Below are 59826 nucleotides of genomic sequence, written 5' to 3' on the forward strand. Positions count from 1 at the left end.
AGCAGACCTGTGATCAACCTGAGTTCATTGAAAAACTCCCACTAAAAACAATTCCCTTTCATTGCTTCTTAGGCAACAATGAATTCATTTCAATTATGTAGAATTTCAAATGATGCCATCCTTTTGGAATACTCCAACCAGTTCACAGAGATACATCTTTCAACTGAGAACTTGGAAACTAATCATTGATTCAGTTTCCCATGCATCACATATGGTTTAGAACCTATGTAACCACCTTTTAATCACGACGCCCAATTGCCCGTGTATGTTTGTGGTTTGCCTAACAACAAGATTCAACTTTTGCTTAGGCAAATGCATGTAGCATCAAAACTTTAGTTATCTTCATTTCCTCTTATCAAGTGCTCATCCTACATATCCAAATGTATTGGATGTTCTTGATACTGTTCCAATGATCTTTGATCCAGATCAATAGAGATTGGTATAAACTCGTCACGATCCAATGTTCACGAGTTATATTGGCGATCTTTATATCACATTATACATGATTGATTGTAATGCAAAAACCATTCGCACTTAAAATCCATCCATGTAACTTTTAGCTTCATTCTGTTTCAAGAGACACCGAATCTTGCTAAAATCTTGGCATTGCCATGTGATATAAGGTGAAGGCACCTCTTCAAGGTCCTTCATGCTTAACTTTAGTGATAACAGCCTAGCTTTATACTTAGTTAAAGCATTCATAACTTAGACTTACTCATATGGGTTGAGAGTCTCTTTTGAGTCTCTGCATTGTGTTTGATTTAGTAATTTCTTTTACAGAATCCAAACAACGCTTTAGATCCTATCCAATAGATCTTTAACCCAATATGTTCTAAGTTTCGCCATGGTTTTAATATTGACAAATACTTTCAAATCTAACCATTTAGAATTTGAATGTCATTTTCAATACAGAGATATGTATCTCATATATAGAACCAGTAAACTTGACTTAGCTCCCACTAAACTCCTCATCTATAAGATGATCCATATTTTCATAAAGCTATGATTGCTCAATAGCCTTTTAGAAAAATATGGTCCAATTCCCACTTGCATGCTTTAATCTACGAATAGATTTCTTAAGCTTGCTCTTTTATCTAGCATCCAAAACTTTTACATTGTGTGATGTACACAATTCCTTTCTACAAGTCCAATTGAGTAAGGTGTTTCGTTTTCCAATTGCCATATTTCCTTATGCAATGATTGCTAGATTTATCCAAAATAGTTCAAGCATTCCGACTTGGTGAAAAAGATTTCAACATTATCAACGCCGTGAAGTTGTTTACAATCTTTAACCACCAATCTAGCTTCTCTTTTGTATGTGTATACAATATCATCTTTGTATGTTTTGAAAACATGTTTGCAACCAATGGGAGTAAACCCTTTATGCAAATCAATGTTGTATGTTTAGAAAACATGTTTGCAACCAATGGGAGTGAACCCTTTATGCAAATCAACGTTCTATGTTTAGAAAACATGTTTGCAACCAATGGGAGTGAACCCTTTATGCAAATCAACGATCTATGTTTAGAAAACATGTTTGCAATTAATAGGAGTGAACCCTTTATGCAAATCAACCAAATCATAGATTTGATTCTTTAAGATGAAGATATTTCGGATAAAATGGCCTCAAACCATTTTGTATGGCCTCGAACCATACTTATGTTTCTGATGGCCTCAAACCATACTTGGGAATTTTTAATTCGTCGTAGCTAACCTGTAAGTCGTATGTTTTTGAAGCACTTTCCAAAGTCTTCATAGTTTTCATTCCTCAAGATATCTATGTATCTATCTTGGTTGAATTCTATTCCTTATACGATTTACCTAGGTATTGAACATCAAACGTTAGTGTCTATAAAGACATTACTCAAGTCCTTTGAGTATTAGGATTCTCTTGAAGCACTTCTAAAGTCTTCCTGAAGCTCTTCCAAAGGCTTCTAAGTAAGGAGCTTTTCCAAAGACTCCTAAGTATCCTACATTTTTTTGTTGCTTGACTCGAAGTCCATTCGAGGTCATTTTTCTCCCACTTGCCTTTTTGGAAATATGATGGTTTCCTAAAAGACATTATCTTAAGCAACAACCATATGTTCTCAGATTTGTGGTAGAATCAATATCTTTTGTTTCTATGAGTCGCTCATAAAGAAACATATATCTATCCTTGAGTTTGTTTGATGTAAACACTAACTCCCACTGGGTTCGACAACCCTAGATATATATGTACTGAAAAGATGTACTGAACTGAAGTTCAATCCTTATGACATCTTATCCTTAGCTTTGACAACTTTGTTTAGTGTGAAAGTCACTTGAGAGTATCATTTAGAAACTATATAGGAAAATAGTTGTGATTATCGTTAATCGAAATAGATTCCGATACGATCAGAGCGAAGATTTTGGAATGTAATAGCTAAAGAAATTAGGATTTCGTTTCAGTTGCTGAAACTTTCTCCATTTGGACATTCCATATTCTTATGGAGCTTCGATTGTTATAATGCCATATAAACAATCTAGATAATCTTTCTTGGCTCATGAAAACATCACCTTGACCCAGCCTAGATGTTCCAAAATTCTTGCCAAGTTGATTTTATACCCTTTTGTGAATTACATTGAAGCATTTCACACATTTCACTTTGAGTAAATATAGCCATATTTTCTCAAATTCTTGTGAAATAGGTAAGTCATAAAATCCATCTTTGGCCCATGAACTTTATTGTCTAGAAACTTCTAACAATAGTCCATTTTTATGTCATGTTCAACAAGCAAGACCCACGTGTCTTAAATTAACCAACTTTCAGAAATCCATGCCATGGAACTTAGAATGATGACTTGTTGATATGGTCGTATGACATGGCCAAAGATATGTGGAACACAAATCAAAATGTTTGATTTGAACCTTCTGAAGTTTGAGTGTGAAGAGATTTGTTTGTTTATTAATCAATCATATGACTCAACCCTTAAGTGACCATTTCATTCAAATAAACACTCAATGAATGTTTTTTTTTACTTTGAATGCGAGTCTTTCCGTTGTCCAAACAGAAATTGATTATGATGATTAATGGAACATAATACCATTAAGTTCCAGCCTTTAGAAGGACTTTAAAACAAACATGATGACCATACAATTAATGTAGCACAACTTTGCTTCATTAACCCACTTGTAGGTCAATTACCAGACTTAGCTCCCGGAATTTGAGTTCTTAACAAGAGTTTAGAACCTCAAGCGGTAATCTAATACCATAGGAGTTTATTTGCTAAGTCGTTTCTCTTTAACACAAACTTTTAGGTAGAAATTGAATATGAATTCATTTCTTTTGTTCCCCTTTCCTATCCTTTCTAGCATGTTTTCTTATAGTCCTAAAGATTTTACTCGTTGCTTGATCTTCTTACTTTATTATGCGTACAAAGTCCCTTTCTTTTATTCACTTTGAATGACCGCATCCAATGAGTCTAGTTCATTATCGAATCAAAAGAAAATTGGTTGTTAACCATTGGTTATACATGAGTCTTTAACTCAATACTTCATTATTTCAAAAGTACCCAGTATTCTGAATATATGAGGTCCAATTGGTCTACCATTCAAATTTTAGTTTGAAAACAACCATGAAGATCACTATAAGAAAATAGCATTCAAGATACGCTCTCACTCTCCTTTTGTTTGAGAATCGCTCTCAAAAATAGTTACCAATCGATCGAGGAAATATCGCAGTTCTATTGTCCGAACGCAATAAGGTTGAAGATTGACTATTCTACAAAATGAACTAGCAAAGAAAACATTTATCATACTTTAATAACTTGAAATAAAAGCATTCACGCAATCATCAAAGCTATTAAACATTTCATTCATGCAAAAATAAAACATGGTCCAAAATGAATGAAACGATTCCAAGACCCCAAAAGTCCTAAATCCTTAAGCAGCTTTAGCATGTCTTAAGTAGTTTAAGATTTTAGGTAAGCAAAACCTATTGCTAGTAATCTCCAAATTACTCTTGGTTAATAAATTAATGCCATAATTTATCCCATTGCCACAACTTAATGCCATTGTTGTTTGAGTTGTAACCACAATCAACGTGCTCCTTTAGGACGCCTTACCACCTAAGTCAACTAAAATAGCACCTCGCTTTAGCGTAAACCTACTATCTTAGATCCCTAGATTTTCGTAAGTGTTGATTTGGAAGGCAATTTTTAAAACTCAATATTACTTGGACCTAGTTGTTTCTATGTTGGTTCGATTATTTAGTGAACTTAAAACTAATCGATTCATAGGAAACCCAACTAATTAAATATCCCGTTAGCCCAAATTAATGCAAATATACGAAGCCCAACTAATTAAACAATTCAAAAAAAAGTTCAATCGAACGGCCTAGGCTTGCGCCCAGCCCGTCGTGCGAGAGGCCCAAGAGCACACGAGCACTGCCCGCGCGCCCCCGCCCATCGTGCGAGAGGCCCAGGAGCACACGAGCACTGCCCGCGCGCCCCGCCCCATCGCTCGCGCGCACGCTCGCGTACCCGCAGCCTAGCTGCCCCTGCGCTGCGTGTGTGTTGTGCGTCGAGTGTGCTGGACGTCGCAAGCCTTGTGCTTGCTTCGTCGCAGCCCCGCAAGCAACATGCCTGCCCCTGCTTTGCCTAGCGCGCACGAGGCACGCAGCCTTGTGCTGCTGCCCGTGTCGCATGGCGTGGCGAGCACAATGGCCTCGTATGGCTCGACGAGCCATACTTCCATCATGCCCATGTTCGTGTTTTTGGTTCGTAAAACGGACCAACTTAATTAAAATTAAATTTAATTCACGAACTTGCATTAATTTTATTTTTCAAAAAGGTTACGATTTAATTTTTGAAAAACAACGATTTTTAACGATTTAATAAACTTTAACGACAATCCAATTTCGTAAAATTAATAAATCAAGAGCTAACAATATTCAAACTTTTAAGAACGATCGAATAAACTTTAAAGTTTGAACTTTTAATTAATAAAATCCGAAACTTTATATCGTTCATAAACAATTAAATTTCAGATTATTAATAATTTGGTTTAAGTGCGATTAAAATTAACAAAACCATTCAAAATTTTAATCCAATAATTTTTAAAATTAGCCACTGACCCATGAAATTATACCCCTTTCCCCAATTAACCGAATTATTAAACCAAAATTAATTAAAATTCAATTAGGCTTGCAAATTTTACGAATTGGGGAAAGGCAAAATTTGGGTTTATACTTATCGGACAAATTTGAAACTTTTACCATAGATCAAGCATGTACCCAGAAACATTGTGTCAAAATTTCAAGAAATTTCGAGAAGTTTATGTCGACCTTTTAATTGAATTACTGTCCGACACATTTAATTTTTAATAAAAAATTAACAAAAACGCCCAAAAACTGATGTTTCGAGGCCTGTTTTCGCAATTCTATTCTCATGAGTTGGTTTTCCATCAGATTAGGGTTTAAAAAATCGAAAAAGCGAATATTTTTGATTTCGGAACTGCCAATTTCGCAATTAATCCCATAATTCGAAAAAATTCCGAAAAATCAACAAAAATTCCAAAAATTTCGACAATGCAAAAACAATAATAATCATGCTAATTCATGCTTTGAATAGATAAGGCTCATGATACCACTGTAGGGGAATACAGTTAAACATAATAACATGTGCGGAACAATCCCCAAAGCCAGGAAACATGTATAAAGCACAGATTAAGCAAACTTACATTCGAAGCGTGTTTTCCACAATAATCTGTCAACGAACACGAACAAAGAACTCCACTTGTCGTTCCTCTACTTGGTTCACCGACACGATCTGATCCGTCTTGATAACCGTAGCTTAGACAATCATTCAAGAGTTTGTGCTTTTGGGAAGAACACATCCATGGAGGCTGAGAGAGAATTAGGGTTTCTCTCTCATCCTTAGGGTTTGATGTGTAATCTGAATTGTTGCATTAGGTTGTTGGAAAACGTGTGTTGGAATAATATTATAACCCTTAGGTTATAATATCAACCGGCCAAGGCACATAGGCCATGCGCCAGCCAGCCCCGTCCGTGCAAGCCCACACGCGCACAGCCTCACAGGCGCTGGGCCTTGGGCCGCACTGTGTGCGCTGCTGCTGCTGTTCCTCATGTGCGCGCGCGCGCCCAGCCAAGGCTTGGGCCTTGCGCGTTGGCTCGCTGCTACGCCCAGTGGGCCTTGCGCGCTTGCGCGCCTTGGCTCGTTGGGCTGGCAGCGTTGCCCCTTTCCGTATCCGCGATTAATATATTTCCGATATATTATTTATCGTTTCGTATACGACGAATCACCGTCGTACGATACGATTTATTCGTTTCGCCTAGCTTACGAATATTCACGATACGATATACGATTCCGATGCAAGGTCGTATCGTATAATACGTTTTCCAACTAATTCCCGAAAAGCTATTAAATGAATTTCCGATTCATTTAATCCAGTGATCTGTTACGTGTAATTGGTGTGACCTTGTAGGTTCAGTCAAGAGTAAGTTGTGAGTTCAATATCCATTAGAACTCACTGATCGGAAGCATTGCTCCAGCTAGCTGTTCCGATCATTTGATCTCACTGAATTAATTGTTCGCAATTAATCTGAACCTTGGTATTAGACTTAATGCACCTTGGGTGAAGGACATATTTCCTTCAATCGTGACATAAAGGGAGTGCAATTATGTTTGACCACGACGGCCGTAGGTTCCCTTGTGATCCCTGGTGTGGGGATCTCTCAACATACACCCGCAAGGTAGAGATTGAGGGTTTGGGGGACTGTAACTACCGAGAGAAGTACTCGCTCTTCGATAACTCCAGAGGCAGGATGTCCTTACTAGCTCAGCATTAAACTAATCTGAGTTGATTTTAACAATATGCAACATATAGTACTAGATCGAACGCGGTTATCTGATTTAGATTGTTTTAAGGGACCTAGCATGATAATCCAATTTCCCAACATATTATCTTTATTAGGCGTGATAGAACAATCAGATTTAATTAGTTTAACAGTTCATAAAAGGGCGAGGAAAGCAATTAAACCATGGAAGAGGGACACATTACGACGCACCCTTGAGAGGTGCGTCACGGTTCTCAGAAAACTAACCACTTTGACTTTGCTATTTCTCCTTTTATTTAACGAATCTCAAATTATAGGACAGGATACATTTTGTTCGATTTTTGGATCAATTGCGACAGAACGTGTGATCAGTTTTGCAGCGTGAGGCTTAGGCTTAGGGGTTTAGATTCAATACTCAGAATAATAATTGTGTGTTGTGTCCTTTTCACGGCGAACTTAGGGCCCTATTTATAGAAAAGAGTTCGTGGAAAGATAGAATTGTAGAACTCTAATCCACGAGGAATTAGGAAAGAACACGTCCCAGGTAATTTCAGCGCCCAGGGCTGGGCGCCGAAGATTTCGGCGCCCAGAGCCAGGCGTTGAAAATAGGGTATGGGCCGTTTCTTTGTCAGATTCGGACTCTTAGAATTCGGAGTGTATGAGACTTTAATCGAGTCTTTTAGTGCGTATTAATTTTATGATGGAATGCATCTGGGCCCGTTACGAACTCTAGGCTCGTTAGGATTTTAATTAATACGTAACTCTTATTTTCGAATCGTATTAGGAACAGGATTCTCTCGCAATTTCTATCTCATTTAGGATTTATGTTGGAGTGCAACACCTAATTCTGACAGGTTTCTATCTTTTATGACTTGCCACTTTTAACAACTACCCATTACGGCAGTTACTATTTTTAGTAGGTTTCCATAAATAGCAGGTTTCTATAAATAGCAGGTTTCGGGTGAAATGAAAAGGGGAATTGAGATTCGTTATTTTATAGGAGATGCGTTGCCAAGTGGAGATTTATGTTCTCATCATCGAACCTTCCCTTTCGGGAATGGGGAAAAAAGTAGGTGTCTACAGTTAGCCCCCACTTTGACTGAGTCTTGGAGTAAGACGATGGTCAAAGTATTAGACGGAGTGCGCCACACAAGTCATGGTGACCTGCTTTTGCGAGGGTCTCACGAGCCCCCGAGTGATAACATTTGACTTAAGGGTCATCACTTGAAGTGTCGACATATCCCTCACGTGTCATTGGGATTTGTCAACGGATAGTATAGAAACTCCCTCACTTTGTCATTGGAAGTATCTAAAGAGACGTAGAAACTCCCTCACTTTGTCATTGGGAGTAGCTACAGATGTTTTTTGAAATTAAATCTATAAAGTGTAATTGGGCCTGTCCAAGCCCAACCACGAGGTAAAAATATTTTTAAAGATTCTCATTTTCAGGGCTAGCTAAACGAGAAAACCCCCTTGTTTTTATGGGACGTAAAACGAAGGAAAATCCAGCACATCGTTCTTTTTTGGAAAAACGGAAAACCAATCCTTTAATTTTTGGAAAAAGGGAAAACCGATCACATCGTTCTTTTATTGGAAAAACGGAAAACCAATCCTTTAATTTTTGGAAAAAGGGAAAACCGATCCTTTAATTTTTGGAAAAAGGGGAAACCAGAAAAAGTTATCGCTGCAGCGACTGAGGACCTGCGCGGTTAGTGACGCAGACCCCGCCGGCTAAAGATGGCGAGCCTGTCCGCTAAGGATGGACACCCCGTCCGATAGAAGTGGACGAATCTGTTTTGAAATTTGTTTGTGCTTTTTGAAAATAAGGACCTACGTGGTTTGTGACGTAGACCCCGCCGGCTGAAGATGGCGAGCCTATTTTGAATTTGAAGACTTTATTTTTAGAAAACTGAGGACCCGCGCGGCTAGTGACGCAGACCCCGCCCGTTGAAGGTGGGCGAGCCCATTTTTAATTTCTTACTTTCTTTTCATTTTGCCTACGTAGAAGGGCTTTTGTGTTTACAACCTGTTGGTGGGTCGCAATATTTCCTGATTAAGTGTGTCCTATAAGTGGGCCCACACTGTGTATATTTCTGTTAACGATATTTTTTTAAAATACCGTTTTTTTTTTTTTTTTGAGATTATCCAAACACGGGACTGTGTATAGCGTAGTCTGGGAACATGATTTTAACCTTGCACACTCTTTGTTGGAGTATATATTTTTTCGCGAGCCCCCAAGCAATTGGGCTCGTCGGTCATTTTTTTTTGCCAAGAGAGGTACGTAGCTTATAACGTCTTTTAATCATGTCTGGGGTCATGCTCGTATGTGCGAGTGACCTTTATAGTGGTATGCTATTTTGACGAAGTCGTGGAGTGCGACTTCAGTTTCCGGGCGACAAAGTTTATTTTCCAATAATATTCGGTTTAGCTTGGCCCGGATTAATCTTTTGACAAACAAACATTTTTCATTTTGAGAAACCAACGACTTAACAATATCTTTTTTTTGGTGTTTCGAAGAATGACCTTGATATTTATTTTGCTCATATTTGTTTTGAAAAATGTACACATACATTCCTTGAGACGAGTCTAAGTTTTGACCAAGTTTTAACATTCATTTTTTTATATTTGGGTGCTAAAGGTGCTTTTGGGCTTGATCTTAATTGCAATAGGGCCTCGCGTCTAGCGACACGATTTTAAGTCCTTTCCTGTTCCGCGTTTTGTGAAATCTGGGCCTTGGGCTGCATTTTCAGCGCCCAAGGCAGGGCGTTAATTATTTCGGCGCCCAGCCGTGGGCGCTGAAAGTCCTCTCCTGAAGATTTTTGGTTTTCGGATTTCTTTACGCGTTTCCGAATGGGATCAGGATGTCACTTGATGTCTTCAGCTATATATAGGGGCTAGATACGTCCCTATTTTCTATCACTCTCAATTTTCTTCTCTCTTGTAGTTGCTTAGCTTTAATTCCTCCTTGCTTTTGTCATGTCGATTCCTCCCTTCTCACTGCAACGAGCTGTTAGGCGTTGGCTACGAGCCCTTACTCCTACAGGAAAGGCTTTGTTGAAATAATACCACTCAGAGGCACTCTTAGGCTTACAACAAATTAATATTGATTATAACTTTCTGCATGCATCCCTAAGCTTTTGGGATTCCGATCATCATGTTTTTGTCTTTCGGGGCAACGACATATGTCCTTTGCCGCGATCCTTGGTTATCCTACTAATGCTACTCCTGCCACCCCTGGCACCATTGAAGAGGGTAAAACAACCATAGGGGCTTTCCTAGGACTAGATGCTAACACACTTGCTGAGATTGTTGTAGGTGATGAGGTTAATTTGGCAAAGCTTGTAAAACATCATTTTAGACCTAGTAACAATATGACCGAACAAAAATTGAACATTCGAGCCCTTGTATTTTGCTTGTTGAATCATTATTTGCTGTCGAATAACAATGGTGAGTTCGGTGACATAAGGTTGATCCCCTTGATTAGCCAGATGGAAAGTTGTTATTCTATTATACCGTTGGTTGTTGCCGAGACCTTGCTGAGTGCGGATGAGCTGAAGAAGGATGCCCAATCTGAATATTTTAAGGGAAGCCCCCTATTACTGCAGGTAATCGATTTTTTCCTTGCGCATCTTTTTTTTGCATTCTTTTTTACTCGTCCTGCCTGGAGCTGAGTTTCAGCGCCCAGGGCTGGGCGTTAGAATTGTCGGCGCCTGGTCCTGGGCGTTGAAACTGTGCCCCAGGCTTCGTTTGTTTATTTATTATTTTTTGATCTGATCGTACCCGTTTTTTGCAGATTTGGCTCATGGAACGACTTAGGCTCTTAGAAATTCCTGCCGATCCTAAACACTATCGCCTTATAGCCTTGGGTAACCGGAAGTGTTTGCACCGAGGCCAGGACGAGGCCGAGTGGGCCTCCTTTTTTACTCATGGTATCTGTTTTATTAAGTGGGTGGTACCGTGGTGGGGTTTGACTACTATGACGGGGGGTTCTGATGTATCGGTTTATGTTTCTTTGTTGGGGCTATCCCGGCCCATTTATATCTTTCCTTACCGAGTCATGCGTCAATACGGCTTAAGGCAGACCATACCCTTTTCTGATACGGTACCACCTAAAGTAGCGGCCTTTTCACAATTACGGGTTCAAGCATGGGCTAAGTATTATAATGGTCTCCCGCGTTGGGCCATAACTACAAATGTCTTTGTGGGTCTTTCTGAAAACTATAAGTTGTGGATGAGCTCCGATGATAAAGCTGTGAGGACCGAGGCTCGAAATGGGGAGCCGGCTGAGCTTTTGATACCTCGTATTCGGGTTATATATGAGGGCCATGATTCTGCCAATCCTCGCACCCATGGTATTAAGACTGTGAAAGCTCGTCCTGATCGAAAGAGAAAGGAAGTTCCTCCCGGTTCCAGTTCTAGGCCTAAGAAGATGCCTAACATGAAGGGGTCTGCCATTGCTAAAACAAATGCAAGCTCTCGCGGAGTTCGTCGCCGGAACAATGTATGGGTTAGGAAGGCTCAGCCGCCTGTAGAAACAGTGACTAATCTAGTTGATGTTGATAATCCTTCTCCCGCCATTGTATGTGCCCTTGAGGCTGAGCAGGTTGTAACTGAGAATGTTTCTGAAGTCTTGGCATCTTTGGAAGTTAGTGTCCAGAAGCCGGTTCTTATGGAGATTGATATAGGGGCAGCGCAGAAGACTGTGGGGGTGGATCCTGCGAACCTTGCCCTCTACCAGACTTTATTTGATGATCCGGAAGAACTAGAATAGTGTAGTTCCTGCTAGGGTATAGGTGCCCTTTGTTTATTCCAGTTGTGTTTGTTTTTCCTTCTTAGCACTTTTGTTTTCCTTCTTATTATTTTTTAATAAAGGCGTATTTTTTTTTTTTTTTACTTTCGTTTTTGCTTCTCCCCCTTGTTTTTATATTTTATATATGTCTAACACTTTTGCACAATGTATATATATTTTGCTACTTAATTGGACCGAATCCATAAATAGGATTTCCTACGTATCTTTGTTAGAATCAGGTCGCGCGTAGTTCTAGCTAGAATAAATTCTAGGATGCCGGATCTTAATAGATATGCCTTGAGGTGGAAACATATTATTTAATCGGTCAAATGAGTGAAGTATCATTATTTTCGTCTGCTGTTTTTTTTGCCGTAAGCCGTGTATAAAAATGAAAATGTTTTTTGTACGACTATTTTTTTGGTACGCATATCTAGATACGTGCTGTACCTCCCAAGCGTTCGTTATTTTTCCGTTATGTGCGGATAAAATGACGAACACTTTCTGGGAAGAAAAAAAAAAGTTAGGCAGGGAGAGAGTATCAACGCCCAGGCTGGGGCGTCAAAGATTTCGGCGCCCAGGCTGGGGCGTCAAAGATTTCGGCGCCCAGCCCTGGGCGCTGAAAGTGATTTCTGGGCGGTCGTTTTTTGACGCTTTGCTTCACATGTTCTTGCACTTATTTCTTTTCTCTCTGTTTTGTGCTTTTGCTTTTTTACTCGTATTAAAATCAATTTTGAGGCTATTTCGGAGGCTTTTTTGACTGTTAGCGTGAGACGCATTTTTGTCCGGATTTATTTTTTCTATTCGTGACTCGAAACATTTTTGAGAATGGGGTTAGTGTGTGGAGGATATGAAGATCTTTGTATAGGCTTTTGAGTGGGCTGAGGTGCGTGATGATGCCGGGGGCGGCGTTTATTTTTATGAGTTTTTTTTTTTTTTGAGCAACATTTGTATGGTTTCTTTTGCTTTCTTTGGGTTGCATGGGTTAGACCCTTATGTTTTGGTAATATGATAATGTGGTTCTCTTTTGGGGTTTGATGAATTTCGTTGTCACGATTTAAGACCGAGTGGGCCTTGTTTATTGGGCCTAGAGTGGGCCGCCTCTTTGTAAGTACATTTGGTGCTCTTTTAGTGTTAGGAATAAGGTTTTTAGGAGGAATATTACACCTTTATTAATTCGAAAAGTAAGGAAAACACACTGAAATAAAATTAACCTATATTCTAAGGGGTCTTAGGACCATCTAAAGCCTTTATTTTTTCTACCAATCTAAAGAACTACTAGGCGCTTTTTACTATGGTGCTCTATATGGCTCAAGCCTTGGGTTTAGTCTCGTAAAAATTTGGTCCTTCACCGGTACTCATCTTGAATTCTATTCCTTTTGCGTTGACCCACTGATATGTCTTCACCCATCCGTTCTCGATCTCTTCTAGTGTTGATGCAGGAGAGATTAACCGAGTTGGATCGAAACCTTCATCTTGTAAAGCTAGGGTAGTCATCACAGTCTCGTCCTCCATAGGCCTCGATTCGTTAAAAAATGTCCATAGAGCCTGGTTGTCCAATATTTCAGCTGTTTTGGTCTTGGTGAGGTGGGGTGCCTCATCCAAGGTGTGGCAGTCATGGTAAATTTCAAATCCGGGTTTTAGCAAGCCATCCTGAACGAAGGGTTCAGGGAAATCACATCATGGGTGTTCTTCTCCTTCCCGAATGAACATCCCGTTAAGGGTCCTTTGATATGGGGGAAGGAGGGTGGTCTGTTTGTCCTTGTTGAGGCGTAGCCTAGACAGACGGTCAGCAATATCTTCCTCCGTTGGTTCATAGCCTAAGCCAAAGGGAGTAGATTTGTTGGGTAAAGGATGGAATGTGCATTCCTTCTTCCTTATGCCCAATGGGGTTCCTGGGAAATAACCTTGAGCTAAAAGCATTCTAGGGATGACTCGGGATGCGCGCGGGTCTAGGAATGCTGGATCATATAATCTTCGACGAACTGGATTGCTTCATCCATTTGAAACCCATAAAGGTCGTCTGCAGTTTCGGCCGTTCCAACCATAGTACAATTGACGTCGAGGGGAGGGGCGCGGATTTCCAGTATTACACCGTTATGGTTAAGTTTAACCATTTTGTGCAAGGTAGAAGCCAGACCTCCCAAGTCATGGAGCCAAGGTTGCCCCAAGAGGAGGTTGAAAGTGGGCTTGATGTCGATTATTTGAAACTCTATGGTGCGTGCCACAAGCCCGGTTTGTATGGTAAGGTTGATTTTTCCCAACACAGGCCTTCGAGAGTTATCATAGGCTCGTACCCCTTGCGTGGAGGTTTGGAAGTCATCGTTTCCTAGCCCCAAGCAATGGGCGGTTCGCAATGGGCAAACGTTAACCGCTGAACCGTTATCTACGAGCGCTAAGGGGATGTTTTGTCCTTTGCATCCGACCACTAGATAGAGGGCTTTATTATGAGCACCCCCCTCCTTGGGCAAGTCTTTGTCAGTGAAAACTATGGCCTTTTCTCCAGCATCTCTCGTGACGTGGCTAACCAATGAGTCAGGTGTGATATCTGTAGGTACCGAGATGAGGTCAAGTGAGCGGATAAGCTTTTCGCGATGTTCCTTTGAAGTACACATGAGGTCCCAGATGGTAATCTCGGCCTTGGTTCTTTCTAGCTGCTTCAAGAGAGGATTTTCAATGACTTCCGCGACGGTGGTGTGCTATCCATTCTCAGGAGTTTGTCTGACTGGGATATCGTCCATAGGAGGTGGGCGAATATCCGATTGATATATCCTTCCGGATCGGGTGAGATTGTCAACTTCGGGTTCCTGAGGGGTGGTGTCAATGAGAGCATACCCGGGCCAAGTTTCAGTAAAGAGGTCCTGGCCCGAGACTTGAGACAGGTAGATATCTTCAGCATCATCATCCCACACACCGCACACTTCTCTCTCGATTCGATCCATAGGGACCACAGCGAGTGGTGCACCTTGAGGTGTAATATACACCGTAGGGTCGAAGTTCTCATTTTCTGGTTGGTCGAGAGAGAGGTGACAAGAGCCGAGTGGGCTTTTGTTGTTGTTGGGTTTGCCAACGTTAGGGAGCGGTATCACTTCATCCTCTATCATGTCCTGGATCGTATGTTTTAGGCTCCAGCAGTTTTCAGTGTCATGCCCATTTCCTTGATGGAATTTGCAGTAAGTACCTTCGACCCAATATTTGTTCTTGACAGGAGGGTCACGGGTGGGGCCTATAGGCCTTAACTTTCCTTGATTGGTTAGTCTTTCAAAGGCTTGTACCAAAGTCGACCTGAGTGGGGCAAACTTTCGGTCTCGGACCCATCTTCTAGGGTTTCTTCGGGCGGGAGTCTCCTCTACGGCATGGACTTCTTGGGCTTGGGATGTGTTGCCCCTGTTGTAGGCATTGCTTTTGTATGCGGGTTTACTTTGTATTGTTTTTGCGAGGTCATCCTCGATCTTTATTCCCACATCATAAACTCTTTTGAAAGTGTCAAGTCCCAGGTACCTAAGGTGTTGTCTGTAAGCCGGGTCCAGGTTGTCAATGAATTTTTGGACCAATTCTGTTTCGGGAGGCCTATTGATTAGCTGGGCCGCCTGGTCCCTCCATCTAGCAAAGTAGGTTGTGAAACCCTCATTTTTCTTTTAGAAGAGAACTTCCAGCTCGCGCATGGTGACTTGGAAATCCATGTTCGACGAGTATTGCTTGATGAAGACATTGACAAAGTCTTCCCAAGTGGGGAAGAGCTTAGGGTCCTGGTGATAGTACCATTTGAGCGGCACATGTTCCAAGGACAAAGGAAAGGCAGGTAAGTACATGGACTTGTCCACGCCTTTCAAGTTCATGGTATTCACAAAGCTCAGTAGATGATCACGGGGGTTGTCCGTGGCCTTGAACTTTGGTAAGTCAGATGAACTGAACTTTTCTGGTAATTTGCCAGGAAAAGGTTCAGGCTCGAGGGAGAAGTATTTGCTCCCCATGGTTTGCTGTAGGACCATTTTTTCAATCCTCTTCTCGTTTTCGAGGTCATTTTTGGCTTGCGCAGCCGCTAAGGCTTCGTTTTCCATTTTCAGTTGGCCCATAAGTTGGGTCATTTGGACCATCTGGTCTCGCAAATCTTCGATGGACATGTTTGGCGGTGCGAATCGTGGTTGGGGAAGCGGAGATCCTTGAAATGAGGGACGACGGACGGAGCTTGGAGTTACTAAACCTGGTGTTGGTGATGTATCTTCGAGACGCACTAGCCGTTGATTCCCTGATCGGCACCAAGTGGCAGGACCAGTCCTAGGCATAAGATAAGCTAAAGTTTAGGTTCCCAAAGTCTCTAAATTGGGTTTTTTTTTCGCTCTTTCTTCTGTCGGTACACTTTTCGGTTTCTTTTTTGATTTTGGTCATTCTTTGGGTTTTCGAAACACCTGCCCGTGTGACATTCATAGTTGTTAGCATGTTCGGTTTTGGTGCCGAGCATTGCCGTCGTAGGAGGCCTAACAACGACACAAAGAGTTATTAATTTTTCGCGAGTCGCTTTTTGAAATCGAGTGCTTTTCTTACGCCCTCGTAGCAATTCATTTTTATGAACATTTTTTGTGCTACGTATTTTTCTTTTGCGCGGGCACCGAGGCTGCTGCGCCTGACCAGAAGGCCAACCAGCAACTTCAGCGCCCAGCTAGGGGCGTGAGAAATACTGGCGCCCAGCCAGGGGCGTTGAAAATGCGTCCCTGGTTGGTTCTCGTTTTTCTGTCTTTTGTTTATGCGACTTCGACTTGCGTGCTTGCCTAATAACGTCCTTTACGCGTAGCAGCGTTTGTGGGATTCGTTACAGGCCATCCCGAGTGTCGCTTATTTTGTGGCGATCATTCGGGTTTGCGGAACACGTGTTTCGGTATAACTCTTTGGCAAATTAGTCTATGAATGTTAGGGCAGTTTTTAAGGTCGTTGGTTTTCTAGGATAGTTTGTCACACACAATCACATATTTCGCTACACATAACTACAATACAAACATGGATTTGAAAATTAAATATGCCACGTAGTTTATGATAGGCTTCTATGGGTAGTTTATTTGCGCCTGGCTTGGTACCGCTTCTATCGTAGATCCAACACATGCCCCGGTCGAGGTAGTGTCTTCAACAGACGAATTTCCCTCAAGAGGCCAACCCGCAAATGCAAGCCAAGGGGGCATGCAGGCGAGAGGGACCTAATGGGCGAGCGATTGGGTTCGGGATAGGTGTACTACCTGCACAAGTACCGAGTGGGAAACATGCGCGGCGTATGCACCCCCCTATTGGCGAAAAAAAGGTATCCTTACTCCCAACTCCCGAGGGAGCCGAGATTCGTTATGATGTTCTGCCCGTTCACATTAATATGCTGATTTTCAGGTCGTCCCAACTTGATGGGAAAATAAACGTGGGGTAGGATCGTTTCACCCTTCGGCTATTTTGATTACCTACAAGCACGAGTATTTCCTTCACTATCCCCAGTGGAGTCGCCACTGTGAGGGGGTCGAAAAAGCGCGAGGCTAATGCGTGACCTCGTCCCTCGTGGGTGTGACGATTCTTTTTATTCAATCAAGTGTAATTGGATTTCCTGTGAGTATACACCCAATTGACTAGTAATATAGGATTCAGTTTTTAACGACAATGAGAAAAACTGACAAAACCCGGTTATGGTGACATAAAGGGAGTGCAATTATGTTTGACCATGACGGCCGTAGGTTCCCTTGTGATCCCTGGTGTGGGGATCTCTCAATATACACCCGCAAGGTAGAGATTGAGGGTTCGGGGGACTGTAACTACCGAGAGGAGTAATTCGCTCGTCGATAACTCCAGAGGCAGGATATCCTTACTAGCTCAGCATAAATAATTGAAGGGACATGCGTTAACTATTAAACTAATCTGAGTTGGTTTTAGCAATATGCAACATATAATACTAATTTGACTGTGATTATCTGATTTAAATAGCATTAAGGGACCTAGCATGATAATCCGATTTCCCAAAAATATTATATTTATTAGGCGTGATAGAACAATCAGATTAGGTTAGTTTAACAGTTCATAAAAAGGGCGAGGAAAGCAGTTAAATTATCGAAAAGGGACACATTACGACGCACCCTTGAGAGGTGCGTCACGGTTCTCAGAAAACTAACCACTTTGACTTTGCTATTTCTCCTTTTTATTTAACGAATCTCAATTATGGGACAGGATACGTTCTGTTCGATTTATGGATCGATTGCGACAGAACGCGTGAACAGTTTCGCAGCGAGAGGCTTAGGCTAAGGGGTTTAGAGTCAATACTCAGAATATAATTATGTGTTGTTGTTGTTTTTTTTCACGTCGAAACTAGGGGCCTATTTATAGGGAAGAGTTCGTGGAAAGATAGAATTGCAGAGTTCTAATCCATAAAGAATTAGGAAAAGAGACGTACCCATGTATTTTCAGCGCCCAGGCCTGGGCGCCGAAGATTTCGGCGCCCAGAGCCAGGCGTTGAAAATAGGGTCTGGGCAGTTTTGTTTAGTCAGATTCGGATTCCTAAAATCCGTAGAGTTTGAGATTAATTCGAGTCTTTTAGCGCGTATCGATTTTATGACGGAATGCGTATGGGCCTGTTACGAACTCTTGGTTCGTTAGGATTTTAATTAGTACGTAACTCCTATTTCCGAATCCTATTAGGAATAGGATTCTCGCGGTTTTCTATCTCATTTAGGATTTATGTTGGAATGCAACACCTAATTCTGACAGGTTTCTATCTTTTATGATTTGCCACTTTTAGACGCTACCTTTTACGGTAGTTACTATTTTTAGCAGGTTTCCATAAATAGCAGGTTTCGGGTGAAATGAAATGGGGAATCGAGATTCGTTTATTTTACAGGAGATGCGTTGTCAAGTGGAGTTTTTATGCTTTCATCATCGAACCTTTCCCTTGCGGGAATGGGGACAAAAGTAGGTGTCTACAGCCCCCAAGTATGCATGTTGGGATGCTTCCTTTTGGCGTACGATTTTTGTAGGTTCTTTTGAGAAAGATGCCTTGGGGTTTCGCTCGTGTAGGTGCGAGCTATCCCTTCCGTGGTAGGTAATGTTTTTCTACCTTTAATCCTTAATGTAGAAGTTGTGTGGCTTGCATTTGGGCGATAAGTAGTCTTTGCCTCTTACTCTTGGTCGTGCTTGCATTAGTGCAATGTGCCTTACTTTTTTAGACTTGTACTGTGGGATGGTTGAACTTATGGTGCAACGTAGGCTTGTGTGGCCTAACGGTGTGTCTTAGAACATTCCTCCAGGTGTTGGGATATCATTATTATTTTTTTGCATTGGAGTACTTCATCACGCCTTGTTCAGGTGCCCGAACAAGTATAGCACCTTCTGCGTGGGTTTGCACGGCTCATTACTTCGTTCGGCGCGAGGATTCATTGGTGTTTCTTTCTTATTTTTATATCTGGGAAAAACTTGGCTAGCAGAAAGAATCAGCGCCCAGGCTGGGGCGTTAAAGATATCGGCGCCCAGCTCTGGGCGTTGGAAATGATTTCTGGGCAGAACTTTGACAGTTTTTTTTTGATTTTTTTTTCTTTCGCTTTTGCTTTGGAACGAGGTAGACTGTGTAACGGGCGCTTGTAGGGCGAGCGCTATGTGCAGTAGTTTGATCGGAGTTTTGGTGACTCGCGATTTTCAGTTACCCTTGTTAGTGGGGTAACTTTATATATTCTAAGTAGTGCTTAGAATTTGGGAGGGGTTGTAGCCATTCTAAGGTTCGTTTTGCACGATTAAAGCTTAGGATTGAGCCCCTATGACATATGTATAGCATTAGCGTCGAGAATTTGCGATAAAATCGTCATTTCGAGCATTTTTAGAGTGTTTTTCTCAAGCCCCCAATTGTAGCTACGGGATTGGCTTGGTGCTATAATGCCTTGCATACGTTTTTGTGCATTCATGGTGACATGGATCATGAATAGTTTGAACCAGACTCATTTAGTGCGAGGTACGCTCGAGTAGTGATCTGCTACTTCTCTTGTAAATGTCGTATTGTGCGACATTGCCATGGTCAAGGTAGTCACATGTTGAAGTGTGCCTTGACCAAAAGCTAGGTGCCTTTCTTTACCCATAATTGTATTTATAGATCTTTTTGACTCACTTGCAACATCGAGATAAATGCATACTTAGATTAAACCAATGACACTTTATTATGTTCGAAGAAGTCTTTGAAAATTATTTGAAATCCGAGTCCTACTATGTACAATCCGAGGTGTCCTAAGTAAGTTTGACTTATAGAAGGGTTCGTACAAGATTACATGAGTGAATCAAAATACTGTTACGATTTTTGGTATGCTGTCTAAGGATTTGCTGGAAGCCAGGGTGCAGGCGTCAAGACATACTTGTGCCCGTTTGGCATATGCTTTAGGCTTTTAGGGCCATCTTTTCCAAAATTGCGGGAATATAAACCGTTTTCAAATTGACTTAGATTTACTTGGTGTATGTCTGTATAAAAGGTCAAGGTATACTTAGTTCCTTCCCTATCTTTTTCATTTCAATTTTTAGCCCCCAGTTACTGTTATGTCTTCCCAATAATAATGTTTTCAGATTTCGATTTTAGATGCCCGTGTCATATAGTAGGGTGAGCCTTGGTTAAGTGCCAAGTCCTATTGACAATGTCTGATTTTTTTTTAAAGGAGATTAGCAAGCATTCGACTTACCATGAACGGGTGCCCTGAGTTCGAAGGAACGATGGGGCGATGTCGTAGAACAATCTTTTTCATTGCAAGCTTACTGCCTTTACTACTTGTTGGCGATCATGACTGTGTCTAGTGGTGAAAGAAAGTCTTTAAGTGAACGACTATGTCTAGTGGTGAAAGAAAGTCTTTAAGCGAACGACTATGTTTAGTGGTGAAAGAAAGTCTTTAAGTGAGTTAGTTCGCTTTAGGGAGGGTCAAGTCGAGTACTTTAGAGGTCATGGACGCTTGCGCTAGCCCCCATTCAATTGAGGCAAAGCGATTTTTTTTTGAGTCTTGGCTAAGTTCTTAGGAGTGTGAGTGCTCCTTCTGGCAAGGGTACGTGCCCTTTATTATTTTTCGATGTGTGCTCATTTTGGCATCTTGATGACTTGGATTCTTCTTCGTGCTTTCAATTTTTCTTTCGACTTGGGTTGCAAGTAATTAAATTTCAATAAGGGACTCTATTTCTTATTCTTGTTTTTCTATAGGCTTTAATATTTTTGCAAATTTGGTTGGACCGAATCATGGATTGCCTACGTATCCGCTTTAAATAGATTTAATTTGGAATCAGGTCTTGCGTAGTTCTTAGCCTAGAAAATGGTTTTTTAGAATGCCGATTTTAAACAAGTATGTTCTAAGGTGGAAACATATTATTTGAAATGGTAGAATAAGTGAAGTTTATTATTATTTTAATCTGCTGCTTTGCCGTAAGCCAAAAATTTGTTTTATATATTTTTTTTTTTTTGAGTACATGTAGTTTTTGGTGGTACGTATATCTGAATACGTGTTGTACCCCTCCAAGTGTTCGTTATTTTTCCGTGCATGTGCGGATAAAATGACGAGCACTTCTGAACAAAACTTGGCAGGCAGAGAGTTTCAACGCCCAGGCTGGGGCGTCAAAGTTTTCGGCGCCCAACTGTGGGCGCTGTAAATGATTTCTGGGCGGATCTTTTTTTTTGATGCACTAAATGCTACTTTTTCTTTTTAGACTAACTTTAGAGGCGCTTTGCAAAGTTTCTTTTTATTATTCACATTCTTTAATTTTTTTTAATTTTCATTTTTGAGTGTAGAATGTACTTTTCATTTGTCTTTTTTTTATTTGTGACTCAAGACGGTTTGAAAGATGGGTTGAATGAGATAGGGTAATTTGTATAGGTATTGGTCAAGCATAAGGATTACATCTGCTAGGATTCACATTTTACGGCCTCAGGCTAGTGTCACGAGTTTACATCAATCAAGGCCAATGAGTAGCATAGGGACGGCTCAAGGGTATATCAACAGGACGTATCCAAACCAGTTATATGGTCATTATGCTAATGGTGGTGTAAGAGCAGGTTTGGACTTTGGAACTGATGAGCATGACGCACGTGTCAATGGCCGTGTGTGGTTTGCGGTTGATAGCAAGTTCAAAAACAAGAGTTGAGGTAATGATTTCTTGGGTTATGGCAATGAGAACATGGATGGGTTAAATGAGCTGCACAGGGACCCCAGAGCGAAGGTGTCTAAGAGCATAAGGATTGGAAAGGGTAGACATCGTAGAATTTTATGATTTGGATTGGTTGACTCAATTCTTTTCCTTCGTTTACTTGGGTAGATTTCGCACTTTGGGAGGTACGGGCTAAGTATTTCATGGCTCTTTTCGCTCTCCCTTTTCTCTTTCTCTTTTTTCTTTTTTGCTTGGGATTTCTCCCCAACATAAATCCTTCAAAATCTTTTTTATTTGGGCTAAAAGGTAGATGGTTGTGGTCTTTGAGTCACGAGGCGAGACTGAGTGAGCCTCGTTTGGTAGGCCTATAGTGGACCTTTAATTTTAGTGGGCCTAGGGTGGACCTTTTAAATTGTCTTACTTTGCAAGTGTATTTAGTCGTTTCTTAAAAGGTGCAAATAGCGTAGATTCAAAATGTTGTTTTTACCTTATTGAAATTTAACGAAAGAATTACATCGTAAATAATAATTTTTTACTTCTTTTCAGATTCCAGTTTCTGGGATTTAATTGGAAGTTGTGATTTAGACTCAAACTTTCATTAATCTTTCTGATTATAACCCGTGTATGAATACAAGGAGGTGGCCTAGACTCAAAATAATGACATGGCGTAAGCCTATAATACTTGACCAAGCGACTCTCAGACTTAGGCTAATTGGACCATAATTTTCGTTGATTGACACTTTAGATTTTAACCCTTGGGTGTTCATTTGTCATGCGCCATTTTGCTTAATGTTGGCAAGGTAGTTAGTTGGGGAGATCGAATTTTCATTTTTGTAAGACTAGAATCATTAGTGCGGCTTCTCTCTTAGTGTGTATTGCTTTACCCCAATGGTAGCCTTATGGTATGCCGATTTGGGTATTTTCATGGTTGGTCATGTTGCATTCATGGAAAATCTTTTAGTCCGTACTTAGTAGTATTTAAAGGAGTGAGTGACTCGAGAGGATTATGATAGTCGTGACCCAATGTGATTATAAGCCTTGAGGCCATTAATTTTTGCTAATGGTATTGACACCTTAGGTCCACTTTGGGGTTGTGCGACTATGGGGGATGACTTCCAGAATGTGACTGTTTCCATTTTGCAAATACTATAGTATATTCTTTTTATTGGTGAGAGAGTATTGAGGCCGTGGATTCTTAGCAAGGGATGACAATTACATTTGGGTGTTTATTGATTTAAATGTTAGGAGGGGAGACTCAATATGGTTTAACCTTTTAACTTGCAGAACGACACCAAGCATTGGGACCGATTCTATGGATAAGACAACTAAGACTTAGGATTTAGATTGTACTTTGGCATAGCCTAGTCTAGACTCGGATTTATTTTTTATTCGAACATTATTTTTCTTGAAGACTCTATTTGAACATTATTTTTTTGAATACTTTGCCCATGTGACATTCATAGTTATTAGCATGTTCGGTTTTGGTGCCGAGCATTGTCGTCGTAGGAGGCCTAACAACGACACAAAGAGTTATTTATTTTTATTTTTTTAGTCGCTTTTAGAATCGAGTACGTGCCTTTTCATACGCCCTCGCAGCAATTTTTTCGAAAAGTTTATTTTTTTTTTGCTACGTATATTTTTTATGCGCGGGAACCGAGGCTGCTGTGCCTGACCAAAAGGCCAGGCAGCAATTTCAGCGCCCAACAGTGGGCGTGAGAAATTTCGGCGCCCAGCCAAAGGCGTTGAAAATGCGTCCCTGGCTGGTTCTCGTTTTCTGTTTGCGTCTACTTTTGTTTATGCGACTTCAATTTTGCGTGCTTGCCTAATAACGTCCTTTACGCGTTGTGCAGCGTTTGTGGGATTCGTTACGGCCATCCCAAGCGTCGCTTATTTTTGTGGCGATCGTTCGGGCTTGCGGAACACGTATTTTGGTATAACTCTTTGGCCAATTGGTTCATGAATGTTTGGGCAATTTTTAAGGTCGTTGGTTTTCTAGCATTATTTGTCTAGCATTATTCGTATGCACAACCATAACATAGTCACATAGTTCGCTACACATAACTACATTACAAACATGGATTTGAAAACTAAATATGCCACGTAGTTTATGATAGGTTTCTATGGGTAGTTTATTTGCGCCTGGCTTGGTACCGCTTCTATCGTAGATCCAACACATGCCCCGGTCGAGGTAGTGTCTTCAACAGACGAATTTCGCTCAAGAGGCCAACCCGCAAGTGCAAGCCAAGGGGGCATGCAGGCGAGAGGGACCTAATAGGCGAGCGATTGGGTTCGGGATAGGTGTACTACCTGCACAAGTACCGAGTGGGAAACATGCGCGGCGTATGCGCCCCCCTATTGGCGAAAAAGGTATCCTTAGTCCCAACTCCCGAGGGAGCCGAGATTCGTTATGATGTTCTGCCCGTTCACATTAATATGCTGATTTTCAGGTCGTCCCAACTTAATGGGGAAATAAACGCGGGGTAGGATCGTTTCACCCTTCGGCTATTTTGATTACCTACAAGCACGAGTATTTCCTTCACTATCCCCAGTGGAGTCGCCACTGTGAGGGGGTCGAAAAAGCGCGAGGCTAATGCGTGACCTCGTCCCTCGTGGGTGTGACGATTCTTTTTATTCAATCAAGTGTAATTGGATTCCCTGTGAGTATACACCCAATTGACTAGTAATATAGGAGTCGCCATTCAGTTTTTAACCACAATGAGAAAAACTGACAAAACCCGGTTATCGTGACATAAAGGGAGTGCAATTATGTTTGACCGCGACGGCCGTAGGTTCCCTTGTGATCCCTGGTGTGGGGATCTCTCAATATACACCCGCAAGGTAGAGATTGAGGGTTCGGGGGACTGTAACTACCGAGAGGAGTACTTCGCTCGTCGATAACTCCAGAGGCAGGATATCCTTACTAGCTCAGCATAAATAATTGAAGGGACATGCGTTAACTATTAAACTAATCTGAGTTGATTTTAGCAATATGCAACATATAATACTAATTCGATCGTGATTATCTGATTTAAATAGCATTGAGGGACCTAGCATGATAATCCGATTTCCCAAAAATATTATATTTGTTAGGCGTGATAGAACAATCAGATTAGGTTAGTTTAACAGTTCATAAAAAGGGCGAGGAAAGCAGTTAAATCATCGAAAAGGGACACATTACGACGCACCCTTGAGAGGTGCGTCACGGTTCTCAGAAAACTAACCACTTTGACTTTGCTATTTCTCCTTTTTATTTAACGAATCTCAATTATGGGACAGGATACGTTCTGTTCGATTTATGGATCGATTGCGACAGAACGCGTGAACAGTTTCGCAGCGAGAGGCTTAGGCTAAGGGTTGGAGTCAATACTCAGAATATAATTGTGTGTTGTTGTGTGTTCTTTCACGTCGAATTTAGGGGTCTATTTATAGGGAAGAGTTCGTGGAAAGATAGAATTGCAGAGTTCTAATCCACAAAGAATTAGGAAAAAACACGTACCCAGGTATTTTCAGCGCCCAGGGCTGGGCGTCAAAGATTTCGGCGCCCAGCTCTAGGCGTTGAAAATATGATCCACGCAATTTCAGCGCCCAGGGCTGGGCGTTGAAATTGCTGTTTGGGCCGTTTCTTTGTCAGATTCGGATTCCTGAAATCCGTATAGTTTGAGATTAATTCGAGTCTTTTAGCGCGTATCAATTTTATGACGGAATGCGTCTGGGCCCGTTACGAACTCTAGGCTCGTTAGGATTTTAATTAATACGTAACTCTTATTTCCGAATCCTATTAGGAATAGGATTCTCGCAGTTTTCTATCTCATTTAGGATTTATGTTGGAGTGCAACACCTAATTCAGTAATTTATTATTTTGAAAGAAATTGGACTCGGAGCTCAGGACGAATGAACCAACGAAAATCCTTAGCAAAATCGTGGAAGTGAGGTAACGGCTATTGCTATTACACGCAATCCCCTTATAAATGTATTATGAAATTATGACGTTATGATTGGATTTATGAATTAAATATTTTGTCATGTTTTATGGATTGTGGGAATGAAATATGATTTGTTTGAATTATTCTTTATAATATGATTTGATTGAGTTTTCTCATAAAATGATGTTTATATGATGCGTTGAATGAAATGATGTTTTATGAATCCCGGGATCTAAATGATGTTTTATGATATTAAATGAGTTATGTTATTTCAACTGAAATACAAGCCACAGCTTGGTAAAATTACATACAACATGATAAATGAAAGTGAAAGACCTGGTTTGTTTGGCGGTATATAAACTAACATCTTCCTATCTACCGGTCATGCATGCACCACGGACACCTGTCCACCCATGGATTACGAGCCCATGCTCCCATGGTTATGAGCCCAGGCTCAGGGCCCAGGCCCAATGTTACAGTTTGATGATGAGCCCAGGCTCTTATGGGCCCAGGCCCAGTGGAGAATTCCTTCACGGTTCGTACTTGCCGACAACTAGCATGTTAAATTGCAAAGTTTATGAACGAATTATACATGATGTTTTATTAAATGTTTTACCCATTCTATTCTCCCTGTGTTATTAAATAAAATGAATTGAAATGAATTTACGCTGCTAGAATAGTTCGTTACTGAGTCTTCGGCTCACCGTTTTTTTTTCTGTTTTAGGTACTGATGGGGACGATGGACACGAGTAGTGGCGAGGAATTTCACTTTAATAATATTCACCTAGTTTATGCTTAAAGTTTTAATAGTTTTAAATAAAGACTTTTAGAAGTTATGTACTTTTATTTTGGTAATATAAAGGATTATTATATATATATATATATATATATATATATATATATATATATATATATATATATATATATATATATATATATATATATTTGGAGTAATTATAGCTTATGATTGATGTTTGCCTTGTAATTTCCAAAAGGAAGCTACGAGAGGTAATGTCCCGACCGAATTAGGTTAATTCCGCTGCTAATTATGCTTTAATAATTGAATTAGAGGTCGGGGCGTTACAGTTTGTTAAGTTGACTTTGGGTTTTATTGGTTGGTTTTGGAGTTGAATTATAATTGACTATTTTATCTATAAAGTTTTTATTATGTTTTCCGCTGCAAAATTCTGAATAAGCCGAGGCGTTTTCACACGAGCGATAATTCCTTGACAATTCTCTATATTTTTATATTAAAATGGTACTTTAGAAAAGAGAGAATTGTGGGAGTGTTACACACTCGCTTGAAACCAGTCACTCTTTAGATTTTGAAGAAAGGAAACCTTGCATGTTTGACAGTTGAAACATAGAGTGGTTTAATCATTATCCAATATATTGCATTCATTGTTGGAGTAATTCATATTCTATTGCTTTATCTAAATTGGCGGATGACAATCGATTTTCGTGTCGTTGACGAACACCACTTAATCAAAAAATATTTGTAAACTACTAAACTAACCAACTATATAGACTATAGCGGCAAGCAAAGGGATCGTCCCAATAGATGGATGTTTGATTTTAATGAACTAATTATAACGCAAGCTAGTTCAAACAAGGATGTTTTGGTGTTTTAGAATTAAGAAATTAACTAGAGAAAATCAAGTAAAAGAAACTCTAGACATTTCGGGAATTGGCAAAGGAATTTGAATCGAGAGTTCCGAATATTCTAAATGCTCATGACATGCAGTGACTAAACAAATGAATGCAATGACCAATATATGTCTTCGAATACCTTTCGGTTTCAAGCACTTCTCAACTTGCCCTAATCTAGTTTTCGCTACAATCAAGAAACTCAAGAACGAACAAGCCAAATTAAGTAATGCAAGCCAAAAATCACACTTTGCAAATTTGAAGCTAAACACTCCAAAATTCTAGCAATTTAGGTTAGCTAATCCTAAACTAACTAGACATGGAATCAAACATCATTTAATAAATTTATCAAACTAACATGCAATCACAATTAGGAGTGTGCAGAATGTGACCGGGACTGGAATCCGGTCCGGAACCGGACCTTAATTGTCCGGACCGGTGGATTCAGGACCGGACACCGGTCCAAGAAAATCATTGATTCCGGATTCCGGACAGCACCAGACAAAATCCAGGTAATTCGGAATAGTCCTAAAATCCGGTATTCCATGTAGAGGAATTAAATACTTCTGTTTTTATTATTATTATTATTATTATTATTATTATTATTATTGTTTTGGGGAAGGGGCCAACACTTTTGGCCTTTTGTTCCAAGTTCCCAATTCTCCAGCCACATTCTCGTCAAACCTTTGAGTAATTTCCTTTCTCTTTTATCCTTCTTTACATCTCCTCCCAAAAATCCATAAATTTCATTCCAGATCTAATGCTTAATATCCTCCCATCTAAACCCCATAAATTTAATCACCCATTTTCTGTCTCCACATTATCCATCAAGGGCATCGATCTCCTTCGCGGGTATAAATAACTGAGTCCCTGTCTCTTTATCTTTCACTTTCTACTTTAGAAAGGATCTAACAAGTATGGGATGTGGCAGTGTGTCTGATGAAAATGATGACAACAAAGATTTGGTATATAATGAATTTAAACGAAGATCAAAAGCAAAATACAACAAGATTCGTTTGTTTGCTTTAAATTTTTATGTGTAGTCTGTGGTCATTTATACATCGGGTATTTTTATAATCTGGCTTTTCAGTTTTCACTATATGAAACCCAGGTTTTTTTTGTTATTTTAAAGAAAACTATAAAACTAAAAAACTGGACCAACAGGTCTAGAACCGGTCCGGACCGAAATTTTCAGGACAGGACCGGTTATGTCCGGAATAATTCAGGACCGTTCTCCGAACACGAAAAAACCTTGATTCCGGATCCGGTCCATTCCGGATCCGGTCCGGACCGGGCCACATTTGGACCGGTGCAGAGTCCTAATCACAATTAATCACCAAAATACCCAATTCAACATCCAAAACTTCATCCCTAATATCTAGATTATGGATTACTCACTCATGCAAATGAAAATTGCAATCAAGCTAATTAAAAGAATATGAATCATGATTCTAATTGCAAAAGTTAAACCAATTCAAACATCAGAAATCAGAAAATTCAAATAAGAAAAACAAACCAAAAATTTAACCAAAATTAATCACCAATTCTAAATCTCCAATCACAAAATCAAGCATAAAAATAATCAAACATTAAGAACAAACCATTAAGGGGAGGATTAAAGAATAAAAGAGAGAGTTATACCATTAATAGTTGAATTTGAATTCCCAAATTGAAGAACAAAATTTATGAAAATTGAAGAACAAAACAAGAAAACAATGAAGAAGAGAATCTGGAATTTCCGGATTCTAATCCTAGAAAACGAGAATCTAAACTCAAATTTGAACTCCTAGCTGACCTAATCTAGGTTAATCGCTGTTGTTCTAAGCTTCCTCTTTGCGTTGCTTCTATTGCTCCACAACAAATCTCAGCTCAAGAACGAAGTAAAGGAAAACAAAAAAAATTGCAAAGCAAAAACGAAAATCTAGAAACAAAATTTTTGTTTCTAATTGGTCTCCTATATCCTAAGTGTTCCTGCTATCCTCTATGCACTCGCTACTCCTATTTCCCGCTGGTGTTCGAATAGAAAAGCCCCCTCCCCGTAAATGAACAACGCATAAACATAATACGAGCTGCTCTGTATGTGACATCTTTGAGGTGTCCATTCTTCAGCAGGTATGTGACTTATCTCCTTAGGGCGACACACTCATTGGTTGTGCGTCCGATATATCCATGAAAATCACACCATTTGGATGGGTCCTTCATCGCGTTGGGTTTGCTGGATTTTGCTAACCGTTGTACTACCTTTTTTATCTTGGCTACATGGTTCACCAAGCCCACAACATCAACATAAAAGAGTATATGTTAATCCAAGGTGGAAGGTTTGGGTTGTCCTTGTAGTCATCGTCGTCTTCTTCCACTACTGAGATATGTTGTTGGGGCCGAGCATACGGTGCTAGATGGTCATCTCGCCTCCGGGTGTATGGAACTCTCTTGTCTGTCTAGGTGTAGTATGTTGGCCCTTTGCTGCAATGAAGAGTTTCCTCAAGTCTGACTTGCACCATCGCCTTCACTTGAGCATCTTCGAACTTCTTGCATGAGTACATCACTAGGTCCTTCCACAGGTCGGTTTCCCCGTACAATCCTTGGAGGAATGCTTCAATAGTTGTTAGCACATCACAATCTGGGACATTCACCTTCTCCTTGATGAAGAGGGCTAGATAATCCTTTAGGGGCCCGTCTGGACTATCCGATACAGGTCGCTTGTTTGCTTTTCCAGGTCTCTGCTGCTTGGGAATTGTTGATTGAACATGTTGTCGAGATGGGCAAATGAGGTGATGCATCCGTTGGGGAGGCTGGTAATCCATTTTAGGGTTGGGCAAACCAATGTCGACCCAAATCCTTTGCACAGGCTGGCTTCTCTCATATGTTTCGGGATTGGGGCGGTCATTATGCGTTGTTTGCAGGTCAGATATGGTCTCTTAGATCGGTGGTTCCGTCGTACATGGGCATGTTGGACGGGCTTAAGCGTTTTGGGATGTCGATCACGTCAATAGGGTCAATATAAGGTGAGTCGGCATAACTGTCTAGGCGTGCTTCTTTGATTGGAGCTGGTACTCCCGAGATTTTATTGATCATGGTCATGATTTGTTGGAGTTGGTGGTTGGTGCTTTCGCAAATATTGCTGAGCACAAGGACGAGAGGGCTGAAACTTTTGGGTAGGCTGGCCTGAAGATGCTGGTAGTAGGCCGTTTGAGGCTGACTCCTCAATCCCATAATCGTAGGGCACGTCCCCCTTGTTCTCAATTATTTGCTGACTTGGTCAAGGCCGTTGTTTATACGCGTTGCTAGAGTCTTTAACTGATCCTTGTTCTTGTGCCACGTCACGATCCTATCATGTACCAGGTGTCATGTCAAGTGTACCACGTTATCAATAGATTTTTTCCCCCTAACATATACGAACCTATTACACCCAAATACCTATTTCATAACCGACTATAGACCCTATTCGACCGTTACTCGAAAGAAATAATCTAAACTCAGGCTACCTTTCATAGATGTATATGCGTACTAACTCAATCCACCGTCAAGTCATCAAGACATCAACTAGTAATACTACACCAAAGATAAAAGGAAAAAAAAAATAGACATTTAATTCGCCCTAAATCCTACGGTTAAAATTCAATTTATCCCAACGTCAACGGATTAAACAATTTTGACATCCAACCTTTTTCCTAAACTACCCTTTTTCTAACAGTACACTTTTCAAAAATAAAGTTTTTCCATCATAACTAAAGGGACAAAATTGGAATTACACCGAATTTTCAAATTCACCCAAAAGTTAAAACAAAAATAAAACAAAAATCTCCAGAAAATCAAATCTTCATTTTCTCTCTCCTCTTACCTGCGAGTCGAGCTTTGAAGATCTTCATCATCTTCTTCAATTCTCCAGAAAAAAAACCCCAAATTTCTATCCGTTTAAATTCAAATTCTTTGAAAGTTATCGAATTAATTTTACGATTTTGTCAAAAAAAAAAAAAATTAAATTCAGATGATTGTGAGGACGTACGGGCGGCGGAAGATCGGGAGAACGTATTCAGATTTATCGTTAAACGACGAATTACTGATGGAAGAAGAGGTTTTTGAAGGAGAAGAAGAAGACCCTTTTGCTTTTACGGAAACGACAACGACGGCATCAACCTCGTACTCGCAGAAATTCCAAGAAAGCCCTCAAGAATTCGGGAGTTTCACGTTTTCATCCCAAGATTCGACTCGCTGGGTCAACTCGGAGGGTGAGAATAACAGCAATAACAGCTCATCAGCGGCGGCGTTACAGCTGTTGGCGCCGGGAAATGGGAGGAGAGAGAAAGCGAGGAGGTTGAATGATGGGAAGAGAGAGAGGGAGTGGGAGAGGAGAGAGACACCAATATCAAAAACGATAACGACGACGTTGATGGAGACGCAAGAGTATGGGGAGATGATGGAGTGTGTGGATGAAGTGGATTTTGCTTTGGATGGGTTGAGGAAAGGGCAAGGGGTTAGGGTTCGGAGGGCGAGTTTGTTGTCTTTGTTGAATGTTTGTGGTTCACCTCAACAACGCCGCCTCCTTAAAGCTCAAGGGTATCAATTTTCAATTCAATTTGATTTTTTCGGATAAATGTTAAATGGTATTATGCAGTGATCAGTTCAGTTAAAGTCATTTTGAATTGGGCATGTTGTGTAATGTTATGAATTAGGTATTATGAATTTGGGGAATTGAATTTTGAACTATGAATGGTTGCTTGTGTATTGCTAATTAGTAAGTTAGGGTTTAGATAGAGAACACTTCTGCAATATTAGCACTGCTATCAACTAGGGATAATTTAGTGCTTGTTTGGTTAACATCTAAAATCATGGGAAATGCCACTTCCTAGGAATCAGAAGTGAGTTAAGTTGTTTGGTTGACAAATTCATGGGAGGTTACCCTTCCTAGGAATTCTGTTTCCCACAAACAAAGTGTAGGAAGTTGTTTACGTTCAACCAAACGAGTTCAGTGGAGAGCATTCTACTTTAGAACAATTACGTAATTCGGAGTTTTATTGGTCCCATTTGAGGTTGTGTAAAGATGAGAAACGGGTGCGTATAGACTCTTAGTTGCTATGTTGTTGGTTAGCTTAAGGTGAAGCTGGGCATTCTCTAATTAAAGATAAGGTCTATCCGTGCCAGATTAAGGTTAGCATTAGTATGGGCACGGAGGTTAAGGATGGAGAAAAATTAGAGAATTAGAGATAAAAACAGGCCATACTAGTCTGTGAATTCCGGATGTCTTGTATTTCTATATTATTCTGAAAAGGGATAATTGTTTAAATCATGAATAAGAGGAAGAATAGGACTCCTAAATGAATTTTTGTTGTGCAGTAGTGCATAAGGGCTCATAGGATTGATGTGAGGATTGTGCAGCCTTTGGATGCTAGATTGAAAAGCTATAGAGTACCATGTGTTTCGAAATAAACACTCAATAGACTAAGTTTTAGAGCAAGTCAGGACATTCAGGTTAGTTTGATTTTGAATATTTGACGAGCTGCATGAGACTACATATTTGGTAAATGATGCTGGTTTTTCTGGGATCACCGAGTTAACTTTCATTAAGTTTGACGGGTAAAAATTTCTGCTTATATGTCAAACAGCTATTCAGAGAATAGTGTTTATGTTGGGAGGCCCAGTTATGCATCGTTAGTTTTTCAAACTAGAATCTTTCTATTATAATCACGCACTTGTGCAAAAAGCTTCGCATTTGTATTGGTTCTGATGCTGGAAAGATCCTGGAAGAATGGGCCACTATATGATGGGAGTTTAATGTCTTCTAGAAATAAGTTAACTAGACACAGCCCTTATCAACATTTCTGGATCATGTGCTAGCGCTTGTGGTTTCAATCTAGTGCAATGGGTAGCAGGTTTCATTGAACATACAGTTTGTGTGATATTTTTTTTTTGAAAGTTTGTGTGATATTAGTCATAAATCACAGATTAATGCAATGGTTGTAAGTTTTATTATGCAATGTCTGCTGTACATGTTTGCATACTGTATATCTGCTCTCCCCTTTTTAATTTTTTTTTTTCTTTTCTACTCATATCCGTACCCTTAGCCCTTCGTACTAATTTGTGGCAACGAGAAATCAATGAAGAAAAATGTTTACGTAGTAGGGCTGTAGGGGAGATGCATTATGAAGGAGTTACACAGGGGATTTCTTACGTTAAGCTCTCACTAATTCATTAGTCAAATAGTCATTTTCCCATTACCACACTCTTAATATGTTAACCTATACAAACAAGCCAGTAACTACATAGACAAAGGTTGTGGCTCTTTTCGTTGGTTTGATATACATTTTGGGTTTATTTCGCAAAATATTTGCCAGTTACAATGTCCATGAAAGATTTGAATATCAGAACTACATTTTCTTTACCTTATCTTCATCACAAACACTTTGTCATATTTACAATATGTAATTTTGTGGTTGTATTCTTTCAGCATGGCGAAGACAATTATTGATTCCATCTTGGATTTGAGCCTTGACGATTCACCGAGCAATTTGGCTGCTGCCACTCTGTTTTATATTTTAACAAGTGATGTAAGTAATTGCTGGCATCCTCTGTTCCTTACTAAACTTTTTTCTTAGATATTTTTTGAGGTTGAACTTCGAATGAAACTGTTCTCAATCTATACGCTTTTTGCTGACTTAGATTTTTGTACTCCCTCCTTTTTTTTTGTACCCATTTACTGTAGACTTTTGTTTCGAGGAGTGGTGACTTGGTGTACGAAAAAGGTGGAAAGAGTAAGAGTCTAAGAGATGAAATAAATTAATGGGTAATAGTGGGTAAAGTAGGAGAGAGATGATGAAAAGGTGTAATAGTTATAGGGAAAAGGGTAAGATGGCAAAAAATGATTGGCAAAAATAGCATAAAGTAGAAGTGGGTAGAACAAAAAAAACACTTCTTTTTAGAAAGTGAGTACATAAAAAAAACAGAGGGAGTATATTGTTTTAACTGTTATTTGAAAAGTTGATTGTGATCTTATTAATTTTGTTATCTGGGGACTAGGGGCTTGTTTTCTCCGCCCTTTGTTTTTTGCATGTGTATAGTTAAAGTTGCATATGTTAGAGCAAGCCGCATAACACTCCAAGCATGTCATATGGAGTATTATGTTATTCTCACGTCCAGAATAATCAAAGAACAGATGTTGTAGGCCGTTGAGTGGTCAATTCGCTTGCTGTTACAGTGTTACTTCACTTTAAACCCCCTACAGTTACCTTATTCGCCAAACCCTCTGCGAAGAAAAAGTGAATTCATAAGTGAAACTGTGAAAGTAGAGCATTTTGGGTCTAATTACATACTTCCTCTGTTCCTTTTTATATGACACAATTATTTAGGCACGTTTGCCAATGCACGATTTCTAACATTAATATCTTCAATTATGGATAAGAAAAAATTATAAAAAATTGATATTTAAAAAATATTTATTGAGACGAATCTAATAAGACCCCACACGACTATGTTTTTTCTTAAGTATAAATCACAAAATGAAGTTAAAAGAGCATGTGTGAATAGTGTCAAAAACTCAATTGTGTCATGTAAATAAGAACAAAGGAAATATTAGTTAGCATTTAGCGAATTGCATACCTGTACACAATCTCGTATACGCGAATTAGGTTACAATGATCTCACCCCAGTGAATGTGAAAAAGATTTTTCTTTTCCATTGATGGTGAGCTTCCGGATTTGTTTATCAATTTGTGAGCCACTGCATGTGTAAGGTTTAAGTTGCATACTTTTAGGGATGGGTCAAGTTGGGTAGGATGACGTTGTAGTAGTCTTGATCTTTATGTATATTTTGATTGCACATTTAATTTATTAGAAGTTAACTAGTAGGTCGTTTACAAAGAACTGGCTTCATGTTTTCTTCACATAATCATATCCAGCCAAGAATTTCTGTTTTTTCTTCACTCTGACACAGTCGATTTACACGCCTTCTTTGTGATGGATTTTAAGGTGGTCATGAGATTGAGTTGATTTTTCACTGAGCAAGCAGATCTAGGTGCATGGTATATGGAATTTTCTGAAGCTCAAGTTGAAGATCCTCTTAATGTAAACTTTACCAGATGCATGTAGTTTTATCTTTGAAGGATGTAGCTTTAGATATCTGAATCATGCTGGTGTGCTATTGCTAAGGTGTAAAGTCCTCTCTGGGCTTTGTGAACTTTTCGATGTTCAAAAGTTGAGTGAAAGCCTGGCAGGTGGCTTGGAACTCTTAATTGTTTGATTGCAGTATTTGTGATTCCATGGTTGGGTACTTGGGTAGGAGTAGATGAAGCTATTTTGATAAGCAACTGATGCTTTCTAAATAATACTTCCTTTGTTCTTTTTTAGTTGCAACATTAAGTTGGGGGGACACAGTATTTAAGGAGCCCATGTTACACCTAAACTTCCCAAAAAGGAAAGTGTTGTGACCTATTAAGAAAGGAGGAAGAATGCTTGATCCCTTTGTGTTTGTTTCTTGTAGCTTTAAGTCTCCTTCTTGTACTAAATTTTCAGTTGCTTGTTGAACTTTCTATTTAATTAAAAAATGCTTTCTCTAACTTCAATATCCGTTGTATGCTTATACTGATTAAAAAAGGATAATCATAAATTGATGAGCTATTTTCCCTGTCTCTAAATGTTTTCAAGTTACTAATATTCAAGTGTTTCATTCTATGTTTGTTATTTCAGGGTCAGGACAGTTACCTTCTGGATTCATTTCCATCAGTTCGGTTTCTATTGAAGTTGTTGAAACCAACAGTTACTGAAACTATTCCTGATAAAGCACCAAGCATCAGCCAGAAACTTCTTGCGCTGCGGAAGGATATGCTTCTGTCGCAGGATACCAAAAAAAGGACGGATTCAAGCTCCGCTACAATAATCCAAAAAGTCCTGGAGACTCTTGTTAGTTGTAAGGATTTGAAGGCTAGCAATGTGGAGAATGATGACATATCAAGGCCGGAGTTGAATCCAAACTGGATATCTTTGTTGACTATTGAAAAGGCTTGCTTGTCAACAATATCTATTGAAGGTAAGGCGTATTCTTTGATGTGCATTGACAATTAAACTTTTCATGTTTGATACCTTTTAGTAGGTGAACTTCAGGAATCAGGATGTGGCACATTCCATAGTTTGTAGTCGTGCCTAGTTTTATTTTTATGCTCAATGTTACTTTTACAATTTGGTCCTATTTTATTCCCATCTTGCTGAGGCATTCCTCTCTGTATTAATCCTTCTTTTCTTAGGGGGAGAGAGATTCTCCTGTTTAGCTTTTTGGTTTCTTCCTGTACTACATCGGATGGTCTACATACAGGGGCGAGCAATGGTCCAAATATCTTTTCACGCATACTACTTCATTGGATTTTTATATATTGATGTGGTGCATTATGTGGATATCTCAGATCGGCGTACCACATCGAGCTTCTAGAATGTTGGTAAACCTAAGACTTGTCAGTTTCCTCAACTAATAACGAAACTTAATAACCTGAAATTAGGGGCATTAGTTGATGCGCCTGTGGCGAATTCAACGTTTCCTTTATTTTCGGAGACTTGGTGTTGATTTCTGGTCTCTGCTCTGTCTGTTTTCTCGACAACGTCTATCTGCTTCGGTTGGTCTTCACTGATGAAGCTATCGATCTGGCACAAATTATTTTTTCTTCTAGGTTTTCTTTTCTTGTACTACGTATATCTTGTGGGGAGTGTGTGGTTGTGAGGTCTCAGAATAACTTCCATGTGGAACTCCCCCCTCCCCTCCTTTTGTCTTTTTCTTCAACCTATATCTTTTTATGCTGGATTTTAAGAGTTCAAATAGATGAGTGCAGAAGAATATTTTCTTGTGCAGTAGACGAGTCTACCTGTGTTTCTTTGATTTTCTAATAGTGGGGGTTTGTTATTAATGGGAAATAGAGCTGTTTGTGCAGCTGTGTTCTGATATATGATCTGGTTTCGAGCCTCGCCTTCCATTCTTTGTATGCTCCCCCCAAAAAAAGTTCCTCCATCAATGAAGTAAATACCTTCATACATACTCGTAAGCCTACACCAATATAGGACAAGAGCTAGAAAACTAGTTCTTATGTCAGTTTCTAATCCCGGCTGTGCCTAGAATTGCAAAACGCTGTTTTGAAGATATGGTAGTGTAATTTTACTTCATTGTCATTCAGTTGTATTTTAACTATAGCGTCTTTATGTAGGACTCTGTAGTATTTTGTTACTGATGTAGAGACTTGCCCAGCTTCAATTTAACCAGTTTTTTTTTTTTTAAATAGAAAAACATTTTCCATGATCTTTCATTGATCCCTTTTTGTGTTTTTTCAGATACCTCTGGCTTCGTAAGGAAAACAGGTGGAAACTTCAAGGAAAAAATACGAGTGCTGGGAGGACTTGATGCAGTTTTTGAGCTTGCACTAAATTATCATTCGAATTTGGAGGTGTGAGCTTTGTATGTTTACTTTTGTTGCATTATTTGTTTTGTTATGCAGTGAGATGCTATCATGCTAATGCCTGGAAATTGAAGTTGTATGTCTGGAAATTGAGTCTTTCTGTTATCTGTGAAGCTGCAGTGCTGTGGCCGGTGGGTTTGACTTTTTTTCCGCCTTTTTTCACAATTTTTGTGAGTGCAAATTTGTGTATTATTGTGCACAATTTTTATGTCTACACCACTCAGATGATTAAATTGCACCCTTGCAGCCAGTGGTTGTAGCTGGAGAATTTCAGTATGTTATGGAGTTCTTGGGATAAAAGCTGAGTTACTGTATATATTTTGTTTTTTCTTTTATGTTTGTCTTGATTGAATGAATTGGAAAGTAATAATTATTTGATGGCTTTGCATCTGGGTAACTTTTTACTTATTGAGCAAATAATAATTTTGTGGTTAGACTATGGTTTTGATTTGAAGTTTATATTCATCAACCCTGTGTGGATGCCTGAAGGTGATATAATATCCGCAGAAGAAAAGAGAAATGGAACAGTATGATAATTGTTATTTGATTTATTTTGATATATGCTTTAATAACTGTTTTGTATAATAATACGATTTTACATGCCTCCTCCAGGGTTCAATTGAGCATGTTACAGCAGCTTCAATAAGGAAGTTGAAAGATGGCAAGCTACAAAGTCTTCCACAGCTTTTTAAGTGCTTAAAAATCATGGAGAATTCTACATTTTTAAGCAAGGAAAATCAGGTAAATGATTTATCATTGTTTGCTTGTTCATCTTTTATGTCATTTCTTTCATATGTTAAAGTGAGGCAGGAGCTAATCACTTCTAAATTTTCAGTCTGCTTGATTTTCTAGTCTCTCGCACCTTAATTTTCAACTACGTAATTTCAGAGTCACTTGCTTGGACTAAAAGGAAATTTGGCTGCTGGTCAAGGCTCTTCTTTATCCTTTGTAAAACTCATGATTAGTTTTATCAAGATTCTCTCAGGTATCTTTGACAACTAGTTTGGTGAAATATTTCTGGTGAATTATCCGCCTTTCTATGTTGATATGACTTACTGGTTATATCTTTTTTTGCATTCATATGCAGAACTGTCATTACTGAGAACTTCATCCACAAACTCTAGTCCTGAAATGCCTACAAATCGTTCAAATGGGTCGGATCATTGTCGTGAGTTATGTTTGAAGGCTGAACGAAAAGGTAGTTGCTAGACACTTTTAGTTTCGTGGGCTTCATCTGAATTAGCATAATAATTGCTTAGTTCTGTGGGAATAATCTGTCATTAGCATTAATAACAAATTAACACAGGTAACTAGTAAGTTGAGGGGCTCGTGCTATCAGCACAGCTGTGTGCATGACTTAATGTTGTCCCATAAAAGTGCTGATTCCTAAAAGCATCTTGTTGGCTATCATTTATTTTATGACATTCACTTTTCAACTTTTTTTTAGTGGCTTATTCATCTTTCTTTAAAACATGTTAGTGGATAGCAATGGGGTTTCCTCCTTGCGTTCTTCTCAAGAATGTAGTAGCTCGGGAAGATGCTCCTCAGATACAGGTTTTAGTACATCACAGAGCAGCGAGCGGTTGTCTGGCTTCCAGTTATCATCAAATTCTGGAGCTACAACAGGGTTTGGGGTGGGAAATTGCTTGATAGAGAAAGCAGCCAGCTCCTCTGGATCTGGTTCATGCAGTTTCACATCAAAAAGTTCTAATGTTGGAGCACCTGCGAATGGTCATAGTTCAAAGACAAAGCTGCCTCTTGCGAAAAGCCCATATGATATTGACGACGTGTTTATAGATCTAGATGACAATCAGGATCCATTTGCATTTGATGAAGAGGACCTTGCACCCTCTAAGTGGGAAACACTACGTGGGAGACATAGAGGACCATGTAAACAGAAAAGAAGGCCAGCATCTAGAAATGCTGACAATGAATGTTTCTCCCTGCCAATGTTGAGTCTGGAAGAATCTCTTTCTCAGCCAATGTTGAACCAAGAAGACTTTTGCAATGCTGAACAAAACGATGGAGATCGTATTTCAAGTGATACTTCGTGCACAACTGCTATTAGCGAAGAAAACTCCAGCCTTGTTGCTGATTGCCTGCTGACTGCTATCAAGGTAAGATTCTAAGATTGTTGCTCAGCTTCTGCCTGTCATTCTCCAATGGTTTCTTTCATCTTTTCAGTTGTGTCCTTTGCCGAGTAGACTTTACTTTAATCAGCCGAATGATCTGTATATGCCTCTCACCTGGCAAACATCTCTCCGGGGTCCTGCATCAACAAAGAGATTCTCCGTTTTTGTCTTTTAGTTAATAAATCACTTTTTTCGGTCTTTAAAGTGTGGTGCAGTCTTCTTTGGTCGGTCTACCCTTTAAAAGTCTTCATCATGCCAGGGTTATTTTTTACTTTCCCTTACAGTTTTGGGAGAACAGCTCTGTTAACGCTTCTGGCTGAAGTCTCCGGTTAACCAGAAAATCTAACATATATTGTGCGCTAGACTCTTGCTTAGGATACTATGTTTATAGTTTCGCATATAGTTTTTAAGCTAAGATGAACCATACATTTTTTTTCCAGGTACTCATGAACCTGACAAATGATAATGCTGTTGGCTGTCAGCAAATTGCTGCTTGTGGTGGGCTTGAAACACTCTCGTCTTTGATAGCAAGAAATTTTCCCTCATTTAGTCTTTTCACCTCTGGTGAGAGAAAAGAGAAAACCTTGTTCACTGGTGCAGTCTTGGAACTTGAAAGTCAAACAGATATACATCTCAATGACCAAGAGTTGGACTTTCTTGTTACAATTTTGGGCTTGCTAGTTAACATGGTGGAGAATAATGGTGAAAACAGGTTAGTTAAAATGAGTACTCTCTGCCTTTCTCCTTTTCATGCTTTTCCCACCCACCTATCTCAGTATCTGTCTCTGTTTATAGTTTATAATGCTGTGGTAATGTGGTGGTATTCATGATGTTATAGTAAGATTTTTTTTAGTTGGTTATCCGTTGATTATTTTTTGTTGTCTGGTTTATTAGAAGTTATGTAAAATATGCTGCCAAGTGATGCTGGGATATTTTGTTAGTTTGAGGTATTTAGAAAGAAATATAAATCCTTTCATTCTTATCCTATACGTTGCCTCTATCAACACAATCTATCTAGTATTCTCGCTTGGGTTGTACTCCCTCCGGTTATTTTGTATGTATCCACTTTCTAAAAAGAGGTGTTTTTTTTATGTATCCACCACTTCTACGTTATATTATTTTTGGTCAATATTTTATACTCCCTCCGTCTCTTTTTGTTCTTTACGTTTTCCTTTTTGGGTATTTCAAAATGTTCTTTACATTTCCTTTTATATTATCACATAAATGACTTAGTATTCTATCAAAATTTGTGTCCAATTATTATTTTAACCAATTAAATTTATTGGGTAATTTAATCTCTCACACTTTTTCATTGGGACATTAAATTTTTCTCATTTCCCAATATCAGATTTTGATAAAAGTGAAAACATTATAAATAAACGTAAATTATCTTGTTTAAATAAAACAAATTGAGGAATCCCGATGCAAATTAATTAATCGTTAAAACGCGTGAAAAATACCAAACGTAAAGAACAAAAAGAGACGGAGGGAGTACCATCTTACCCCTTTTCCTTAATAATAATTACACATTTTCATCATCTCTTTCCTACTTTACCCACTATTACCCATTATTTTATTACATGTCTCTTACTTTTTCCACCTTTTTCTTACACCCAATCTTCTCTCCTCGAAACATGAGTCTACAGTAAATGGGAACATAAAAAAAAACCGGAGGAATTATGACTGATTAGAGGCCCTGCTAATGAGAAATAGCTAGAAGGTATATAAGGATAGATGTGTTTGTGCCGGATTACATGTAGCCATTAGTGTTGAGGCTTGGTTGTGAGGAAGATTGTCAGCTTGTTATGTGACTGTTGGCTTTCATGATCAAGTCCTGGCGTGAGTAGCTTTTAGACTGTTCCGTCTGCGTTACATTATGACGTTCCTTGTAGTTGTTAAATTATGACATTTCATGCAGATCACGGCTTGCAGCTGCTGAGGTTTCAGTACATTACTCGGGTCGGTTGCCTGAAGTTAATACAGGGGTGATACCGCTATTATGTTCCATCTTTTTGGCCAACAGAGGAGCTGGTGAGGCAGCCGAAGAAGAACTTCAGTCATGGGTGAGTAATAAAGCGTCTCAAATGTCAGAAGTTTTCACCTGTTTTGCTTCTTTTCAGTAGTTGACCGTGGAAGTTGTCCTGTAGGGTGGAGCGGAATCTGAAAAAAATATGTCAAGGGTGTGTGTATGTGTAATTTTGTAACAAACACTTGTATCCGGCTTAAATTTAGATGTCTGGTTTTTCATGTTATCAAATGTTTATACTCCACTTGTGGGGTTTAGCTAATCGAAATAGCAATGATGTAGCAATTAAAATTCACAGAAGTCATTTTAATCATGGATAACATCTTCATCTCATGCGGAATGTCTAAATATGGATGTATCTCCTACTTTGTACAGGATGCTGAGGAAGTGGTCTTGCAAGGGGAGAAAGAAGCTGAAAAAATGATTGTTGAAGCATATGCAGCGCTGTTGCTTGCATTTCTCTCCACTGAGAGGTTTTTTCTTCCCCTTCCCCTTGTTCTTGTTTTATGATTACGCTTCTTTTTTATGTTTCTAATATCAAAGGCATTTCCCTGATGTAACCAGCAAAAGCATACGCAAAGCTATTGCAAATTATCTACCGGATCACAGCGTGAAAGTACTTGTACCCGTGCTGGAGAGATTTGTGGTGAGTTGATGTTTTCTGTAAGATTTATTGTCCATGTTCATTTTTTTGGAACGATTTTTGAAATTGAATGTGAACTGCAGCTTTGTGAAGTAAAAATTTGTTGGGAATACAAGTATATTTGGAATACACAAATGCAAACTCATCACAATTTGCTTCTTCTCTTTTCCTGTTGCCATTTTCTCAAATTTACTACCCTTATATGACTTGTTTTCTATCTTATTTTCCAGACGTTTCATCTTGACTTGTTTTCTATCTTTTTCTTCAGACGTTTCATATGACATTGAACATGATCTCACCAGAGACCCATAAAACCGTGAGTGAAGTAATCGAATCATGTAAACTGCCTTGAAAAAGCAAAAGAAGAGGGTTGTGTACAGGTTTCCCCTGCTTATATTGGTCGATTTATACGGAGTATCTTCTAGTCTTAGTTACCTACATGGCAATAGATTCCACTCATCCACATTCTTAGGGTTCATCAACGCCAATATAGCACAAATGAAAATATCTGACGTTTGATGGTCTGTCAACCGAGGTTGAAATTGTAGTTTGTTATTTAGTCAAATTAGCTTCACTGTTTTTGTTTTTGTATTTGTAATTGTTTTATTTTACACTGAATGTCTTAGCTCCATATCCCACCTTGTTTTAAGGACGAGGATAATAGCTGATAATGTATACGGAGATATTGGCAATGCCTGTAATCAAAAGTTGTAATGTATAATTGTGCTCGTATATCCCCATCTCTTTTGGGTATTTCCCGCTTCATCTAAAAATAAGTCTATATATTTTAGGATGTATAGATATATCACATTTTAGATTATAGATCAATTGAATTCTCATGCTATGCAAAAAGAGAAACTCCACTGAGGGATTTCTGATGGCAAAGTATTCAACTGCTACTCCCTCTGTTATGAAAATAATGGGGACAATTTCACGCTTGCTAGGTAAATGTTTGGGCATCAATATTTCTAATTTTATATTTGTAAAAATTATAAAAAGTTGATATTTTGAAAGTACTTATCGAAACGAATCAAATAAGACCCTACACAATTATATATTTCCTTGCCCATAAGTATAATGCAACTGAGTCATGAAAGGTGTTTTCTCCAGCCGAACTTTTGGTAAAAAAAACCCTGACCTGAAGAATCGATGTCTTTAACCACAGAGCTAATTACTTTCAAGTCTTCTAGTATGGTTACACAAGAAGTTGAGGATGAGCTTGTTAACTACTTGGGGAAGCTGTTCGTGAGCAAAATGAGTGCCTTGAGGTAAGAATATGATCTCGGATTCAGGAGCAAACTCTTTTAACTTCCCGCTGTTTATATAGTCTTGTATCCCTGGAAACTTGAGAAAGTAATCTTCTTCACCCATGATCGTCAGCAATGGGATCTTTAATACAGGATCAGGTATGTCATACTCTTCATTCATTGATCTGAATCAAATACAGTATAATACAAGCTCAAATCGATCGATTGACATGTACCGTTAGTTAATGAGATGATTATTACAAAATGATTACCTGTAAGGAAGTTGCAGAGCAGTCTGAAATCCAGATTTCTCATATAAGGAGCCATAATTTGCAAGGTCTTCCTCAGAAAACCAAGAGGGTAGAGGAGTTTCCGGTCCTACTAAATCCATAATCTCCTCGTTTTCTTTAGCTATTGGTATTTCGCTCCTGGAGAACATGGTGTAAATCTTTCTAACCACTGTTTTGGCATCAAATCGGCCAAAATCAGCTTCTGCTCTTCCAGTTTCCTGAGATTAAGAAGGAATCAATCCTTAGAAATAAAGAACAGGAAAAACAATATTCATCAACGGTTAATTGTATACCTGCCATCTAGAGATGTAGAAGCCTTCAGGTAGATGTGTATGGAAGGTTGAAGGAGCTGGAGGAATGTATGGAATACCTACTGTGATTACTCCTGCGACTCTTTCAGGGTGTTGAAGTGCAAATAGGTATGCAGGTCTTACTCCGAAATCCTTGGCTATCAGAAATGCCTGCAAACATCAGTCAGTCAGAAACTAGAGTTGCATTGTAGGTAGCTTCAAGCACAATAAGGAAAACACTACTCTGATCCACTTGGGAAATTACATGAACATAAAACATCCTAAAATGACTTGTACCTTGTTGCCAGTTAATGTGGAAACTCAAACCCATCTTCCTAAGACAAACGTAAGTGCTTCGAGAAACAGTTTACGAAACAACTTAGTCCTGATTAACAGACGAAAGGCTAGTTACATTAGCGAATAATGATCGGTCCTCTATGCTAATTCCCATTGGACTTGAAATGCAGAGGCGGAACCAGAAAACTTAAGAGTTGCTCTTTGGAGAGCACAGTACGATGAAAGTTGTAAGTTGTGTTCGGGGGGAGTTATTGTCTATCGTTGGCCTCTATGGTAGAATCATACAGTCGGGGGCTTGAGAGACGGTGGTTTACCCTGTGGCGGATGTCAGCGGTTCGAGTCCGCTTATCTCCAACTCGTGAACTTAGCCAGTTATATGATAACACCCAATTTTTCGGATTCGGTCGTTCGATCTATGATTTATCATTCATGGACGTTGATAAGATCCTTCCATTTATATTTACCAGCACCTTATGATGGCATAACCTTAAAGTTAAGGCCGAGGTTCAAACGAGGAAAGGCTTACGGTGGATACCTAGGCACCCAAAGACATCTTTAGGGGACCAAAAAATTATTTCTAATATCAATTACCAAATGAGGTTGACATGAGTGGTTAATGATCTTTTTACTCCTTAACCAAGGTCTCGGGTTCGAACTTTGGGTATGGAAAAAATCTCAACTGGGAAGTATGCTGCCCATCGAGGTACCCATGGTAAAACGAAAAAACAGAATATGGGCAATTACACTCCAACACGGGTACAAAATCCATACCCGAGACCTCAATTTTCACCTGATTGACCTTGAGTACTCAATTATCTTCAATCACATATCGGTAGCAAAAGTATATACTTGTACAACATAAGGGAAAGAAAGGATAAAGTTATGCAATATGTTCACAAACGTCCTCATATATATTGGAATTTCTATAAGAATCAACAAACAAGCCTATCCAAAATGTATGTGCGTACAAGCTCAAGATCGTCCAATCTTTGAACCTTGTTTAACACTCGTGTTCAAATCTAGGCAATATAACGTAGATACATTGTTGTTACACTAATATCTTCACAATTACACCCTTCATATTTTACTAGGTGATACACTTTTCTTATTCAACGTATTTTAATAAGTGATAGACTTTCTATTTTTGGCATGTCATGTTCTCCACCTTCAATTATATTATGGAGTATTTATTTTCTTCTCCTATGGTCTCAGTACTTACCCAAATCCTCTTTTGACTATAATAAATAATTCACCTAATATCAATGTTTTACAATAAATAATACTACGTAATTCACTACTCCACTTCTATCTTATTTTAATAAAAACAACTCTATTTTGTACAACTAAATTTGACTTAAATTAAATCATCTGAACTTAACTGAAATATATTTCATGAAAAAAACTTAAACAAGTGTCAAATTGTCGGAAAAAACTTATTTTTGTTGAACTAAATTTAACTGAACTTAGATAAACCTATTTGACTTATTTTTTACTGAAATAAGTGAAAACAAAACATGTTAGATAGATAGGAGAGAGACCTTAGAGATGGCTAGGCGATCGACAATACCAAGGAGATCACAGACAAGGTCCTTAAACGACGCCGTTTGTGGATTAATTGGTTGGTCGGAGAGACCATAACCTCGGAAATCAGGTGTTATTGCTCTGAAACCGGCGTTTGATAAAGCAACCATCTGATGACGCCACGTGTACCATACTTCTGGGAAACCATGTAGGAAAATCACCACTCTTGATCCTGATCTCGATCACATGAATTTCAGCAATCAAATTAGCAACAATAATTAGACCAAAAGCGAAAGAATTATTTAGAAAGGGATAAAATATATTTTGTGTCATACAGACAGAGAGTTGTCAGAGAATACCAGTTCCAATTTCTGCAATGTGAAGCTTCAACCCTGTTACTTCAATGTGGCTATGCTTAATTTGATCCATTTTCTATAAGAGTTGTAAACTTTGAGAGACTACCCAATATTAGCTACATAAATAGTCTAGGGATGCTTATCTCTCCTTGTTCATTCTTGTTTGTACTTCACATGTGAATATGTGATGTGTGTTAAAGACAAAAATCTTGCTTTTCTTGAAAATAGCTTTGACAATTGTCAATAACACAAGATTTTTTTTTAAAAAGATGTTTAATTTAATTTACAGCCCTTAAGACAATCACAAAACTTGCACTCATAACCATTATAGTAATCTTATTGGGCTCATAATTTGAGTCGGGAAATTATTGGGCCGTATTTTAAGCAGTTTGAATTAAATTTCAAGCCCAATTCGTTCACTTGGTGAACCAAACATAGATTCTAAGCTTTAAATTCCAAACCAAACCCAATTACTTAAGAGTGCAAAGCCCAATGTCAAATCCCTAAGCCTAAGCCCACTAGGGATTAGGAATCTATAAATACAACTCTCCTCGTTAATTGATCCCCACTTATTTCATAATTTTCTATCTCCTCCCTTGCCTTGCACCGGCTCCCTCTCCTCTCTTTCCCTCGTGTGCACTCGGTCCCCTCAACCGCACACGCACGCACCCGAGCACTTCGCTCGTCGCAGCTGCCCTGTGCCCGTGCCCTCGAGCACACCCGCCATCGCCTCACCTCGTGCCGCTGCTGCCTCTCGCGCACGACCACACACACTCACACTCTTTTGCTCTCTCTCTCTCTCTCTCGTGCCCTCACTCACACAACAACGCACCCGCGTGTTGTTGCGTGTTGTTGTTCGTCAATGTTGTACCGCGTGGCCTCGCCGCCCAGCCCTCACACTCGCCTCGCACTCCCTCTCTCTCTCTCGCTCGTGCGCTGCTGCCGAGCCAAGCCGATCCTTGATGCCCTGCTTGTCGCTGCACCACACACAACACACGCACACGAATTGTGTGTTGTGTGTATTGTTTTTGTTCCGATTAATTCCTTTTGCGCCCAATCACATTCAAATCGTGATTGTACCATGCTATAGGTCGGTTTGGTATAATTCTCTTCTTCCTTGCCTATTCTATTTCATTTCCGTATTTTAAAATTATATTATTATTATTGATTTTGGATTATTAAACTGCTGGGATCGGTTATGAACACTGGTGTCAAGGATTTATGTGTTTAGATGATTGAGGAACATTTTATTTTGAGGTACGATAATATTCAGATTTATGTATTTAATAAAATGCCGATTTTTAATGTTTTAAAGTGATTTTTAGGATTAATTAGGGTTAGGATTTTAATCTCAATTTAACAGTTCATTGATTTACATAGTTTAACGTTAGTTTCAATTATGGAAATCAAATATAATTTACTCCCTCCGTCCCATAATATAGTGCCTGTTTTCCTAAAATGGTGTCCCTAAATGATGTGCCTATTTCTATTTTAAACCATTAATTTTTACTTTGAAAATTGTACCTTTTGACTTTTATTCAACCCATGTGCTTGATTTTTGTCCTTTTTAGGCCTATTTATTATGTATACACCTTTAATCTATAATTTATCTCTCCATTTTTGCCAACTAACATGTACTTTATCTTGAAAGTACAAATCATTATTGTTTTTATTATCAATGTTATCCTTAACCTTAATAACCGTGATTTTGGTCAAACGGGCACTATATTATGGGACGGAGGGAGTAAGATTTAATTCAAAGCTTAAAAATGTCGTTTTTAATGATTTTAAAGGTGAAATACTAATATTTTCATACTAGGACTTTAATTTTTCAATTGAGACTACTATTTTAATTACGAGCAATCAATTTATAACTAAGGTGCCTTTCGGCACTATTGTTGTTTCCTTTGTTTCCGTTCTTTTTTTATAAAAAAAACAAACAAAACTTGTTCGGGAGAATCATTTAATAAAACTGATTTTGAGCGTTTTTGACAAAACAACAACAGAAAAGGGCAAACTGCTTTTAGTTGTTTTGGGAAATAGGTTTTTTAAAACACGTGAACAGTCTGTCACCCACACTTTCTCTCTCCTTCTAAATTTGCCCTCTTCTGCAAACTTTAGCCTCTCACTCTCTCTCTCTCTCTCTCTCTCTCTCTCTCTCTCCTCCATAGCCTTTTCTTTCTCCTTCAAGCTCAAGTATTTAGAATCTCAATTGCATAGATCGTGTTTTATTACATATGTTTTACATCAATTTTGTTAATCTGGTTACTTTTTCAGTTTTTCCCAAAAACTTTCTTGTATTTTCAATCGAATTTCTGAAAGTTCGATTGAGTTTTTTATGTGGAGATTGATTGTGCAATTATCATTGTTGCATTTACTGCAATTCATATTGTATTGCAGCTTGATTTGTGTTCAAAAGTTTCGAGGGTTTTATTTTGATTTTTTTTACTCGGTTTCTGAAAGTTATTGAAGAAATTGTGAGCTCCATCAATGGCGCTTCATCATCCGAAAGGCAAAGTGTTCCGCTGTACACATTTATTTCAGTCCAGTTTCTCTAAAAACAAGATTGTTGAATTCAAAAAGTTGTGTGGCTACTAATTAAAATAACCATCGATGGCGAGAACATTTGCAGATGTTATGTCCCCATTGATTTTTTTTTTCTTGATTGAATACATGATGGGATGAAGCTATGTTGATGTTTATGTTGATGTTGATGAAGCTATATACTTCGTATGTTTGATGATGATAAAATCATCGATCATGAGTACTAAATTTGGGGTTAAAGTAATTGGATTTATGAGAGAACATAACGAAGTTGGGAGAAGAAAAAGGTGTGTTTTATTTTAGTTTTGAAAAAAATATAAAACCAAATCTAAAATCAGTTTTTAGTTTTAAAAAAAGGTAAAACACAAAACTCGAAGTAATACCGAACAAGCCCTAAATCAAAGGTTTTAGAATTTATAAAAGTTGCTGGAAATTCAGTAAGCATGGATAATAAATAAGTTTCATTATTTTAATTATAGGAGGTGATTTCTAGCCTTGAGTCGTGATTCGCAAAGTGGCCCTTATACTTAGATGTTCGAGGTACGTACATGCCTAGGGTGACCACCGATTACATGAGGACTATGTAATGTTGTTATTTGTGAATCATGTGACTTGAATTATTATTGTATTCATGTTTGATGTTGTGAACGAGCATGTTATGGATTATTGTTGAATTTATGAATCTGATGTGAACAATTGTGTTGTGAGTATGTATAATCGTTGAATTATGTCAAGCATGTTGTTCAAGTTTATATGCATATATGTATGAGTGTTTCACATGCAAGGATTGTTTTATGCTATCGTACTTAATGTCTAGCATACTTTGAGCCAAGTATCCGTGCCTTGTTGCACTATTTATTGTACCCCGTCTGTAGGGTATGTTTGGGAAGTCTATGTGAATTGAACTAACTATTCGTGCCATGTGCACACCCTACTTGTTAACTGGCAATGTCGGGTTATCTCAATAGTATATTGAGAAGGAACAATAGGATTAATATCATTTGATTGATTCCTGTGTTCGATCACAAGTCCTAAGGGATTAAAATAAAGTTTCATTGTTTGGTTGCTTGTATTTTATGTCTTGTTGTTGTGTCTTGAGTTCACCTTGTACATAAAATATTAAATAAACGTAAAATACAACCAGAACGAGCTTCAAAACTCTTGGAACGTATATACCTCGAGTATGAACAATGGGGGGAGTCTTGCCGGAAAACTTGTACTCCTACGAATGATACAAGATGTTGTTTCATTCTTTCTTTTAAGCGCGGGAATTCCGTCGGTATGGTCAAATATTTATTATTTTGGTGTTTGGTGGGATCCCAACACCCTTCCTTTTATGGATACTTTCTTTTACCCGTTCGAAGCTAATTATTCATTAATCTGTGAGTCAAGAGTCGTGTCTAGTGTCGAGTCTTGTCTCCATGATTACTTTTATTAAATGGCTTTTGCATGTGGATTATTATATTGTTGAGTGAAGCATGTTAGTCTAGGATTTCATTCTAGCTTGTTCGTACTCAGCTTTCGCTGACTTCGTGCTTCATGTTTCCTTTGGTCATGGCTTTCGCCTTAATGACCCTATGATGATCCATCATTGTATTTGCGTTGTTGGGGAGTAGATTTTTAATAACAGATTTGTAGAGATAACTTGCGGGAGAAGTTATCGAGCATGGGATTGAGTTTGAGAGATGTTTTCTCTTCCGCATTTATAAAATATATTATTTTTGTAGTCATGACTACATAAACTATTTAATTGTTAGTTAATGGATTTTTAAATGTTTTGGTTTGGGCCGTAATGGTTCCGATTTGTATGGAGGCCATTAACTATTTATATGTTTTGAAAGTTAGTTAAATTCCGCTGCGTAATTCTGGTAAATAGCCTTAACCGTTATCACGGTGGTGGTAATATCTTAGTAATTCCTTTATTTTAAGTTGGAAAATGGTTTTATAAAAGCAAGGAATTATTAGGGTGTTAAAAAGTGCTTCCTGGCTACGCTAAGTGGCTTGGCCCAAACTTGGTTCAAGAATTTAAAAGTCGGGCCCGTCTGCAATTTCAGATAGTTGTCGAAGCAATTATGTGAGCACTTCGTCATGAACAAGCGTAGGGAGAAGACATCAACCGAGCCATGGAGCTTGAAGCAGAGAGGGAACGAAAGCCTAAGAGACTATCTTGGACAATTCAACCGAGAAGTTGTGCTGATAGCCGATATGAAGCCGGGCGTCTCCATACTGGCTCTTACTCATAGCCCACGGAAAATTAGGTATAGAGATTACCTAGCAAAGAAGAATGTCTCCAACCTAGGAGCTTCTCTTGAAAAAGCGGACGAATACATCAGGATTGAGGAATTTAATAGGACACTGGCCGTGTCCGACCATGATGATTACGTCCAGCCATAGATGGCTGACTCTAGGAAGGAAGACAAAAGGGAGAAGGGTAGTCAAAGAAGAAAAGACAACCGAGGAAACTATGAGAGCGATGAACGGAAAGATAAAAAGAAAGACAAGTATGACGGTTACGCACCTTTGATCGTCCCTCGATCACAAATATTTTCCATGAACAAAACTGATGACAAATGGCAACGCCCTGGGAAGATGCACTTCAAGAATCGGGATTAGTCTAAAGGGTGCGACTTTCATGATGACTACGGTCACATGACAGATGAGTGTCGAGATCTCAAAAACAAATCAGAGGGAAGGCAAGAAGATAACAAGGAGGAACCTCCGAACTACAAAGACACCTGGAGGTTGGAAACCTAGTGCTAAGGAAAGCAGCTGTAGCCGGGAAGGAAAAGATTGACTGGAAGCTCTCTGCGAATTGGGGGGGGGGGGGGACCGTACTTGATCTGCGAGGAGCTGCAGCCGAGGATATACAAACTACAAAGGTTAGATGGATCAAAGGTGACAAGTAATTGGAACACATATGTCCTTAAGAAATACTTCGTCTAAGATCCAACTAAATCTATAATTTACAATCTTAGTGTCACTTTATTTATTTTTGAATAAGACCCCTGGGCCGTGCATAGTGCGGCTTTAGGGGAAGCAAAACCAATTTTGTGTGTGACTTTTATCTTCACTTGAAGAGGGTCTTTCCAGTTTCAGCACACTTTTTACCTTCTATCCTCCATGTAGCAAGAATTTTTTTAATATACTTGCAAATCTCTTGTTCCACATTCTTTTCAATTACGCATTTAGACCACTGTGTGTCATCCCATTATGAAACAAACGCGACATATGATGCCACTCGAAACTCTTAAAGGAAAGATCGAGCTTTAACATACCCACAAAGGGTAGCAGCCGAGAAGTTCAAAGGGGGAGTAGGCACAAATGTTGCGTATATCCCATGCTCGCTCGAATCACGAAAGCATGAAAGCTATCCTAACCCGGCCTGCCCCGAAGACTCATTCGCTAAAGCGGAAAGTCAGATAGGTCAGGGAAAGGAAGCAAAGGAGATGCTCCCTCTGTCCCAGAATACTCGCACCGGTTCGAGTCGACACACTTGCCAATGCACAATTTTGACCACCAATATCTTTAACTACCTACTATAAAAACTTATAAAATATTAATATTTTGAAAATATATGTTAAGATGAAGCCAACAATATATTATATGCTAACTTTTGTTTTCATATACTAGAAATAAAATAGGGTCAAAGTGAATTATGTGAATAGTGAAAAAAGTCAAACCGGTGCGTTATTCCGGGACGGAGGGAGTACAAGGCTCAAATTTACTAGAGGTAACACTCTAGGGCAAAACACAAACCTAGAGTGCACCCAACCATCACTTTTGGAAATTCACAAAGTTGGTGCCCGAAAGAAATACGAACTGACATAGAATTCCAAAAGGTAATAGTTAATACAAATTAAAAGGCTTCAAACACAGTTTCGTGAGCCTCTAGCAAGAAAAATAAAACCACGATCTAGCGTTGCACTCTACAAACACTGTAAATACAGCCGGCCAACTAGCACAAAACAATAGACTGGGTCAAGCCATACACTCTCCCTAGCTACCGCACATTCATCGATCTCATCATCCGAAAGTTAGATACAACTAGGTTGACGAGACGAGCTAGAGGGGTTAAAAGCACAAGACCGTAGAGGCATCACATTAATGGGTTGACCACCTATATTCGACCCATACACATCATGCAAAGTCTCATATATGAAATGTTGACCTAAGTGATTATGTCTCTCCATACTTTTCACCTCCAACGTTCTCACAAGTCGACGTCGGCGTCGACATAGAGGATGCGGCGCACTCGGCGACACATTATCCAAGCGTCCACACCGATGCAAAACACTAAAGGAAGAGTCGTCGGACACTAAAATAATTAATGATGAATCACAAGCTAAATATGGATATTTCGAAAAGTTAGCTCGAGCTCGCCGGAATCACATGGATGACTGCTGGAAAGTAATCGGATGACATCGGAAAAGTGAGTGAAAATAGTCGGAAGTTGACGGAAAACTCGTCGGTGAACGGGCGGAACTCGTAGGAGGGCGCCCGAAAAGTCGCTTGAAAACGGCGGGAAGACCAACGTAAAACTTCAGAAGACCGTCGAAAATTGACGTAAGACGGTCGAAAAAGGGAATTACAAAGTACGACATCCAACCAACCGGCAAAAAAATAGAAAAAAACCGACCACCCCCACCAACAGCAGCGGTCAGCCGGCCACCACCGGGACAGCCACTGGCCGACCGAGCAGGGCGGCCACGACATCCAACAAACTGGCCGAAAAAATAATAATAATAAAGAGTCAACCACCACCACCGACGGCGCCGGCCAGCCGGCCACCACCGGTACAACCACCGGCCGACCGAGTAGTGCGGCCACGACATCCAACCAACCGCTCGGGGAAAAAAAAGGAGGAGAGCAGCCAGCCAGCCAGCCGACCGACCAGCCGTCCATCCCAGCCAACCAGCCATCACGGCTGGCGGAGGCAGGATACCGGCCATGTCGCGACTGAAGGAAATAATGCCCTTGGTCCAAGTATGCATTCAATGCTAAGTCTAGTAAATGCGGTTAAGTATTAATTAAACAAGTTAATAATTCAGTGAGATCAAGTGAGCTGAATGCCTAGCTAGAGGCCGCTTCAGTTCAAGTGGAATTAATAATATTAATCCACAACTTACTCTTGACTGAACCCGTAGGGTCACACAAATAGTGCGTGAACGGATCAAGTATTTAAGTGAATATATTATTCATTAAATACTCTATTTATGAACATTCTGAAACGACGGATCTCGGTTCCAATGGGAGCTGAAATCGTTAAAAGGAAAAATCTAGAATGCTCAGGAAATGATGATATTTTCGGAAACGGAAATATGGATCATGACAGAAATATAAATACTATATAAGTCGTAGATGTTGCCGGAAACAGAAACATGGTTCGTATCGGAAAATATTATCGGAATCGGAAATATTGCCAGAAACAGAAATATCACCGGAATCGGAAATATTGTCGGAAAAGGAAATAAATTCCGGAATCGGAAATATTAAATATTTGTTCGAATCGGAAATAAATTCCGGAATCGAAAATATTAAATATTTGTTCCAATCGAAAATAAATTCTGGAATCGGAAATATTAACGGAAACAAAAATATTTGTTCGAATCGGAAATGAATTATGGAATCGAAAAACGAACCGGAAGCGCGACGTGCGAATGCTCGACGAACGAGCTTGCGAGACGCAAGGCCCAGCGCAAGCGCCAGGCCCAGTGCCAAGCAAGACTGCACACGGAGCCGTGAGGCAAGGGGCCGAGCAACAGCGCCCAACGAGTGGGCCGCGTGCTGCTTGCTGCCAATGGCCAGCGCGCATGGGCCGAGCAAAGCAGCAGCGCCCATTCGTGGGCTGCGGGCTGCGTGCTGTACGACCAAGTAGCGTGGCTCAAGGCCACACGTGCAAAGCCTTGGCCGACTAGGTTGCTTGCGAGTCAAGTAATCGTGTTTTCCTAATTCTACTAAAATTAGATGTTTTAGGTAAATCTGAAATATTTAGTATTTGATTGAACCTAGAATTCTAATGATATAAATGAATTAGAATCCTAATGGATTTAGTTAATCGATTCCTAGTAGAATTCAAACTCCTCTATTTCCACCCTATAAATATGTGGTTCTTGATCACAATTTATAATGCAATTCAATATACTATTCTAACACATTAGAATCAAGAGATAATTTAATACTTGCCTATCACTATTGTGAGTTTCCTGAGTGCACATAAAACCTTAGAGAATATTCTAGTTGGTTGAATCTAAGGCGGATCTGAACGTGCTGTGGACTATCTACGGAGGGGCGATATTTGGAGTCCTATACTTGTTCTTGTTCGGTTCGGGAGCAGCTAGGGAAGGCATGTATCATATTGTATGTATACTAATTATGCTAATTGACTATGTGGCAATTAATTTGGAATCCTGGCTTTATGGTTTTTCCGCATGAATTATATTGTTTATATTATTCATAACCCTACAGTGGTATCACGAGCCTCTAATTAATTCCATAATCAATTATAGTTAACATGGATTAAATTTTATAAATTTGCTATGAATTAAAGAGGTGATTAATTTCGTGTATGTAATTAATTGTAAATTCGTGCGATTATTTGATTATATGTTCGCAGGATTTTTCGGCAGTTTCGTCAATAATAGTCGGAATCTTATGTTTTTATAGCGAATTTCGAATGTAAACAACGTTTTAAAATTTTGACAAAAATCAAAGATTTGATGCCGAACCCAGAATTCCCAAATTCGAAGCCTAACTATGACTTTTCGGAGGTTTTAGTTTTTCGAATGCAAAATTTGTAATTTTTATGATGTTAAATTAAATATTTGCGAATCTTGTATGTAAATCTTGAATCTATGATTGACCTATTGTATATGTTTAACAATTTTAAGGCCTAATCTTGTTAATTATACAACCTAATTTGTAATTGTAATTAATTTGTTGAATTTCAACTAATTTAGAATTTGTTTTGAATTTCATAATTAATTGATAAATTAATTAGGATCCTATGATTAAAAACCGCCATAAAATTTGTTAAAATTGAAAAGTTTTAAAATTTTATGACCTAGATTTTAATCCCTAAAAATAAATGTAATCGAAAATTAATTTGAATAATAAATTTTTAATTTTTCGCCTAAATTTAGTAAAATTAATATGATTTATTAATTTGTCGTTAAATTTAAAATATAAAAATTATTAATTTTTATAAAACCGATCACCAATCTTGCACGCACGAAGCAATGTAAGCTAAGTGTTACCCTTAAGGGGTGCTGCATAGTGCGGGCATGCGACGACGAGCAAGGGAGCTCGTTGCCCTTGCGGTACGAAGCAATGAGCAAGCACGAGCATGCGCGGAAGGCGAGGCCCTGTGCGGTGTGTGCTGTGCGGGTGGTCGACAAAAAGGGCGACGATGCATCGTAGCCCAAGGCACGAGGCAAAGCAACATCACAACGAGCAAGAAAGTTCGCGTGCCGCTGCGCAAGCCCCTGCCCAGTGCGCAAGCAGCAGGCAGCAGGCAGCAGGCACGTCACGAGGCTGGTGCGCTGCTGTGGTGCATTACTCGGCCAACAACAATGCAGGCCCTGGGCGCTACCTTGTGCACGCGGCCCATGGGCGTTGCAGCGTTGGTGCTTGGGCGAGGCATGGGCTTCGGCTATGGCCTTGCCTTGGCACGTTTAGGCCGTTTTGTTTATGTTTCGGTTGAAAACGATTTTAATTAAATTTAATTTCGTAATTTAATTTTTTCTCGGAATTTAATTTTTATTAATTTAATTATAAATTAATTTATACTAATTATTTTACTAAAATTAAAACCTTGATAAAATTTAAATTAATTAATTTTAATCAACTGAAAATAAAATTAAGGGATTTAAATATTATTTTATATGAGCTTTAAATTTTAATTAAATTTGTAAGTTTCCGGTTGGACTAGGAAATACAATTTTATGTTTAAATTTTGTAAAGCATGTAAATTCTTGGTTTTAGTGGGAGCTTTTAGTCATTAAACTCTTGATTAGGTCTACATTCCTTTAAGGTTAAAACAACTCAATTAGAACTAATAAGGTTGAATAATTTGTAGATTGTTGGAACCTAGATTAGTTGCTGCAAATGTTTATGTGATGCATGATTTTTTTTACTAACTTGCTATGTGGGCCATTCATTGATAAATGAATGGGTGAACTGTATATTGTAAATGTACTGTTTTGCAGGTTATGGAAAGTGACTAGTATGGCCCAAATAGGATAGTAATGGTCTGCGTACCATTAATTTGAATGTAAAATTGGTCAAATGCACCAAAGTTTTTATTTTTAAATATGGTCTGCGTACCATCAAATAGTTGTAATTAGTTTTAATTATAGCATATCCTATTTGAAGAAAATGGCGCCTCCCATGGTGAAATTCAAGACGGAGTTTCCAATCCATTTTCAAAGACGGAGTTTGAAGTTGAAGCTTCAAGATGAAGTGGGGCCATACTAGATCACATTTTAATCTTATGCATGCTTTAAGTTATTTATTGCTTTAAATATGTCTTAATTATGCATGAGATTGTGGCTTGATTATGTTGCATGATTAAGGATTTTAGTTCACTTAAAATCTAACCAACATAGTAAGAGCCTTAAGTTCCAAACTTTAAAAATTGAGTTAAAATTAAGGTGCCATGCCAAAATAACATTTACTTGGATAACCTTTACATCAATCTAAGTAATAGTTTTCCGCCATAGAGAGGTGTTACTTGTTGATCCTAAAGGGGTAAGGTACACAAATAATTGTGAGTACATGTTAGTTTTGGTGAAACTCAACGATATAAGTAAGAAGTCCTTTTATGTCGTGGAAAATGTGATAGGTTTACCTAATAAGTTCTTAGACGTACCTATCAACCAAGAGTAGTTTCTAGACTATTAGAAAATGATTTTCTTGCCTAAAATATTTTAGAATTGAGTCTAAATACATAATGTGCTTAATTATTCAATTATTTAAGGATCTTGGATTCATTTTATTCACACCTGCCGGAACAATAAATTCGAATAAAATTCCAATGACTTGTTTAAATTGCATGATTGCTTTAATTTTCAAGTTATTACTCATGATAAATGTTTAGATTTGACATGCTTCAATGTATGTTTTAATTATTGTTTATAATTAAATATCTTGCACAACAGTAAATCCTTTTAGAAAGGTAATAGTAAATTTTCTCGATTGGTAGTGAATCCAAGAACGATTCACGGAAATGAGAGAAAGTGAGCAATTTAAAATTCACGTTTCTTATAGCGACTTTTATGGTTGTTTTTGAGTATCAAAGTCGAATGGCAAACCGATTGGTGCTTGTGAATTCAAATTACAATGTAGTTTTGAGATCATAAAGCATTGAGTTTAAACGCTCAGTTTTACCAATGGTTAACAACCTAATATCTTTGTCCATTTAATTCTCGAATGAGTCTAGTCCCTAGACATTCGAATAGATCGATGCTTAGGGAACTTTAGAAGCTTCTGATAAGATCATCTAGTTGAAACAGAATATTCAACATAAATAAAATGGTAAGAACTTTGTTGGAGTGATATTGGACATGTCTAACAAAGTATAAAAGTCAACACTAGAGAAGTCAATTCTTAAGACTATAAGAAAGGGTACAAGAAATAGGAAAATAAGGTCCAAATTAAAGGAATTTACGATTCCGTTTCTACCTAAAAGTTTATGTTTTAAGAGAAGTGACCTAGCAATCAAACTTCCTTGGTATCATATACTGCTTGAGGTTCTTACTTCGGTAATAACTTAAATGATGGAAGCTAGGACACACTAATGGCCTACAAGTGGGAAATGAAGCATGTCAATGCTACATTAGTTGTAGGACCATCTAGTTTGTTTTAAGTCCTCTCAAGGCTGGAACTTAATGGCTATTTTGTTCCATAACCAGCATACCTAAATTTCTGTTTTCAAACACAGAAAGACTCACATTCAAGAAAGACAAAAACAATACTTCGTATTTGTTTGTTATTTGAATAAAATGGTCATTTACGGGTTGAGTCAATATGCTTGATTAAAACAAACAAATCTTTAACAATAAAGAACTTTACTAGGTTCAAATCAATCTCTTGATTTGAGTTCAACTAATCTTTGGCTTTGTTACTTAGACCATATCAACAAGTTAACGTTCTAAAGCTCTATTTTGATGGACTATTGAAAGTTGATTGATTTCTAGATCAATTCAAGACAAGCTAGTCTTACTTGTTGAAAGTAACAAAAGATATAAACTATTGTTAGAACACCTAGACAATAGAGTTCAAAGCTAAAGAAAGATTTTATGACTTTATTATCTCACATGGTTTTGAGTGAATATGGACTTATTTACTCAAAGTGATATAAGTTTGAATCTGTTTGGCTAGTTCAAAGATTTAGAAGTATAAAATCCACTTGGCAATAAATCATAAAGATCTAGGTTAGATCATGTTGATGATTACTTATACCAAGAATGATCATCAATGATTGTGTATTGTAATTTCACAATATAGCTCCATAAGATATGGTTTATCTAAATTGGAATGATCAAAGTCAATTAGTACTTGATTCGATCAATGATGAATTATAAAGATTTTCCCTATAATTTCTAAACAAAATGCTCAACTACCACCAAACTTAACCAAATTCGTCAAATCTATTGAAAAGTAATTTCGGAATATCTTTTCAATAATATATATCTAAAGAGTTGCTAAACTCAGTGGGAGCTTAGTGTTTGTTATTCGGCAAACTAAGGCCCAAGAATATAGATATATGTT

At 38.8% G+C, this 59826-nt stretch overlaps 2 protein-coding genes across 3 annotated transcripts; one reads left to right on the plus strand and one right to left on the minus strand.

Annotated features, from left to right (window-relative positions):
• Positions 1-31086: 31086 nt before the first annotated feature.
• On the plus strand, positions 31087-43246 carry LOC110786582 (wings apart-like protein 2). Of its 2 annotated transcripts, none has more exons than XM_056833377.1 (13): positions 31087-31844; positions 33733-33832; positions 35966-36305; positions 37589-37701; positions 38326-38454; positions 38602-38698; positions 38801-38911; positions 39193-39830; positions 40286-40557; positions 41764-41908; positions 42247-42344; positions 42436-42517; positions 42745-43246. In XM_056833377.1, exons 1-13 carry the CDS (start codon positions 31276-31278, stop codon positions 42793-42795), a joined length of 2745 nt encoding a protein of 914 aa, XP_056689355.1. In that variant the 5' UTR covers positions 31087-31275; the 3' UTR covers positions 42796-43246. The 2 variants fall into 2 exon arrangements, with proteins under 2 accessions (XP_056689355.1, XP_021846828.1); XM_021991136.2 differs by having other exon boundaries at positions 31089-31844; positions 42783-43246.
• Positions 43247-43486: 240 nt separating this feature from the next.
• On the minus strand, positions 43487-46708 carry LOC110786584 (uncharacterized). Its single transcript, XM_021991137.2, has 5 exons — positions 46519-46708; positions 46177-46391; positions 44345-44512; positions 44034-44269; positions 43487-43946 (listed from the first exon to the last, which is right to left on the minus strand). Exons 1-5 carry the CDS (start codon positions 46586-46588, stop codon positions 43682-43684), a joined length of 954 nt encoding a protein of 317 aa, XP_021846829.1. The 5' UTR covers positions 46589-46708; the 3' UTR covers positions 43487-43681.
• Between the last annotated feature and the right edge of the window lie 13118 nt (positions 46709-59826).

Source organism: Spinacia oleracea, chromosome 6 (genome assembly GCF_020520425.1).
Source record: "Spinacia oleracea cultivar Varoflay chromosome 6, BTI_SOV_V1, whole genome shotgun sequence".
NCBI lineage: Eukaryota > Viridiplantae > Streptophyta > Magnoliopsida > Caryophyllales > Amaranthaceae > Spinacia > Spinacia oleracea.

What these genes read in the sequence shown, in the direction of transcription:
- LOC110786582 (XM_021991136.2), top strand. Translation starts at nt 31,276, where the DNA reads ATGATTGTGAGGACGTACGGGCGGCGGAAGATCGGGAGAACGTATTCA. An exon ending in CGCCTCCTTAAAGCTCAAGG is followed by an intron (nt 31,845 to 33,732) that starts GTATCAATTTTC and finishes GTATTCTTTCAG; the next exon opens with CATGGCGAAGACAATTATTG. An exon ending in GCCTGCTGACTGCTATCAAG is followed by an intron (nt 39,831 to 40,285) that starts GTAAGATTCTAA and finishes TTTTTTTTCCAG; the next exon opens with GTACTCATGAACCTGACAAA.
- LOC110786584 (XM_021991137.2), bottom strand. Translation starts at nt 46,588, where the DNA reads ATGGATCAAATTAAGCATAGCCACATTGAAGTAACAGGGTTGAAGCTT. An exon ending in CATTGCAGAAATTGGAACTG is followed by an intron (nt 46,392 to 46,518) that starts GTATTCTCTGAC and finishes GATCGAGATCAG; the next exon opens with GATCAAGAGTGGTGATTTTC. An exon ending in TCTACATCTCTAGATGGCAG is followed by an intron (nt 44,270 to 44,344) that starts GTATACAATTAA and finishes TCTTAATCTCAG; the next exon opens with GAAACTGGAAGAGCAGAAGC.